Source organism: Oncorhynchus kisutch, linkage group LG5, assembly GCF_002021735.2.
Source record: "Oncorhynchus kisutch isolate 150728-3 linkage group LG5, Okis_V2, whole genome shotgun sequence".
Classification (NCBI taxonomy): domain Eukaryota; kingdom Metazoa; phylum Chordata; class Actinopteri; order Salmoniformes; family Salmonidae; genus Oncorhynchus; species Oncorhynchus kisutch.
In genome coordinates this window covers 68,815,367-68,887,455 of record NC_034178.2, presented here as the reverse complement: position 1 = coordinate 68,887,455, position 72,089 = coordinate 68,815,367, and the positions used below count along the sequence as shown (strand labels likewise).

The following is a 72,089-nucleotide window of genomic DNA, read 5'->3' as shown; positions in this document are numbered from 1 at the left end:
GGTTGGTTGAGATGAAGACGTGAATCCAACATATCAATGATTAATTTGTAGACAAACTGGAATTAAAGCCAGATGAAGTCAGTGGCTCAAATGGAACTATCCAATCAGAAGATACATCTCCTTCAATTGTTGATATCTGGTTGCGTCGACAACCAAACACAATTCAACATCACTACCTTTTAAATCAACCAGAGCTGGAAGCACTAGGCCTATTGTACTGTCTATGTTTAGTTCAATTTTCAAATGCTATAAAGGCCTAAATAGCATCATTGATGATTGATAAAGTACGGTCACATTTCATTTGTTAAACCTACCCTCCAGAATGACTTTATTAGCAACAGTGAATCTATTTAGTTTAGTCACATTTAGTCATTTGCACATTGGTAATAGTCAGTGACAAATATCCTAGCAGGGCTCGGTTAAAACCTTAGATGGGAGAGCAAAGGGTAGCTGTAGAGAGATAAACCAATTCTGAAAGTGAATATAACATTGCATTTGAGTTTTTGTAAAGGTACAAATTCAACATACGCTATAGAAGGTTTGTCTATGTTGAAATATGGTTACCACATATTCAAATCCAATTCGTTTTCCACATAGATTCCAGTTCTGCCAAGTGAGAGAGGTTATTATTTCTGTGGGAGTATTATTCTTTTATGAATAATTAACTGACTGGGATTTTATTTATTCCCAGAATGCATCACAAGGACACACAGAGAGAGACGCTATGGGTAATACATTGTTATCTTCAAAATAAGTTGCCTTTCATCTCTAAACAAACATCTGTTTACCAGTGGCCAGCCATATTAATGAAGACAGACAGACAGACAGACAGACAGACAGACAGACACAGACAGACAGACAGACAGACACAGACAGACAGACAGACAGACAGACAGACAGACAGACAGACAGACAGACAGACAGACAGACAGACAGACAGACAGACAGACAGACACAGACAGACAGACACAGACAGACAGACAGACAGACAGACTAGTTTTCCACTCTCTCTGACTGTACTGTTAAGTATTGTACAGTAGCTACTGCACAGTCACATTGACCCTATTCGCCATATAGCGCACTACTTTTGACCAGGGCCCTATGAGTCGGTCCCTATGGGACCTGGTCAAAGGTAGTGCACTATAGGGAACAGGGTGCCATTTCTAACACAGCTATAAATCAGACATTTTAAATAAACCTGGTAAATGCCCTAAAGGCCATTCCTGTTGTTGTGGTCGGCTGAATTGGCATCACTGCTCACGTGGCCCTTTCTCCTGCAACTGTCCTCTCTCTCTCTCTCTCTCTCCCCCTCCCCTCTCTCTCGCTCTCTCTCACGCTCTCTCTCTCTCTCCCCCTTCCCTCGCTCTCTCTCTCGCTCTCTCTCTCGCTCTCTCTCTCTCTCTCTCTCTCTCTCTCGCTCTCTCTCTCTCGCTCGCTCTCTCTCTCTCTCTCTCTCTCTCTCTCTCTCGCTCTCTCTCGCTCTCTCTCTCTCTCGCTCTCTCTCGCTCTCTCTCTCTCTCGCTCTCTCTCTCGCGCTCTCTCGCGCTCTCTCTCTTGCTCTCTCTCTCTCTCTCTCTCTCTCTCTCGCTCTCTCTCTCTCATATCTGCCAAATTTAACAACATATTTGCAACATGAAGTGACACACTCACAAAGGGGGAGCACCAGGAAAATTACAAATAACTCTTATCTCAATAGAACTACAATCTATTTCACTTGTTTTTGCAATGTAACATGTTTCCCATGCCAATAAAACCCTTTGAACTGAATTGAACTGAGAGAGAGATGTATTTATTTCCCATGCCAATAAAACCCTTTGAACTGAATTGAAATGAGAGAGAGATGTATTTATTTCCCATGCCAATAAAACCCTTTGAACTGAATTGAAATGAGAGAGAGGTGTATTTATTTCCCATGCCAATAAAACCCTTTGAACTGAATTGAAATGAGAGAGAGATGTATTTATTTCCCATGCCAATAAAACCCTTTGAACTGAATTGAAATGAGAGAGAGATGTATTTATTTCCCATGCCAATAAAACCCTTTGAACTGAATTGAAATGAGAGAGAGAGGTATTTATTTCCCATGCCAATAAAACCCTTTGAACTGAATTGAAATGAGAGAGAGAGGTATTTATTTTCCCTTTTGTACTATTTGCACAATGGTATTTGAAATGTCTTTATTCTTTTGGAACTTTTGTGAGTGTAATGTTTACTGTTCATTTTTATTGTTTATTTCACTTTTGTTTATTATCTACTTCACTTGCTTTGGCAATGTTAACATATGTTTCCCATGGCAGAATACCTGACCACTGTGACTGACCCAAACTTAAGGATTATTTAGTATAGTACAGACTTAGTGAGTATAGCCTTGCTATTGAGAAAGGCCGCCGTAGACAGGCCTGGCTCTCAAGAGAAGACAGGCTATGTGCACACTGCCCACAAAATGAGGTGGAAACTGAGCTGCACTTCCTAACCTCCTGTCCAATGTATGACCATATTAGAGAGATTTCCCTCAGATTACACAGATCCACAAATAATTCGAAAACAAATCCAATTTTGATAAACTCCCATATCTACTGGGTGAAATTCCACAGTGTGCCATCACAGCAGCAAGATTTGTGACCTGTTGCCACAAGAAAAGGGCAACCAGTGAAGAACAAACACCATTGTAAATACAACCCATATTTATGCTTATTTATTTTCCCTTGTGTATATTTGTACATTGTTACAACACTGTATATATATATATATATAATATGACATTTGTAATGTCTTAATTTTTTTTAAACTTCTGTATGTGTCATGTTTACTGTTAATTTTTATTGTTTATTTCACTTTTGTATAATATCTACCTCACTTGCTTTGGCAATGTTAACACATGTTTCCCATACCAATAAAGCCCCTTGAATTGAATTGAGAGAGAGAGGTCATCATCAGATGAGCTCCTGCATTTTTCAGCATTTTCTTAACAAAATATAGATTTAGCGTTAGATAAACTTGGATTTTTTTGGGGTCAGGAACATATACAGGATGCTACCCTCTACAACATAACCTTCACTTCAAATCAAAACTCAAAACCTACAACCTGATTTTGGATGGAATTACGGAATCACCTGGAAGGTTTACAACTACCAACTACTTATTATTCTATTCTATACATTATTATATATATATATATATATACATACAGCAAACTCTCTGGAAAACAACAGAAACGTGAAACACCATCCAACCTGGAACTGAGTGAGTAATGTTTAGTCTGAAACTATATTTTATTTCCAAAAACCAAGAAGAAAAATATACTACATTAAGGACTGAATGCTAAATTAAGGCTACCAAACTTGATACAACTTCAACTAGCACTGACGTGTCAAATGAGAGGTGTCAAAGCCCATTAGCCCAACAATGGCAGGAGAGTCAAACAGTCTACTCCAACCAAATGGAGAGGCCTTAGAAGCTCCCTCGTGCTGTTCAGAGGTAATTAAAATACAGTACCCTGTGCATGTAAAGGGGTGGCAGGGTAGCCTAGTGGTTAGAGCGTTGGACTAGTAACCGGAAGGTTGCAAGTTCAAATCCCCGAGCTGACAAGGTACAAATCTGTCGTTCTGCCCCTGAACAGGCAGTTAACCCACTGTTCCTAGGCCGTCATTGAAAATAAGAATTTGTTCTTAACTGACTTGCCTAGTTAAATAAATGTCAAATTAAATAAAAAGAATGATAAGGCAAGAAAAGATTACAAAATGAAGATCCTTATGGAAAATCAAGAGACACTTTTTTCTGACTATTACAAAAATGGGAACATCAGCAACCTCATCTTCCACACAAACCATCCCCTGGCATGGCACAGTGCCATATTAACAGACATTAAGAGAGGAGGAAACTCAGGATACTTGACAACGAGGACTCTGAGTCAGCTAATATAAATCTCTATAAGTCTGGAACAGTAATGGTACAGGGCAACCCCAAACAGTTTCAGCTGGACTTTCACTTAATCAAGGAATTCACCCAGCTCTCCCTTGAGAAAGATACCCCCACCCCGAGCGGGTCAGACCAGACCTCTTCATTATATAACCCCACAGACGAGCTACCCCCAGCGGAAAGTCAACCTCCTAGCACAGAGTACAACTCACTCATTGAAAGGAAGGATAAATTCACCCAGCTGGAGGTAAGGCAGGTGGAGCTGGAACAGCAGGTGATTACACTGCAGTCAGCACAGACCCAGACAACAGTCCAGCACAACAACACCCCCTTAACCAGACCCGGAGTGCTGGAGGTGGAGAGAGACATATCTGCACAACTGGACAACTTCAACAGGAGAAAGAGCAGGAGCAGGAGAAGAACAGAGCACTAGAGGAGAGGATCAGACTGCTCGAGAAGAGGGTGAGGGGGATGGCGTGTGACAGAGAACAACCCACTAGAGAGGTGGCCACCCTCGCAGAGAAGCCAGCAGAACAGCCCACCTCAGCACCTGACAAAAGTCTCGACACCACAGCAGAACAGTCCACACCGGACCCTGACCATAGAGTCGACATCACAGCAGAACAGACAAATGAAGAACCCCAAGCCCAGCGGCTCTCACCCCCTCTGAGCACCCCCCCTGTCAGCCACCCTGATTGTTCTCCTTATGGACTCAAATGGGAAATATACAGTGGGGCAAAAAAGTATTTAGTCAGCCACCAATTGTGCAAGTTCTCCCACTTAAAAAGATGAGAGAGGCCTGTAATTTTCATCATAGGTACACTTCAACTATGACAGACAAAATGAGAGAGAAAAAATCCAGAAAATCACATTGTAGGATTTTTTATGGATTTATTTGCAAATTATGGTGGAAAATAAGTATCCATAGACTCTAACCACTTCTGGGAAAATTGGAAAACACTAAACAAACAACAACACGAATAATTATCTATCCAAAATGGAGATGTATGGGTAAACCACTTCTCCAATCTTTTTGGCTCTATAACAAAGAATAAAGAGCAAAACATATACAGGATCAAATACAAATCTTAGAATCAACTATTAAAGACCAGAACCCACTGGATTCCAGAACCCACTGGATTCCAGAACACACTGGATTCCAGAACACACTGGATTCTCCAATTACCTTGAATGAGTTACAGGACAAAATAAAAACCCTCCAACCCAAAAAGGCATTTGGTGTTGATGGTATCCTTAATGAAATGATCAAATATACAAACAACAAATTCCAATTGGCTATAGTAAAACTATTTAACAGACTCGTACATTTCCTCAATGAAAACAATGTACTGAGCAAATGTCAAATTGGCTTTTTACCAAATTACCATACAACAGACCATGTATTCACTCTGCACACCCTAATTGACAACCAAACAAACCAAAACAAAGGCAAAGTCTTCTCATGCTTTGTTGATTTCATAAAAGCCTCCGACTCAATTTGGCATGAGGGTCTGCTATACAAATTGATGGAAAGTGGTGTTGGGGGTAGAACATACGACATTATAAAATCCATGTACACAAACAACAAGTGTGCGGTTAAAATTGGCAAAAAACACACATTTCTTCACACAGGGCTGTGGGGTGAGACAGGGATGCAGCTTAAGCCCAACCCTCTTCAACATATATATCAACGAATTGGCAGGGGCAGTCTGCAGCACCCGGCCTCACCCTACTAGAATCTGAAGTCAAATGTCTACTGTTTGCTGATGATCTGGTGCTTCTGTCACCAACCAAGGAGGGCCTACAGCAGCACCTAGATCTTCTGCACAGATTCTGTCAGACCTGGGCCCTGACAGTAAATCTCAGTAAGACCAAAATAATGGTGTTCCAAAAAAGGTCCAGTCGCCAGGACCACAAATACACATTCCATCTAGACACCATTGCCCTAGAGCACACAAAAAACTATACATACCTTGGCCTAAACAACAGCGCCACAGGTAACTTCCACAAAACTTTGAACAATCTGAGAGACAAGGCAAGAAGGGCATTCTATGCCATCAAAAGGAACATAAAATGCAACATACCAATTAGGATTTGGCTAAAAAATACTTGAATCAGTCAATGAGCCCATTGCACTTTATGGTTGTGAGGTCTGGGGTCCGCTCAGAAATAGAGAGTGAGCCAGAGATAGAGAGTGAGCCAGAGATAGTGAGAGTGAGAGCCAGAGATAGTGAGAGTGAGAGCCAGAGATAGAGCGAGAGAGCCAGAGATGGAGAGAGTGAGCCAGAGATCGAGAGAGTGAGAGCCAGAGATAGAGCGAGAGAGCCAGAGATGGAGAGAGTGAGCCAGAGATCGAGAGAGTGAGAGCCAGAGATAGAGCGAGAGAGCCAGAGATGGAGAGAGTGAGCCAGAGATAGTGAGAGTGAGCCAGAGATAGAGAGAGTGAGCCAGAGACAGAGAGAGCGGGAGACAGAGATAGAGAGGGAGAGACAGAGAGAGGGAGACAGAGAGAGAGACAGAAAGAGAGAGAGTGAGAGACAGAGAGACAGAGTTTATCCATGTCTGTGCATAGTGACAAATGCATTCACATAGTACCCGTGCATTCAGAGGTCATTATAACCCAATGATGCAGCCAAAGACACTATCCCACTATACCCTTTTCTCAGTGACTTGACTTGGACTGAAATAGATGTCGGTACTCAATGTGGGTGCAGGAGCTCCACAATACTTTTCCTCCAACATTCTATAAGAGGAACAGGAGCGCCACAATACTTTTCCTCCAACATTCTATAAGAGGAACAGGAGATCCACAATACTTTTCCTCCAACATTCTATAAGAGGAACAGGAGCTCCACAATACTTTTCCTCCAACATTCTATAAGAGGAACAGGAGCTCCACAATACTTTTCCTCCAACATTCTATAAGAGGAACAGGAGCTCAAGCAGTAGAAGTGCTGGTACGGTGAGCTCCTGCCAAAGTCAACCACTGCCTATTCTCTATATAGTGCACTACTTCACCAGGGCCCATAAGATCTGGTCAAAATGAGTGCACTATATAGGGAATGGGGTGCCATTTGGGATGTGAACAAGGCTAATGTTGTCTTTACACAAGAAGACAGTGGTGTGAGTGTATCTGGTAGTACTGATGCACAACTGGCAACGGGATGGAGAAAGATAGTTTCTTGGGATTTCACCCGGTGAGGTTCACATGCCTTACCACTGTATCAACAAAGGCCCCCGCCCATTCTCAGCTATATTCGGTGATAAACTGCTGTCACATGGTTATTATTAGTCTGTGGGAAGAAGATGATTTGGGGTGCATCCCAAATGGCAACCTATTCCCTTTATAGTGCACTACTTTTGACCGGGGCCCATAATGCTCTGGTCAGAAGTAGTTCACTTTATGGTGAATAGAGTGTCATTTGGGACACAGGTTGGTCCTCCTGGCTGGAGAATAAGTTACTTTTTTATTCTCTAAAGAACACACTGTCTGGGAGGGAACGCAAACATCTCACATCGATTTTCTGAAACATCGCTCCTCTACACTACTAATCACTGGTGGGCAGGCCTGTTGAGGGAATACTGGGATTCCTTATAGACAGGTGGATCTACAGGGTCGGGGTCTCGAGGTCATTTTTTCATCATCAATTTACACACAATACCCCATAATGACAAAACAAAAACAGTTTTTTATAGCTAATTTAAGCTAATTTATTAAAAAAATACAAAACTCGAATATCACATTTACATAAGTATTCAGACCCTTTACTCAGTACTTTGTTGAAGCACCTTTGGCAGCGATTACAGCCTCGAGTCTTCTTGGGTACAAGCTTGGCACACCTGTTTTTGGAGAGTTTCTCCCATTCTTCTCTGCAGATCCTCTTAAGCTCTGTCAGGTTGGATGGGGAGAGTTGCTGCACAGCTATTTTCAGGTCTCTCCAGAGATGTTTCTACACCTGCATTGCTTGCTGTTTGGGGTTTTAGGCTGGGTTTCTGTACAGCACTTTGAGATATCAGCTGATGTACGAAGGGCTATATAAATAAATTTGATTTGATTTGATTTGATTTGATGTTCAATTGGGTTCAAGTCCTGGCTATGGCTGGGCCACAAAGAGACTTAGAGACTTGTCCCGAAGCCACTCCTGCGTTGTCTTGGCTGTGTGCTAGGGGTCGTTGTCTTGTTGGAAGTTGAACCTTTTCTCCAGCCTGAGGTCCTTAGCCCTCTGGAGCAGGTTTTCATCAAGGATCTCTCTGTACTATGCTCCGTTCATCTTTGCCTCGATCCTGACTAGTCTCCCAGTCCCTTCCTCTGAAAAACATCCCCACACCATGATACTGCCACCACCATGTTTCACTGTAGGGATGGTGCCAGGTTTCCTCCAGATGTGATGCTTGGCATTCAGGCCAGAGTTAAATCTTGGTTTCTTGTTTCTCATGGTCTGAGAGTCCTTTAGGTGCCTTTTGGCAAACTCCAAGCCGGCTGTCAGGCTCTAGAGCTCTGTCAGTGTGACCATCAGGTTCTTGGTCACCTCCCTGACCAAGGCCCTTCTCCCCTGATTACTCAGTTTGGCTGGGCGGCCAGCTCTAGGAAGAGTCTTGGTGGTTCCAAACTTCTATTTAAGAGTGATGGAGGCCACTGTGTTCTCGGGGACCTTCAATGCTGCAGAAATGTTTTGGTACCCTTCCCCAGATCTGTGCCTTGACACAATCCTGTCTCTGAGCTCAACGGACAATTCCTTCAACCTCATGGCTTGGGTTTTGCTCTGAGATGCACTGTCAACTGTAGGACATTTATATAGACAGGTGTGTGCCTTTCCAAATCATGTCCAATCATTTGAATTTACCACAGGTCAACTCCAATTAAGTTGTAGAAACATCTCAAGGATGATCAATGGAAACAGGTCACACCTGAGCTCAATTTGGAGTCTCATAGCAAAAGGTCTGAATAGTTTTGTAAAGAAGGTATTTCTGGTTTTATTTTTATGAAAGCTGTTTTCGCATTGTCATTGTGTGTAGATATTTATTGTATTTTTATTTCACCTTTATTTAACCAGGTAGGCTAGTTGAGAACACCTTTATTTAACCAGGTAGGCTAGTTGAGAACACCTTTATTTAACCAGGTAGGCTAGTTGAGAACACCTTTATTTAACCAGGTAGGCTAGTTGAGAACAAGTTCTCATTTGTAACTGCGACCTGGCCAAGATAAAGCATAGCAGTGTGAGCATACAACAAAGAGTTACACATGGAGTAAACAATTAACAAGTCAATAACACAGTAGAAAAAAAAGGGGAGTCTATATACATTGTGTGCAAAAGGCATGAGGAGGTAGGCGAATAATTACAATTTAGCAGATTAACACTGGAGTGATAAATGATCAGATGGTCATGTACAGGTAGAGATATTGATGTGCAAAAGAGCATAAAAGTAAATAAATATAAACAGTATGGGGATGAGGTAGGTAAAATTGGGTGGGCTATTTACCGATAGACTATGTACAGCTAGATGGATGGGTCAAGGGGTCTGAATACTTCCCAAAGGCACTGGTCTTGACCCCATCTCTGCACCTAATACAATATAACTGGAGTTTGTTGGTATTGTATCCATATAGAAACATTTAACATTTCAATGAAATGTCATATCAAATTGATTCATCAGGTCTGCCCCAGTAACAGCAGTAGTCTTTATATCTTGTCAAAACAAAAACCCAAGATAAATGCTCTGAACTTTGTCATCGTTCTGCTTTGTTATTTCAGAGTCCTTTCTCTGTGGCCATTAGCATAGTTGGTTCAGAGGGAGATCAAAGCAACTGATTGCCAGTCTGATTATATTTGTAATTATTTGATACTCAATGAATGTAATAATGTAATAATACTATGCAGCAAGCTACGTGTGATTATTACAGAATTGAAATGCACCCAATTATTTGCCTGTTGAAATGATACGATGGGGCAAGTGTGAACATGAAAGATTGTGTCCTTTGCACACAAGATTTCACTTCTGTGGGGCGGGGGTTTGTAAACCCATGTGTTTGAATAGAGGCAGAATAAATATTGAAGATGTCTACAAGAGTTCCTTGCAAAAGAAAGCTAAATGCATTCTGTTTCATCCGCCTCTGTTATACAATGCATATTGAACGGGCACGCTCTCAAAGTGAAACTATGGAAGTGCAGACCTCAGCCTGCCTCTCCTCCTCAATCAAGTGGATTTTAAGTCAAAACACAATTTGCTATCTCCTCCACCCTTAAGCAATGGAAAATTACAGGTGTGGCTTGTGAGACGCTAGACGTGTAGAGGATGTTTTAATACTGCCATCTACTGGTTCTAGAAGTAATGGATTGGCTTCTCCTCAGGGTGCATTCCCTCCCCCTTGTGAGACGCTAGATGTGTAGAGGATGTGTTAATACTGCCACCTAGTGGTTCTAGAAGTAATGGATAGGCTTCTCCTCAGGGTGCATTCGATATCAAAAAGGAATGGACTGAAAAAAACGTGCCATGAAAAATGCTATGCTTTAAATGTGTATTCACTACGATATTTTTGACATTAATACATTTGATCATTCATATTAATACTATTAATACTATATATATAGCCTCCAACTCAATCATCAAGTTTGCGGACGACACAACAGTGGTAGGCTTGATTACCAACAACGACGAGACGGCCTACAGGGAGGAGGTGAGGGCCCTCGGAGTGTGGTGTCAGGAAAATAACCTCACACTCAACGTCAACAAAACTAAGGAGATGATTGTGGACTTCAGGAAACAGCAGAGGGAACACCCCCCTATCCACATCGATGGAACAGTAGTGGAGAGGGTAGCAAGTTAAGTTCCTCGGCATACACATCACAGACAAACTGAATTGGTCCACTCACACAGACAGCATCGTGAAGAAGGCGCAGTAGCGCCTCTTCAACCTCAGGGGGCTGAAGAAATTTGGCTTGTCATCAAAAGCACTCACAAACTTCTACAGATGCACAATCGAGAGCATCCTGGCGGGCTGTATCACCGCCTGGTACGGCAACTGCTCCGCCCTCAACCGTAAGGCTCTCCAGAGGGTAGTGAGGTCTGCACAACGCATCACCGGGGGCAAACTACCTGCCCTCCAGGACACCTACACCACCCGATGTTACAGGAAGGCCATAAAGATCATCAAGGACATCAACCACCCGAGCCACTGCCTGTTCACCCCGCTATCATCCAGAAGGCGAGGTCAGTACAGGTGCATCAAAGCTGGGACCGAGAGACTGAAAAATCTCAAGGCCATCAGACTGTTAAACAGCCACCACTAACATTGAGTGGCTGCTGCCAACACACTGACAATGACACTGACTCAACTCCAGCCACTTTAATAATGGGAATTGATGGGAAATGATGTAAATATATCACTAGCCACTTTAAACAATGCTACCCTATATAATGTTACTTACCCTACATTATTCATCTCATATGCATACGTATATACTGTACTCTATATCATCGACTGCATCCTTATGTAATACATGTATCACTAGCCACTTTAACTATGCCACTTTGTTTACATACTCATCTCATATATACTGTACTCAATATCATCTACTGTATCTTGCCTATGCTGCTCTGTACCATCACTCATTCATATATCCTTATGTACATATTCTTTATCCCCTTACACTGTGTATAAGACAGTAGTTTTGGAATTGTTAGTTAGATTACTTGTTGGTTATTACTGCATTGTCGGAACTAGAAGCACAAGCATTTCGTTACACTCGCATTAACATCTGCTAACCATGTGTATGTGACAAATAAAATTAGATTGATTTGATTTATAAACGCTTTACAAGGTTGGTTGTGATTCATCTTTGTTGGTGAAAATGTTACATTGTTTTTGCAAGGCTGAGAAGAAAATACAGGACTCATTCCAAACGTAATACTCAAAACTCAGCTTTATTAACATTGTTTTCCTTTATCAGTCACATGACCATCAGACCGAACTTAATAACAAAATGACTACTGGCGCATCTGAAGACATGATTTCTTGTCTCAGCCTTTAGTTAACATGTTCATTACAAAAGCATAAAAGACCACAAACTTTTGACAGAAACCAAAAAATACTGTGCAGTACAGTGGAACATGTAAGATTAAAACAACCTAACATGTTGGGGAATAGACAATGGTATTTGGAACAATTTCAAACCTGAATGAAACCATTACCTTGGTTAATGCATTTCATTTTATGTGGTAATATCAATGTTTTACACAATTCCCAGAGCGATCTAACTAAAATACAAGGCCAAATAATATTTATTCTGCATTAACTTAAAACCATTGGTCATTCAAAACTCGCAAAAGGTAACGACTAAATAATTATATATCAACTACACCATTCAACTACACCATTTTTTTATCCTTCAGGATCCAGGAACACAGCAGAACACGGTTAGCTGCTAGCCCACCCTGAGAGGAGGAGCGACCAAGACGACTCCGTCACCTCTCACAAACAACATGGGGATGTTCCTCTTCGTTGACTGAAAAATAGAAAACCACACGATTGAAATTAAGTTGCCGTACTGAACCTTCTTTCAGCATTTCAGTGTTACATTCCCAGGGCTGTCTGAGCACCTCTTCGGGGATCCAGAAATCTTGGTAAGAGGAGCGCCAGCACACTACCAACTATAAAAGACATGTATTTAAGCAATGCAGTATTTCATGAAAATAGATTTGATCATAACTTCGACTTGGTTTGGAGATCCGTGACAAACAAGAACCCCAATTCCTTTTCTAGGGGTAATGAATGTAAATGTTTTTACAAATACCTACAAATCACTTCTCCAGGGGGATATTTAATGACAGAAATAGACATTTCAGCCATTACAGCTATTCTTGGGTTAGATCTCAGACACACAGAAAAAAACAGAGGGTGGTTCCCCCATCACTGATAGGACAATCTAGGGCCCCCTACGGTGCATCTCCTCTCAGTAGGACAATCTAGGGCCCCCCTACGGTGCATTTCCTCTCAGTAGGACAATCTAGGGCCCCCCTACAGTGCATTTCCTCTCAGTAGGACAATCTAGGGGCCCCCTATGGTGTAACTAGCCTGATTCAGCTTATCAACCAGATAATTATTAGAAGCAGGTGTGCTAGATTAGGGTTGGAGTTAAAACCTACAAGAGGGCAGCTCTCCAGGAACAGGGTTAGAGAACCCTTCACTAAAGTCTGAGACTTTAGGCCAAGCCCTGGTGTAGCTGAAATTTCTGCAGTTGAAAAGGTGGCGTAAGCCCTTTTTCATACCTTGTAAATTTCTTCATACGTCTCCTCATCAATCTCTACTGTTGTCACCGTCTCCTCAACATCTCCCAAGATCATGTTCAAGTGCTGATCGTAGGCCTGGAACAAAGATAAAACGCATTAGACTTATGCAGGCCTATAATTTGGCGAGACAAGATGATAAAGCTCGCATTCAGGGTGACAGCTATACACAACATTATAAACTAGGTGATTCGGGCCCTGAATGCTGATTTGCTGACAGCCATCGTATATCAAGGTATGACAAAACGTTTCTTTTTAATGATCTAATTACGTTGATAAGCATTTTGTAATAGCAATAAGGCACCTCAGGGTTTTGTGATATATTCAGCCATGGTATATTGGACATATACCACATCCCCTTGTGCCGTATTGCTTAGACTACATCATTGTTCAAACATTCGGCAACATTACAAAAGCAACCAAGATGATCACCAAGGTCATACAACTAACTACCTACGTTCAATCTGCCCCTGAGTTCTCGGTCGTTTCTCATCTTAACATATATCCTTTCATCCAAACTGAGCCTGATCAGATCCAGGGGCTCCTCCACTGTGTTGGTGGTCGTTTGCTGCAACACAAAGCAAAATGGGTTAGGAAGTTGTTCACACTAGATATCGGTTTCATGCTAAAATGGTTGTCAATAAGTAGCCTAACTTGTGTTAGAATCACTTTTCAAGCATAGACTATAGATTTGAATACATTTAACGTTACAATAACTGTGTGTATGGGGGGGGGGGGGACGTCATTGTTCTTCGCGTAGAGCTCTGGTCCAGGGCGTTAGTGCACTGGACTACATCTATTCAAACCCATTACCCTTGCCCGGGGACCAGACGTTGAATTTCTAAATACACCGCCTGGCACATGACAGTGTTTAATTCTGGGAATGTGCCTGGGAAGGTCCTCTACAAGCCGGAATGTTTAAAACCTAATATTTACACGTACTCTGCCTATTGTCCATGTTAATCCTTTAGCTACTCGACATTTTCTATGAAATATCTAGTCTCAAGTCTCGGTAACCCGAAATGTTATAGCACGTGCCTTTGTTCATGAGCAAAACATTTGCCATAATCTTAGACCCGCGTTTTGAAGTTGGGTTATCAATAGCGTTACTTTCTGATGAATATGTTCTCAAATTTCGACCAACACCCAGGACAATCGGCAGAGTAAGTTTCAATATAATTGTATTCAACATTAGTCTGGTTAGCGACTTTACTAATATACAAGCTAGCTTGCTACGATTAATAGCGATGGCAGCTAATCACCATGCTAGCTAGCCTCTCTTGCAAATTAAAACCCACACCCATGTTCTTGCAATAATGCTGTTGGCGTAATCTACTGATACAAACCGGTGTACAAGTCTATTTCCCTACTCGAGTCTAAATAAATAAATGTTTTGCACAGAGAAAGATTGACCATAAAACGTTTAGCTAACGCCAACCTGTTCAACTTCATCCGCCATTTTTGAACAGTTTCCCAGAATTCCTTGTGGTGAAAGGGTATGTTCGATTTGTTCACAGAAGTAGACTGCAATAAGGAAGTAGATTTACATGAGATGCACATGCACAGTACCAGCGCTGCGTACATTCAGTATCCTACAAATTTAAATAATGTTGATTTCATTCATGGCGATTAGTAATTTACCTACCTCAGCTCGACCCTGATAAACAATAAATAGCAGTCAATCAATGCAAAAGCGCCCCGCAAAACCACGCAGATGGGTGCGTTCCAGGCTGTATCCGATTTGGGAGGTCGAAAGTTTATTGAACGTGCGATTTTCCCATCCTTTCATGTTATTAATAGCCTTTAGGGTTTGCCTTTAGTGTTATAGCCTGTTTGAGATATGTCGCGCATGTCCATATGATTTGTGTCATTGGGTGGGTTTTCATGATTTCACACGTGAGTGAAACCGAGATGCGATTTTTCCCGCATGTCCTCGCCACGCGGGAGAGAATCCAGGGATGAGTCATGCAACCGCAGTAGACTTACACACCTCATCATCCTTCTCACCGATACGATCATCACACTGCGCTGCTGATCATTTAAGCAGGAGGACAAGAGTGTCTGGGAATTATATATGTTTTTATGTTATTTATTTTATGTTTGTGTGGTAGGCTATCCGAGGTGAATGAGTTCTCCGGTTGCGGTTCTTGCGGTGTGCTTCTCCCGGTGGCTTGTAGTGTTTGAATGTTAAATGACGAGACAGAGGCGTTGATCACTGTGCCATCTTACACCCATAACAGTATGTGTCTCAGAAATGCTCCGTATGTAACATCTTGATCTGTTTTATTCTAGAATGTTCTAAGACCATATTGTACCATTGTCAGCATGTAAACTGTCCATTTTATAGGAAGTGGAAAGGGGGAACTCTCACATCAGAATGACATCTTGACTGTAGATTGTCTCGATTTTTATATTTATTTTTAATTCTTAGATTTCATGCTTTTCATTGATCAACACGAATCCTCATGTAGCTATTGTATAGTTATAGACTTTTCAATATTTACATAGGGAGTTCCTTTTGTGTAGCCAGGTAGGCTAAATGGCATTCATTAGTAAAGGTTTCTAGCAGCAAAGCAGGTTTTGTGAAAGTCGATTTTAAAGCAGTTTATATACAGTATGTAAATGCCCAAAAGGAATGTAGGGCTAAGCAACTAAATAGTCTCTTGAAATATAAAGTGTATTGTAATGTCAAATGTGCTGTTGTAATGCATTCTAATGTAAAGTGCGTTGTAATGTAAAGTGCGTTGTAATGTAAAGTGTGTTGTAATGTAAAGTGCATGGCAATGTGTTGTAAAGTGTATTTTAATGTAAAGTGTAGGGTATTGTAATGTATTGTCATTTAAAGTGTATTATAATGTAAAGTGTGTTGTAATGTAAAGTGTATTGTGCAATGTTGTAAAGTGTATTGTAAAGTGCATTGTAATGTAAAGTGTGTGATATTGTAATGAAAGTGTATGGTAATGTTAAGTGTATTGTAATGTAAAGTTTGTTGTAATATAAAGTGTATGGTATTGTCATGATATTGCCCTCTTCTATGCACCATCCCCCTACCCCCTGTCTCCCACACCCAGGCTGCTGTGGTCAGAGAGGCCGTAAATTCCTGTAGGAGATTATCTCCTCATGACCACAGTATAGAGAGAGAGAAGTTTCATAGAGAGAACAAAGGAATTTCTTCCACCACACAGAACTTGAGGTCCGAACAACATTTATGTTCTGGAGAAGGTATAAAAGATCGGTGAAGAATCCAGCTACGAACTGGTCCATTTGGTACAATTTTGTGAAACTCATGGGAGACAATACGGCCACATTAACATAACGCTGTTGTATCTAATTGCTGTACAGGATGAATGAGGAAAGATTAAACTATTTGTGAAATTATGGGATGCTATGTAATGATGTAATGTGAGATAATTGTATTTCTGTGTAAAGTTTCACTTAAGTCACTGGCACGCCCCCATGAACACGTTAGTGTTGTGCACTTGAGTGAGGACCCAAAAGCGATTTAACAAAAACAGAGTCCTTTAATGTAAAAACACAGGGAAGACATAGATCCTCTTCAGATGTAGAAAATGGCAAAATAGACAACCCTCAGAGATGGCGGCAAATGAAACAGAAAGTCCTTCTGATATTTACAAAAGAGTCCCCTTCTTAGCAGCAGAGGAGAATAGCTGGGTTGCGGCGACAGACTGCTGGTCTCTCTGGGTAGGCGCGGGTCGTAGCGGACAGAGGTACCTGATCACACGTAGCATCAGAAGAACAGGCAGATTCCAACAGGATGGGACAAGGGTGAAGCAAACAAGACGATAGTTTGGTTCTGGCATGAGAAACTCAAACGAGAATCTGACAAAGAAAGAAGCAGGAACAGAGAGAGAAATAGAGACCTAATCAGAGGGAAAAAGGGAACAGGTGGGAAAAGGGTGAACGAGGTAGTTAGAGGAGATGAGGAACAGCTGGAGGAGGAGAGAAAGAGAAGGTAGCCTAATACGACCAGCAGAGGGAGACAGAGTGAAGAGAAAGAACAGGAACAAGACATAATATGACAAGACATGACAGTTAGGACCTGGCGTCATGAGACAACCTTTTTCTGCTCTTCCGAATAATACCGCCACCTTGAGAATTTCTCAAAAGACCATGTTTCTCTCAATTATGAGAAGACAAAGGTTGCAGACCAGCTTACCTCGATAACGAGAGGGCCAATGTTTGAAACGATTGCTGAATCTTTTAACCATCCCACGTGGTTAAACTCTTAGACTATCGATACCGACAGAAATAAAAAGGTTGAATGTTTTTCTCAGTAAAACCCTATTTTAAAACACACATTTTTGTTTTACAGGTTATTTAGCGCCATAGAAATAAAAAATAAAATCTTTTAAATTGTATTTGAAAAATGTTTCTTCTTCATGGATTAAAAACATTTCCCCTTGTACATTCTTAAAAAGGATGGGCTGGTATGTAATGACATGTAATGTATGAGGCAGGAGAGTTAAATAACTTTAACATTATGTTTTCTATCTGTAGGGATCAGTAGCCTGTCTGATTATAGACAGCTCATCTCAATGGAAATGGAGAATGTGATCCAAATGGCACCCACACTGAACGTAAATATAAATATTGATTGCAATTGTTCCCGAATGAGTGACAGTTCATGTGCAAAGGATTAGCATTTCAATTGTTATAGTTATCAACTGTGTGTTGTCTTATCTCAGTCGACCCTCACTTCCCTTTTGTACACCAAGCCGCGATGCCGGTTTATCCCACTTGGGAAACTCCGTTATCATTTCCTTGTAACTATCTACTGTTTGTTTATGCATTTCTGTGAATTACTTAGTTAGTAAATAAATGATTTAAGACGATTGATGTATGGATGACTCATAGTGAAGACTGGGTTCGTGCAGATAACCAACAATTTACGTAGTTTGGAATGAGGTAAATAATTCATTAATTCGAAGACTAAGTGATCAGATATTCAAATATCTGAAAGTTATGTTAGGAAAATTATAACTTTATAATCTGAATATTTTCCTTGGTGCCCCGACATCCTAGTTAATTACAGTTACATGATTAATCAGTTTAATCGCGTAATAATAATTATAGAGAGTAATTTGATAAATAAGTCTTCAGTTTAATGATGCCAAATACACGACAGTATTGTATTGTAATGTAAAGTGTATTGTGAAGTGTATGCTAATGTATTGTAATGTAAAGTGTATTGTAATGTAAACTGTATGGTATTGTAATGTAAAGTGTATTGTAATGTAAAGTGTATTGTAATGTAAAGTGTATTGTAATATAAAGTGTATTGGAATGTAAACTGTATGGTATTGTAATGTAAACTGTATTGTAATGTAAAGTGTATTGTAATGTATTGTAATGTAAAGTGTACTGTAATGTAAAGTGTAATGTAAAGTGTATGGTATTGTAATGTAAAGTGTATTGTAATGTAAACTGTATTGTATTGGTATGTATTGTAATGTAAAGTGTAATTTAAAGTGTAATGTAAAGTGTATGATAATGTAAAGTGTATGGTATTGTAATGTAAAGTGTATGGTATTGTAAAGTGTATGATAATGTAAAGTGTATGGTATTGTAGTGTATCGTAATGTAAAGTGTATTGTAATGTAAAGTGTATTGTAATGTAAAGTGTATGGTATTGTAATGTATTGTAATGTAAAGTGTATTGTAATGTAAAGTGTATTGTAATGTAAAGTGTATTGTAATGTAAAGTGTATTGTAATGTAGTATTTTGTTATTTCAGGTGTCCTGGCCCAGGAGAACGTAGTGGGAGACCCTCATGCTCAGGGATCCTCCTACATCGCTGCTTCCTATGTAAAGTACCTGGAGAGTGCTGGAGCCAGGGTTGTCCCCATAAGGTATGTGTGACTGACGTGCTTTGAACCGGGGCCTCTTGAATGCCAGTGCATTATCCCGGATAAGCCAAAGCCTAGTGATTTGCTAGGAAATAAGGCACAATGAAAGGCTTTGTAATCCACCTCACATTTTTTTCTCAGTGTGTGTTGAGTGTCAAAGTATGTTAGCTGATTGTAATCATTTACTTCCTTCATTCCTTCCTCTGATAGAATAAACAGAACCGATGAAGAGTATGAGAAGATATTTAACTCAATAAACGGGTGAGTGAAATTATTGTCCATTTATTTATATAACTGTAATCAGATACCTTCGTGGGAATAATTAAAATGTGAAGGACTATAGGCTATTTGATTGGTTGATTGATTCATTTTCTTGGTTGTTGTAGGCTGCTGCTACCAGGTGGGGGTGTAGATCTGCAGACTCTCCTGTTCAGTCGTCTGTCAAAGATTTTCTGTGATCTGGCTATCAAGGTATTCCATACCCACCAGAATTATATTTATTTTTCATCCTTCATTGACGATAAATGTATTGAATAACTATAACATGGTTTCAAATAATTAATACATTGTTAAATGTCCAAAATATGGTACCCACAGTTTATGACACTGACAGCGGGTTCCATTTAGCTCCCTACCTCTTCCCCTTGTCCCTAATTTTTCTATGTTTACAGATCTGAAGGGTCTGATTTAGGTATTAGCATTGTAGTTGTTCAGCTTCCACTATATTACTTCTACCTGTTGAGCAGCACCTGTTGAGCAGCACCTGTTGAGCAGCACCTGTTGAACAGCACCTGTTGAACAGCACCTGTTGAGCAGCACCTGTTGAGCAGTACTCCTGTTTCATGCTCGTGTTTTGTCTTCCAGACTAACGATGCGTCTGATTACTTCCCCATATGGGGCATGTGCCAGGGCCTTCAGCAGATGACAGTCCTGACCAGCAACAAAAACCTTCTGACTCCGACAGAGACTAAGGCTGTGGCCCTGCCTCTCACATTCACCCCAGGTGCTTCCTAACACAGCGTGCATCCAACCCGGAAGCCAGCCGCACCAATGTATCGGAGGAAACACCGTGCACCTGGCAACCTTGGTTAGCGCGCACTGCGCCCGGCCCGCCACAGGAGTCGCTGGTGCACGATGAGACAAGGACATCCCTATTGGCCAAGCCCTCCCTAACCTGGACGACGCTAGGCCAATTGTGCGTCGCCCCACGGACCTCCCGGTCGCGGCCAGTTACGACAGAGCCTGGGCGCGAACCCAGAGTGAGTGACTGTAGATGACAGTCCAGTTATTGGACTGATGTGAAAAAAATAAAGTTTATTTAAAGGTACTACCATTGGATGTTATGATGCAGTGTTTTATTAATGGGAAAATATGTAAATTCTCCCATCTTCCATGTAAGAACCATTACAACAACATGGCTGGAACATCTGAAAATATAACAGAACTGCCTGCACAAATCTGTATGAAATCAGGGTTTGTTTCTGCATAGAAAAGTTCTGGCCTGAAGATTTTTTCAGTCCGCCTATCTCCCATAATTCCCGGAATGGTAAAACGTATTTGAGTGTAAACTTAAAACATCTTAAACCAGATCTAGAGTTTGTAGGAAAGATAGCAGACTTATATATTTATCAATAAGAACTTAACAATCACCACAATAACAGTCAGGGAGAATTTAAAATTCCCAAATTGATGCATTCAGGAGTATTTTTGTCATGGCATGGGGCCCCCATTGATTTTGTTATCATTTTTTGAGTCACTGAGATAGCACAAGCCATGTCAAATTGTTTTTATAACTGAAACATTTTATCTCCGCTACATGGCAAAATGTGAAGAATTTGCTTTAAAACAGCCACACCCACCACCTAAGCCCCATTTGGATCCAGAAAAAACTCTGGAAATACATTAATAGCACATTTTAGTGCTACCACAATATTATTTTTATTGTTTACTCACCCATGTGTCAAACTAATGCTGCTATTTTTATTGACTTGGCCAAAGCTTTTGATACCATTCTATTCTTGTGGGCCGACTAAGGAGTATTGGTGTCTCTGAGGGGTCTTTGGCCTGGTTTGCTAACTACCTCAAAGAGTGCAGTGTAAAAAGTCAGAACATCTGCTGTCTCAGCCACTGCCTGGCACCAAGGGAGTACCCCAAGGCTCGATCCTAGGCCCCACACTCTTCTCAATTTACATCAACAACATAGCTCAGGCAGTAGGAAGCTCTCTCATCCATTTATATGCGGATGATACAGTCTTATACTCAGCTGGCCCCTCCCCAGATTTTGTGTTAAATGCTCTACAACAAAGCTTTCTTAGTGTCCAACAAGCTTTCTCTACCCTTAACCTTGTTCTGAACACCTCTAAAACAAAGGTCATGTGGTTTGGTAACAAGAATGCCCCTCTTCCCACAGGTGTTATTACTACCTCTGAGGGTTTAGAGTTTGAGGTAATCACCTCATACAAGTACTTGGGAGTATGGCTAGATGGTACGCTGTCATTCTCTCAGCACATACAGTGCCTTGCGAAAGTATTCGGCCCCCTTGAACTTTGCGACCTTTTGCCACATTTCAGGCTTCAAACATAAAGATATAAAACTGTATTTTTTGTGAAGAATCAACAACAAGTGGGACACAATCATGAAGTGGAACGACATTTATTGGATATTTCAAACTTTTTTAACAAATCAAAAACTGAAAAATTGGGCGTGCAAAATTATTCAGCCCCCTTAAGTTAATACTTTGTAGCGCCACCTTTTGCTGCGATTACAGCTGTAAGTCGCTTGGGGTATGTCTCTATCAGTTTTGCACATCGAGAGACTGAAATTTTTTCCCATTCCTCCTTGCAAAACAGCTCGAGCTCAGTGAGGTTGGATGGAGAGCATTTGTGAACTGCAGTTTTCAGTTCTTTCCACAGATTCTCGATTGGATTCAGGTCTGGACTTTGACTTGGCCATTCTAACACCTGGATATGTTTATTTTTGAACCATTCCATTGTAGATTTTGCTTTATGTTTTGGATCATTGTCTTGTTGGAAGACAAATCTCCGTCCCAGTCTCAGGTCTTTTGCAGACTCCATCAGGTTTTCTTCCAGAATGGTCCTGTATTTGGCTCCATCCATCTTCCCATCAATTTTAACCATCTTCCCTGTCCCTGCTGAAGAAAAGCAGGCCCAAACCATGATGCTGCCACCACCATGTTTGACAGTGGGGATGGTGTGTTCAGGGTGATGAGCTGTGTTGCTTTTACGCCAAACATAACGTTTTGCATTGTTGCCAAAAAGTTCAATTTTGGTTTCATCTGACCAGAGCACCTTCTTCCACATGTTTGGTGTGTCTCCCAGGTGGCTTGTGGCAAACATTAAACGACACTTTTTATGGATATCTTTAAGAAATGTCTTTCTTCTTGCCAATCTTCCATAAAGGACAGATTTGTGCAATATACGACTGATTGTTGTCCTATGGACAGAGTCTCCCACCTCAGCTGTAGATCTCTGCAGTTCATCCAGGGTGATCATGGGCCTCTTGGCTGCATCTCTGATCAGTCTTCTCCTTGTATGAGCTGAAAGTTTAGAGGGACGGCCAGGTCTTGGTAGATTTGCAGTGGTCTGATACTCCTTCCATTTCAATATTATCGCTTGCACAGTGCTCCTTGGGATGTTTAAAGCTTGGGAAATCTTTTTGTATCCAAATCTGGCTTTAAACTTCTTCACAACAGTATCTCGGACCTGCCTGGTGTGTTCCTTGTTCTTCATGATGCTCTCTGCGCTTTTAACGGACCTCTGAGACTATCACAGTGCAGGTGCATTTATACGGAGACTTGATTACACACAGGTGGATTGTATTTATCATCATTAGTCATTTAGGTCAACATTGGATCATTCAGAGATCCTCACTGAACTTCTGGAGAGAGTTTGCTGCACTGAAAGTAAAGGGGCTGAATAATTTTGCACGCCCAATTTTTCAGTTTTTGATTTGTTAAAAAAGTTTGAAATATCCAATAAATGTCGTTCCACTTCATGATTGTGTCCCACTTGTTGTTGATTCTTCACAAAAAAATACAGTTTTATATCTTTATGTTTGAAGCCTGAAATGTGGCAAAAGGTCGCAAAGTTCAAGGGGGCCGAATACTTTCGCAAGGCACTGGATCAAAGCTGCAGGCTAAAGTTAAATCTAAACTTGGTTTCCTCTATCGTAATTGCTCCTCTTTCACCCCAGCTGCCAAACTAACCCTGCTTCAGATGACCATCCTACCCATGCTAGATTACGGAGACATCATTTATAGATCGGTAGGTAAGGGTGCTCTCTTGTCTGTGCCCAATGTTTGTACCATGTTTTGTGCTGCTACCGTGTTGCATTGCTACCATATTGTTGTCATGTTGTTTTGCTACCATGCTGTGTTGTCGTCTTAGGTCTCTCTTCATGTAATGTTGTGTTGTTTCTCTTGTCATGATGTGTGTTTTGTCCTAATTTATATATTTATTTTATCCCAGCCCCGTTCCTGCAGGAGGCCTTTTGCCTTTTGGTAGGCCGTCATTGTAAATAAGAATGTGTTCTTAACGGACTTGCCTATTTAAATAAAGGTTAAATAATAAATTAAATCAGCAAACAAAACCTTGTTGACATTGGCCCAATAGATGATAAGAAACAATCAGCTGACATTGTCAAGCAATCTTCAACCAATCAGCTGACATCAACCCATCATCAGCCAATCAGCTGACATCGTCAAGCCATCAACCAGTCTGGTAACATCATCAAGCAGTCAGCTGACATCAAGCCATCATCAACCAATCAGCTGACATCCTCAACCAATTAGCTGACATCCTCAAGCCGTCATCAACCAGTCAGCTGACATCAACAAATCTGCTGACATCATCAAGCCATCATCAACCAATCAGATGGTGTCATCAAGCCATTGTGAAAAAGTCCTGAATATTCAGATTCAAGAACACATGCTTCCAGAACGGGCCCTTTACTTTGATAGTATACACTAGATGGTGCTATTGTAGCATTTTACAATATCACAAAGGCTGTAAGCAGTCTTACCAAAGGAACATTTCCCAAACGTTTATTTTCTATATATTACATGATACATAAATCCAAAACAGTTAAAGATTAATGAAAACTAATATGAATTTTAAAAAATTAATTAAAAAATCGCATAAAGTTGTGGGAAAAACTAGAAATCATGTTAATTTATAAATCAAAATAACAAATCTTCTAATCTGGTCTCCAGCCATCTCCCTCTCTCTCTCTGTCGTAGCAATGGAGCCTGGGGACAAGGTCAGTACACTTCTAATAGAAATAACACACACAACTTGATGACACTTAAAGATGCGATATTACTTCGACAATAACATCGACATTTCAACAACACTGAGCCACACTTATTTCAGTGTAGCTTTCAAGTGGATAGAGACAACACTGCACGAGCAATACATTGGAGCAACCCACACAGACCTACTGCTGATTTCTCAGACCAATGATATGTATTGGCCATTGAGAGGTTTTGTTAGCCTTCGGGACGCCATACTGGTACTCCCCAGTAGGAGCAGTCCTCCATAGGAATGAATGTAATTCTACAGTATTTCAAAATTATATTTTAAGGACAAAATTACATTTTAAAGTAATTTTTGTTGTTGTAGTGGGGACAGTAACATTAATAATCTCTAAATAGTATGTTTTACTTATGTATATATATGTTTAGCTCACATGATATAATTTAAAACTAATGTAGACATTAATAAATGGATTTATATAGCTTCCCCAAAAAATGTTTTACATTGGGGGAGTACCAAGATGGCTGCGCATTGGCTTCATTACAATGGAGGAGGAGTACCAAGATGGAGGCACGGAGGCTTCAACACAGCGCCCCCTATCAGTCATTTAGTGTATATATAAATAATTGGTTCTCCTATTCTCTGAACTTTCCTCGGTCGTGTTCATTAGGGAACGCAACGGAAAATGTTTTAAAACATCTTGCAACGGAATATGAAAATGTGTGTTTCTTATTGGACAAGTCAAGTAGTCCCTCCCTGATTCAGTTAGTTTTCTTCCGTTTAATGCCTAATGAACACGACCCTGGCGAGGTCAACCCTCCAATACAGAATTTAAAACACATAGTGGCTATCTGCTTGTTTAGTCATGCGAAATACAACAAACAAGGAAGGGACAGCATTGGTTTAGTAGCCGATCCCTCCAATATAAGATCTTACTAGTTTTGGAAGCTACCCCCCCCCCCCCAAATGTGACAATGACCATAGAAGTCGGCAAGACAGCACAAATAGATCTGGATCCAGGCTACCCTTTTTCCATCCTCCTTCACCCCCACACACACACACACACACACTAGCACGCACGCACACACAAACACAAAACAGTTTTAGCTTGTATTACTGATTTAAGCGTTTCAAATACTTATAGGCCAAGCACAGTGTAGGCTATGGGAGATGTGTGCCAGCATGCCTGCTTGGTGATATTGTTCGCTTTCTGTAAAATAAGCTGACCTCAAGCTGACTGTGCACTAAAAACATATCCCACCATTTTGAAGCAGTGGCAATACTGCCAGGCATAGAAGATATATTGTTCACATTTAAATGACAGAATGTCATTAATGCCACAGAAGAAATTCTAGCAGCATGATTTCAAAATACATTCATATTTACAGGCCTTCACTTCTACAGTTAATAGCCCAAAACAATATTAGCTGTGCTTATAATCAATTAATTCAGTGTGATATAACTGAAAGCGTTTTAAATATTGCCAGCCTCCCTCTGTTGTTTTGCAGTCTGGTTGCCAGATGTGCTTGTGCTTTAGCCAACCCCTTGTTTGTTACCATGCCACAGCAGCCAGAGATCAGTTTGCTAAAGCAATCAGATCCGGCAACCAAACTAGTTATTTCGTTGACGTATTCTTGATTGTAAGGAGGCTGGGAGTAATGGACGCTTCCAAATTATTGTGTGATTTTGAAATAAGATCAGTGTGAACTGACCAGATACAGAGGAGTCATTCCAACTCAACATAATACAGAATAGCTAGCATATCGCGTCTGCATTCAACATGTTAAATACAATATCCTAACTTCAGCAGTTCCACTACAAACATTCATACTCATAACGGTGGGATATCTCCTCTATTCACTCTGATTGGATATTGTAACATTCAATGTTTCAACATTCTGAAAAGTCCCTGTAGCTGTACAGTGTTTAGTAATAGATGTGAATCATGCTTAGTTGACAAAAAAAAGGAAAGCAGAGTAGATGATCAAGTCCATATCATTAAAGAAGTTTAAAGAAGTTGTTTCTTCTGATTAGTTTACTTCACGTGTGTTTCTAATTTGACAGCCGATGCATTCACAAGTTTCACAACACTGATGATTTTTTGCTTCTTCATCATGAGTTCTCTTTCTAGCCTAGTCCGACTCCCAGGTCTGTTTGTGCCGTCTTTACCAAGCCAAATATGACAATGACCATAGAAGTCGGCAAGACAGCACAAATAGATCTGGATCCAGGCTACCCTTTTTCCATCCTCCTTCACTCTTCTTCGTCTCTTTACTAAAGGTGTGTGTCCTCTTCCATATTATCCTCTTCCTTCCCTCCAGGTTTGTTGACCAGGACCTGCCAGCCACTACTCCCTCCCTCCCCCCCGGCCACCCCCCCAGACCCGGTCCCAGCCGTCAGTCCGTTAGCGTGTTGGTAATGGTGATGCTTCTTCTCCTGCATCTCCGGCTGTCCCCCGTCACTCGTCACGTCCAGGGTGGGGTTGTCATGGCAGCCGTTCTCCACAAAATGAAGCTCCTCACCTCGAGTCTTGGGAGAGACCAGGAGAAGAAAACACATTGTTTTCATAACGTCAATGATATAAAATGACTTACACATGAACAAACTGGAAGGCAAGTCTTTTGTTGCATTGGTAAAACTAGTCAAATCAAATCTAATAAAAGTTTATTGGTCGAGTACACTGTTTAGCAGATGTTATAGCGGGTGCAGCGAAATACTGGTTATGCTAATAGCTCCTAACAGTGCATTGAAATGTCAAGCAAGTACACAAATAATCCAAAACTAGAAAGGAGAAAACAAGAATGTCAGAACGAATATCCAATTAACAAACCAAATAACACTGCCAGTAATCCAAATACAGTATGTACCTCTCTCATCATCACCCAGTGCCTGGGCTTACCTCCGCTGTACCCGCACCCCACCATACCCCTGTCTGCGCATTATGCCCTGAATATATTCTACCATGCCCAGAAACCTGCTCCTCTTATTCTCTGTCCCCAACGCTCTAGGCGACCAGTTTTGATAGCCTTTAGCCGCACCCTCATACTACTCCTTCTCTGTTCCGCGGGTGATGTGGAGGTAAACCCAGGCCCTGCATGTCCCCAGGCACCCTCATTTGTTGACTTCTGTGACCGAAAAAGCCTTGGTTTCATGCATGTCAACATCAGAAGCCTCCTCCCTAAGTTTGTTTTACTCACTGCTTTAGCACACTCTGCTAACCCTGATGTCCTTGCCGTGTCTGAATCCTGGCTCAGGAAGGCCACCAAAAGTTCTGAGATTTCCATACCCAACTATAACATCTTCCGTCAAGATAGAACTGCCAAAGGGGGAGGAGTTGCAGTCTACTGCAGAGAGAGCCTGCAAAGTAATGTCATACTTTCCAGGTCCATACCCAAACAGTTCGAACTACTAATTTTGAAAATTACTCTCTCCAGAAATAAGTCTCTCACTGTTGCCGCCTGCTACCGACCCCCCTCAGCTCCCAGCTGTGCCCTGGACACCATTTGTGAATTGATCGCCCCCCATCTAGCTTCAGAGTTTGTTCTGTTAGGTGACCTAAACTGGGATATGCTTAACACCCCGGCAGTCCTACAATCTAAGCTAGATGCCCTCAATCTCACACAAATCATCAAGGAACCCACCAGGTACAACCCTAACTCTGTAAACAAGGGCACCCTCATAGACGTCATCCTGACCAACTGGCCCTCCAAATACACCTCCGCTGTCTTCAACCAGGATCTCAGCGATCACTGCCTCATTGCCTGTATCCGCTACGGAGCCGCAGTCAAACGACCACCCCTCATCACTGTCAAACGCTCCCTAAAACACTTCTGTGAGCAGGCCTTTCTAATCGACCTGGCCCGGGTATCCTGGAAGGACATTGACCTCATCCCGTCAGTTGAGGATGCCTGGTCATTCTTTAAAAGTAACTTCCTCAGCATTTTAGATAAGCATGCTCCGTTCAAAAAATGCAGAACTAAGAACAGATACAGCCCTTGGTTCACTCCAGACCTGACTGCCCTCGACCAGCACAAAAACATCCTGTGGCGGACTGCAATAGCATCGAATAGTCCCCGCGATATGCAACTGTTCAGGGAAGTCAGGAACCAATACACACAGTCAGTCATGAAAGCTAAGGCCAGCTTCTTCAGGCAGAAGTTTGCATCTGTAGCTCCAACTCCAAAAAGTTCTGGGACACTGTGAAGTCCATGGAGAACAAGAGCACCTCCTCCCAGCTGCCCACTGCACTGAGGCAAGGTAACACGGTCACCACCGATAAATCTATGATTATCGAAAACTTCAACAAGCATTTCTCAACGGCTGGCCATGCCTTCCGCCTGGCTACTCCAACCTTGGCCAACAGCTCCACCCCCCCCCGCAGCTACTCGCCCAAGCCTCTCCAGGTTCTCCTTTACCCAAATCCAGATAGCAGATGTTCTGAAAGAGATGCAAAACCTGGACCCGTACAAATCAGCTGGGCTTGACAATCTGGACCCTCTATTCCTGAAACTATCCGCCGCCATTGTCGCAACCCCTATTTACCAGCCTGTTCAACCTCTCTTTCATATCGTCTGAGATCCCCAAGGATTGGAAAGCTGCCGCAGTCATCCCCCTCTTCAAAGGGGGAGACACCCTGGACCCAAACTGTTACAGACCTATATCCATCCTGCCCTGCCTATCTAAGGTCTTCGAAAGCCAAGTCAGCAAACAGGTCACTGACCCTCTCGAATCCCACCGTACCTTCTCCGCTGTGCAATCCGGTTTCCGAGCCGGTCACGGGTGCACCTCAGCCACACTCAAGGTACTAAACGATATCATAACCGCCATCGATAAAAGACAGTACTGTGCAGCCGTCTTCATCGACCTTGCCAAGGCATTCGACTCTGTCAATCACCATATTCTTATTGGCAGACTCAGTAGCCTCGGTTTTTCGGATGACTGCCTTGCCTGGTTCACCAATTACTTTGCAGACAGAGTTCAGTGTGTCAAATCGGAGGGCATGCTGTCCGGTCCTCTGGCAGTCTCTATGGGGGTGCCACAGGGTTCAATTCTCGGGCCGACTCTTTTCTCTGTATATATCAATGATGTTGCTCTTGCTGCGGGCGATTCCCTGATCCACCTCTACGCAGACGACACCATTCTATATACTTCTGGCCCGTCCTTGGACACTGTGCTATCTAACCTCCAAACCTCCAACTGCTCTTAAACGCTAGTAAAACCAAATGCATGCTTTTCAACCGATCGCTGCCTGCACCCGCATGCCCGACTAGCATCCCTGGATGGTTCCGACCTTGAATATGTGGACATCTATAAGTACCTAGGTGTCTGGCTAGACTGTAAACTCTCCTTCCAGACTCATATCAAACATCTCCAATCGAAAATCAAATCAAGAGTCGGCTTTCTATTCCGCAACAAAGCCTCCTTCACTCACGCCGCCAAACTTACCCTAGTAAAACTGACTATCCTACCGATCCTCGACTTTGGCGACATCATCTACAAAATTGCTTCCAACACTCTACTCCGCAAACTGGATGCAGTTTATCACAGTGCCATCCGCTTTGTCACTAAAGCACCTTATACCACCCACCACTGCGACTTGTATGCTCTAGTCGGCTGGTCCTCGCTACATATTCGTCGCCAGACCCACTGGCTCCAGGTCATCTACAAGTCCATGCTAGGTAAAGCTCCGCCTTATCTCAGTTCACTGGTCACGATGGCAACACCCATCCATAGCACGCGCTCCAGCAGGTGTATCTCACTGATCATCCCTAAAGCCAACACCTCATTTGGCCGCCTTTCATTCCAGTACTCTGCTGCCTGTGACTGGAACGAATTGCAAAAATCGCTGAAGTTGGAGACTTTTATCTCTCTCACCAACTTCAAACATCTGCTATCTGAGCAGCTAACCAATCGCTGCAGCTGTACATAGTCTATTGGTAAATAGCCCACCCATTTTCACCTACCTCATCCCCATACTGTTTTTATCTATTTACTTTTCTGCTCTTTTGCACACCAATATCTCTACCTGTACATGACCATCTGATCATTTATCACCCCAGTGTTAATCTGCAAAATTGTAATTATTCGCCTACCTCCTCATGCCTTTTTGCACACAATGTATATAGACTCCCCTTTTTTTCTCTACTGTGTTATTGACTTGTTAATTGTTTACTCCATGTGTAACTCTGTGTTGTCTGTTCACACTGCTATGCTTTATCTTGGCCAGGTCGCAGTTGCAAATGAGAACTTGTTCTCAACTAGCCTACCTGGTTAAATAAAGGTGTTCTCAACTAGCCTACCTGGTTAAATAAAGGTGTTCTCAACTAGCCTACCTGGTTAAATAAAGGTGTTCTCAACTAGCCTACCTGGTTAAATAAAGGTGAAATAAAATAAATAAATAAAATAAAAAATGTACACAAACAAGATGTACTTAGAATGATATGTACAGCAGGAAATATATTACAATGTTAGGAATCCACTATATAAGTACGTGGTGTATATAAATAGTGGAACAAAATGCCACGTACATCTGTAGATATATTAGAATAAGCGTATGTGAATAATCCCCTATATGAATACACACAGGGTGAAAAACTGTGTAAAAGAAATGGGAAGTGTCCAGTGTTTATTGTCTCTACATATATATAGTACATGAGACAGGAGCGGAGCGTTGGCTGTGTGTGTGTGTGTGTGTGAGTATGGGAGTTTGCGTGTGTGTGTGTGTGTGTGTGTGTGTGAGAGCTTGTGTGTCTGTAGTATGTAGTACATAGTATGCACAACACACCAATAACTCCTCTACAATGCGTTCCTTCCTAACAAAAAAATTACTAGCACGTTCCAAGTTATCAAGCTGGTCTTACCATAGTCGTCAGGTTAGGCAGTTATCAAGCTGGTCTTACCATAGTCGTCAGGTTAGGCAGTTATCAAGCTGGTCTTACCATAGTCTTCAGCTTAGGCAATCATCAGGCTGGTCTTACCCTAGTCCCTAGCTTAGAAAGTTACCAAGCTGGTCTTACCCTAGTCTCTAGCTTAGGCAGTTACCAAGCTGGTCTTACAGTAGTCTTCAGCTTAGGCAGTTACCAAGCTGGTCTTACCCTAGCCTCTAGCTAAGGCAGTCATCAAACTGGTCTTACCCTAGTCTCTAGCTAAGGCAGTCATCAAACTGGTCTTACCCTAGTCTCTAGCTTAGACAGTCATCAGACAGGTCTTACCCTAGTCTCTAGCTTAGGCAGTCATCAGGCTGGTCTTACCCTAGTCTCTAGCTTAGGCAGTCATCAGGCTGGTCTTACCCTAGTCTCAAGCTTAGGCAGTCATCAAGCTGGTCTTACCCTAGTCTTCAGCTTAGGCAGGCGTCTCTGCCAGCAGATATAGATTAGACCAGAGGCGATGATGACCACACAGACAGAACCTATGATCACCAGGACCACAAACAGCTTCCCGTAGTCACTACGCGTCTGACTGGGTCTGGAGTGACAGGTGCTAGCACTGCTGTAGCTCTGGATGCCAATCTGGAAGCAGAACCAGACATATGGAACAGTTCAGTTTCATCCAGACTGATTAATTGGTAGCCTGGTCCAGACAGATTAATATACAGTGCCTTGCAAAGGTATTCATCCCCCCTTGCCGTTTTTCCTATTTTGTTGCATTACAACCTGTACTTTAAATTGATTTTTATTTGGATTTCATGTAATGGACACACACAAAATAGTCCAAATTGGTGAAGTGAAATTAAATCAAATTACTTGTTTAAAAAAAAAAATTACATGAAAAGTGGTGTGTGCATATGTATTCCCCCCTTTGCATATGTATTCCCCCACCTTGCATATGTATTCCCCCACCTTGCATATGTATTCCCCCCTTTGCTATGAAGCCCCTAAATAAGATCTGGTGCAACCAATTACCTTCAGAAGTCACATCATTAGTTAAATAAAGTCCACCTGTTTGCAATCTAAGTGTCACATGATCTGTCACATGATTTCAGTATATACACCTGTTCTGAAAGACCCCAGACTCTGCAACACCACTAAGCAAGGGCCACCACCAAGCAAGCGGCACCATGAAGACCGAGGATAAAACAGGTCAGGGACAAAGTTGTGGAGAAGTACCGATCCGGGTTGAGTTATAAATAAATATCCAAATCTTTGAACATCCCACAGAGCACCATTAAATCCATTATTAAAAAATGGAAAGAATATGGCACTACAACAAACCTGCCAAGAGAGGGCTGCCCACCAAAACTCAAGGGCCAGGCAAGGAGGGCATAAATCAGAGAGGAAACAAAGAGACCAAAGATAACCCTGAAGGAGCTCCACAGTGGAGATTAGAGTATTTGTCCATAGGACCACGTTAAGCCATACACTCCACAGAGCTGGGCTTTACGGAAGTGGCCAGAAAAAAGATATTACTTAAAGAAAAAAATAACAAACACATTTGGTGTTTGCCAAACGGCATGTGGGAGACTCCCCAAAAATATGGAAGAAGGTAACTCTGGTCAGATGAGACTAAATTTGGGCTTTTTGGCCATCAAGGAAAATGCTATGTCTGGCACAAACTTAACACCTCACTTCACCCCGAGAACACCATCCCCACAGTGAAGCATGGTGGTGGCAGCATCATGCCTAGTGGTTAGAGAGTTGGACTAGTAACCGAAAGGTTGCAAGATCGAACCCCCGAGCTGACAAGGCAAAAATCTGTCATTCTGTCTCTGAACAAGGCAGTTAACCCACTGTTCCGAGGCCGTCATTGAAAATAAGAATTTGTTCATAACTGACTTGCCTGGTTAAATTAAGGTAATAAAATAAAAAAGCTGTGGGGATGTTTTTCATCATCAGGGACTGGGAAACTGGTCAGAATTGAAGGAATGATGGATGGCGCTAAATACAGGGAAATTCTTGAGGGAAACCTGTTTCAGTCTTCCAGAGATTTGAGACTGGGACAGAGGTTCACCTTCCAGCAGGACAATGACCCTAAGCATACTGCTAAAGCAAAACTCGAGTGGGTTAAGGGGAAACATTTAAATGTCTTGGAATGGCCTAGTCAAAGCCCAGACCTCAATCCAACCAATTGAGAATCTGTGGTATGACTTAAAGATTGCTGTACACTCCAAAAGGGTTCTTTGGTTGTCCCCATTGGAGAACCCTTTTTGGTTCCAGGTAGAAACCTTTTGGGTTCCATGTTGTACCCTATGTGAAATGATTCTACATGGAACCCAAAAGAGTTCTACCTGGAACCAAAATGGTTCTACATGGAACCAAAAAGGGTTTTTCAGTGTTATTTTATGGGGACAGCCGAAGAACCCTTTAATGTTCTAGATTGTGTCAAGAATCTAAAAGGGTTCTTCGGCTGTCCACATAGGAGAACAATTTGAAGAACCCCTTTCGTTCCAGGTAGAACCCCATGTAGAGCCTTTTTGGAGCCAAAAAGGGTTCTACCTGGAACCAAAAAGGGTTCTCCTACGGGGACAGCTGAAGAACCCTTTTGGGACCATTTTTTCTAACAGTGTAGCTCCAAAAGCCGGTCCCCACTCTCCACACGGATCTCATCCTGATAACAAAAGGAGAGGTCAAAGGTCACGGTCACAGTGAAAACAGGGGAACCAGGTAGCCTGATTGCTGTCAAATCAGTTTGCTTTGTGCTTTTAACCAACTCTTATGAAGTTAGGGAACTAGCAGAAACAAAAAAGATCTGGGGCCTGAGGATAAGGTAGAGTAAACAGACAGACAGACAAACAGGAACCCGTCCAACTTGAAGGAGCTGGAGCAGTTTTGCCTTCAACAATGGGCAAAAATCCCAGTGGCTAGATTTGCCAAGCTTATAGAGAGAGACATATCTCAAGAGACTTGCAGCTATAATTGCTGCAAAGGGTGGCTCTACAAAGTATTGACTTTGGGGGGGCTGAATTGTTATGCACGCTGAAGTTTTCAGTGTTTTTGTCTTATTTCTTGTTTGTTTTTACAAGAAAAAGTATTTTGCATTTTCAAAGTGGTAGGCATGTTGTGTAAATCAAATGATACAACCCCCCCAAAAATCTATTTTAATTCCAGGTTGTAAGACAACAATATAGGAAAAATGCCAAGGGGGGTGAATACTTTTGCAAGGCACTGTACTATCCTGGTCCAGACAGATGAATTACTAGCCTGGTCCAGACAGATGAATTACTAGCCTGGTCCAGACAGATGAATTACTAGCCTGGTCCAGACAGATGAATTACTAGCCTGGTCCAGATAGATTAATTACTATCCTGGTCCAGATAGATGAATTACTAGCCTGGTCCAGACAGATGAATTACTATCCTGGTCCAGACAGATTAATTACTAGCCTGGTCCAGACAGATGAATTACTATCCTGGTCCAGACAGATGAATTACTAGCCTGGTCCAGACAGATTGATTACTAGCCTGGTCCAGACAGATTAATTACTAGCCTGGTCCAAACAGATTAATTACTAGCCTGGTCCCAGAGATGCTGTTTATGCTCAGTCTATTCCTACTATGTGGATCAGACTAACAAACTACTGTACAGCTGTAACATATATAAAGTTGTAAATTCCAATGAACAAAAGCGTCTTACCTCGTGTAAACCTTTCCTTATCTCACCTAACATCGACAGCACATCCTTGGTGGCAATAACTCCTAAAAGACAGGCAGATTTCAGAAATAAATCAATTATATGCACAAGCCCAAGGAAGCAAGTTTTGTACTCCACTCCAGAGGAACTTGACTCAAAATCACACATTCCCTAATGATCTCCAGTAGAAACATGCCCATAAGTAGGCCTGGAACTTGAATGAAGGGAGAAAGTGAACCAGAGCTGGGTCCTACACACAGTCATAGGTCCTACCCAATGATGTCATACAGTATGTCTGTAGACATTCTCTTACCGTGTTCGCTGGCCAGTGTGATGAGCAGCTGGTGGTCCTGCATGGTGGGTTTAGAGAGAGAGATGAGCCAGGAGCCCTGAGGACTATCCATCTTCCTAGAGAAGGCTGTTTCTAGTAGCTCCAGGAGCCGGTCCCCACTCTCCACACGGAACTCATCCTGACCAGGAGACAGAGATGTCACAGGGTTAGGGCAAAGTTATTTAGTTAGAGAAGGCTGTCTCTACACTTAAAAGCTACACTCCAAAAGGGTTCTTCGGTTGTCCCCATAGGAGAACCCTTTTTGGTTCCAGGCAGAAACCTTTTGTTTTCCATGTTGTACCCTATGTGAAATGATTCTACCTGGAACCTAAAAGAGTTCTACCTTGAACCAAAATGGTTCTACTTCGAACCAAAAAGGGTTCTTCAAAGTGTTATTTTATGGGGACAGCCGTAGAACCCTTTTAGGTTCTAGAATGTATCTAGAACCTAAAAGGGTTCTTCGGCTGTCCCCATAAGAGAACAATTTGAAGAACCCTTTTTGTTCCAGGTAGAACCCCATGTAGAGCCCTTTTTACAGAGGGGTCTACATGGCACCCAAAAGGGTTCTCCTATGGGGACAGCTGAAGAACCCGTTTGGAACCATTTTTTCTAACAGTGTAGCTCCAAAAGCCGGTCCCCACTCTCCACACGGATCTCATCCTGATAACAACAGGAGAGGTCAAAGGTCACGGTGAAAACAGGGGAACCAGGTAGCCTGATTGCTGTCAGATCAGTTTGCTTTGTGCTTTTAACCAACTCCTATGAAGTTAAGGAACTAGCAGAAACAAAAATCTGGGGCCTGAGGATAAGGTAGAATAAACAGACAGACAGACAAACAAATTCACAACTGTTAAACAGTGGAGGATAAAAGACAAGGCCAGGTGGTGATGTTGTCTGTCGTTGTCATTGCATGCATGTTTTAATAAATCAATCTACTGCCAAGTATTGCGTTTAATTAATCACACTCCTGTGTAGGAGCTGCTGTTTCCAAAACAAAACATGTCGTTCTGTGGATCTGAGAGTTTCTCTCTTCCTCCCTGCTGGGTACTACTGGTTACTCTGCAGCGGTTGGCGTGACAACCCAAAAGGTCACATTGATTATAATCGCATTGCTTTGTGCTGTTTCCATGGTGACGGAAGACTCTTGGGTGATGGATGGGGTGTGACGGATGGCGAGGAGGATGTTGTGTTTAAGGACCGACTGTCAGAGGACAGGAAGGGCTGTCTTCTGTCTGTCTGTTAACTCCTGTTTGTCTCACAGTGAAGGACAACAATGGAGCTAATCTGAATCTATTGGCTAGCCTGGTTAAAAACAGACTGAACACTACACTCACTACAGTTTAACCAGGCTGATTTCATCCCATCATGCCATATTGATTCAATTATAGATTCAACTAGTAGGCATGAAATTATTGTAGGGAATTGTCTAAGAAACAGCAGCAATATAGTGCTGCATTACTATGGTCCTATAAAATCGGCATGATGTTAATCTCAGCAAAAAAAGAAACGTCCCTTTTTCAGGACCCTGTCTTTCAAAGATAATTTCGTAAAAATCCAAATAACTTCACAGCATCATCGGACTGAGCTTGTAACGCTGTGCGTTACAGGGAAGACATCCTCCTCCCTCATGTGGTACCCTTCCTGCAGGCTCATACTGACACTCTCCAGCATGACAATGCCACCAGCCATACTGCTCGTTCTGTGCGTGATTTCCTGCAAGACAGGAATGTCAGTGTTCTGCCATGGCCAGTGAAGAGCCCGGATCCCAATCTCATTGAGCATGTCTGGGACCTGTTGGATCGGAGGGTGAGGGCTAGGGCCATTCCCCCAGAAATGCCCGGGAACTTGCAGGTGCCTTGGTGGAAGAGTGGGGTAACATCTCACAGCAAGAACCGGCAAATCTGGTGCAGTCCATGAGGAGGAGATGCACTGCAGTACTTAATGCAGCTGGTGGCCACACCAGATACTGGCTGTTACTTTTGATTTTGACCCCCCTTTGTTCAGGGAAACATTATTCCATTTCTGTTAGTCACACGTCTGTGGAACTTGTTCAGTTTATGTCTCAGTTGTTGAATCTTGATATGTTCATACAAATATTTACACATGTTAAGTTTGCTGGAAATGAACGTAGGTGACAGTGAGAAGACGTTTCTTTTTTTGCTGAGTTTAGTTAGTCACTTTATGGTCCTCAACGTTGTGGAACTCAACGGTGTGGAACTCAACGGTGTGGTACTCACACAGTCAACGCTGTCTGACATGTTGAGGATGATGTAGCCCTTCCCAGCCAGATCGCTCCAGTCCACACAGATCACCTGGTGGTTACACGAAGAGAGGAGTTAATATGAGCCAGCACGAGGTTGTTAAACCAATTTACCCTCAAAATACACAGTTCAATAGTGTGACAGAGTGAGCTCAAACTAGAGTCTCCTAAGTGGTAACCCGCTGAACTAAAGCTTGGGCATTACCTCAGGGAGTTAACAAAGTCTTCAGGTCTCAGGTTACTCATCATATGATCATAGTTTACTGAACTACATGAGAGATACTACTGAACCTGTACCTGAATCCGTACCTGAATCCGTACCCGAACCTGTACCCGTCCCTATACTCGTACCTATACCTGAACTTGAACGTGAACCTGTACTCGCACCTGTACCTGAACTTGAACTTGAATGAAGGAACCTGTACCTGAACCTGAACCTGTACCTGAACCTGTACCTGTACCTGAACCCGTACTCGTACCTGTACCTGAACTTGAACCTGTACTCGTACCTGTACCTGAACCTGAACCTGAACTTGAACTTGAATGGAGGAACCTGTACCTGGACTTGAACTTGAACCTGAACCTGAACTCGTACCTGTACCTGAACTTGAACCTGTACCCAAACCTGTACTCGTACCTGTACCGGAACCTGTACCTGAACCTGTACCTGAACTTGAACTTGAATGGAGGAATCTGAACCTGAACCTGAACTCGTACCTGTACCTGAACTTGAACCTGTACTCAAACCTGTACTCGTACCTGTACCTGTACCTGAACCTGTACCTGAACCTGTACCTGAACATGTACCTGAACCTGTACCTGTACCTGTACCTGTACATGAACCTGTACCTGTACCTGTACCTGTACCTGAAGCTGAAGCTGTACCTGTACCTGAACCTGTACCTGAAGCTGTACCTGAACCTGTACCTGTACCTGAACCTGTACCTGAAGCTGTACCTGAACCTGTACCTGAACCTAAACCTGTACCTGTACCTGTACCTAAACCTGTACCTGTACCTGTACCTAAACCTGTACCTGTACCTAAACCTGTACCTGTACCTAAACCTGTACCTGTACCTAAACCTGTACCTGTACCTGTACCTGAACCTGTACCTGAACCTGTACCTGAACCTGTACCTAAACCTGAACCCGTACTCGTACCTGTACCTGAACTTGAACCTGTACTCGTACCTGTACCTGAACCTGAACCTGAACTTGAACTTGAATGGAGGAACCTGTACCTGGACTTGAACTTGAACCTGAACCTGAACTCGTACCTGTACCTGAACTTGAACCTGTACCCAAACCTGTACTCGTACCTGTACCGGAACCTGTACCTGAACCTGTACCTGAACTTGAACTTGAATGGAGGAATCTGAACCTGAACCTGAACTCGTACCTGTACCTGAACTTGAACCTGTACTCAAACCTGTACTCGTACCTGTACCTGTACCTGAACCTGTACCTGAACCTGTACCTGAACATGTACCTGAACCTGTACCTGTACCTGTACCTGTACCTGTACATGAACCTGTACCTGAACATGTACCTGTACCTGTACCTGTACCTGAAGCTGAAGCTGTACCTGTACCTGAACCTGTACCTGAAGCTGTACCTGAACCTGTACCTGTACCTGAACCTGTACCTGAAGCTGTACCTGAACCTAAACCTGTACCTGTACCTGTACCTAAACCTGTACCTGTACCTGTACCTAAACCTGTACCTGTACCTGTACCTAAACCTGTACCTGTACCTAAACCTGTACCTGTACCTAAACCTGTACCTGTACCTGTACCTGAACCTGTACCTGTACCTGAACCTGTACCTGAACCTGAACCTGTACCTAAACCTGTACCTAAACCTGTACCTGAACCTAAACCTGTACCTGTACCTGTACCTGCTGTATCTCCTGTGAGAAGTGTGCACCATGGAGGATCTCTGTCTCTGTTAACAGCTCTGTTCCTCCATTTTTAACCTCCTGCTCCTCCTGCCTCCTCTCCTCCTCCTCCTGGCCCTCCCTCCCTTCCTCCAGACGATCCCAGGAGTCCTCTGTGAAGCCGACTGTGGGGGCCAAAGAAGCAGAGGGGACCGTGGTCAGGGGAGAGATGGACCCTCCTCTCCCCCTGTCACTCCCAGGTCCTCCAAGGACCACTGTCTCCTCTTCATCCTCTTCCTCCACCACCTCCTCCCGGTCTTCTGTATGAATGTTGTCCGGCTGGAGGGGCCCAAAGCTGGGGAAGAGACCCACCTCTGGGAGGGTGGGTCTGGAGGTGGCGATGGAGACGTCAGGCTCAGTGGTGGGACTCTCCCTCTTCATCTCCCCATCCGTCTCCTCTTCCTCCTCTGCTACCTCTACCTCCACTGTGTCCCCAGGAGGTGATTCCTGGCCCCCGTGTACAGGGACATATTGTGGGTCTAAGGTGGTGGAGTCTACAGGAACCACCGGGTCAGCAGCAGGGATGGTGGTGGTAGTAGACAGGCCCTGGTTCTGGGCATAGCCAGGCTCTACGGGGAGGCCACTGGACTCTCTCTCCATCTCCCATAACTCCCGCTCCAGGTTCTCCATCGCAGTCATGAACGGAGAAGTGTGGTTCCCCTGTCTGGGTTCCTCCATAGTTGAGGTGGAGGACTGGGAGAGGGTTTGACTGTAACCTGAGAAAATCAAGAAGAAATGGTAGTACTTGATTTTAGAGTACAGCGATGACCAGGTATTTACTAGTACACACAGTAGTAACCGATGAATTACTTGTTGTTTTATTTGGAATGCGGTAACAGATTAGGTTTAACTCAGGGAGGCTCTTTAACTCTGTGATGTGACATGTGACATGTGTCAGTGTGGCTGAGACAAATGTATTATCCACAACACAGACAGGAATGTCAATCCCTATTGAAAAAGTTTGGCATGAGCCCTCAAAATCCTCAAAAAAAGTTATACTGCTGAACCATTGAGAGCATCTTGACTGACTGCGTCACTACTTGGTATGGCAACTGCACCGCCTTCGATCGCATGGCGCTACAGAGGGTGGTGCGGACAGCCCAGTACATCACTGGGGCCCGAGCTACCTCTCATCCAGGCGGTGTTAAAGGAAGGCCCGGAAAATTGTTGAAGACTCCAGCTACCCAAGCCATAAACTGTTCTCTCGGCTTCCAAACAGCAAGTCCAACACCAACAGGCTCCGGAACAGCTTCTACCGCCAAACCATAAGACTGATGTATAGCTAACAAAAGGCCTATATGGACTACAGGCAGGTATTGACCTTTTTTATTTTGTACACTCACAGATCTCTACACACTCATTCACACACACACACACACTTAATTTGCTCACATATACACACACACACACACACACACACATACGATCATTATATACACTGCTGCTACTCTGTTTATCATATATCCTGATGCCTAGTCCCCTTACCACTATCTACCTCCATCACTCTAGTATCCCATCACATTATCAGTACTGGCCCTAGAACTGAGCCTGTAATATAGCTTTCTTAATTTCTCGTGTTCTTCCTATTTCTATTTCTCATGTGTTTTTGTTCTACTTTACTTTATATTATAATATTTTTTGTACTGATACTGATTGCTGCATTGTTGGGAAAGAGCGGAGGACTAAGCTAATGCTGAAAGACAACTGGCATAACAATGAGTCCGGGAACTGTACTGCAGACACTGTAACTCTTCTATCTCTGTCGAGTCATTCATGTTCGTCATGCCGTTGAACGAACAGAGACAGAGAGGACCTAGCTAAAAACACAAACACACTCGGTTCCAAAACCATAGCCTGGTCCCAGATCTGTTTGTGCTGTCTTGCCAACTCCTATAGACAGCACATAGACTGAACCACCAGGCTAAACTAGGCTATATAACCACAGAGGCTACAGAGACTAAACTGCTGCTGGTGTTTTTTTGCCTGAAAGTCGACTCCACCCGATATCTGCAGCGTGGAATCCCATTTGCCACCGCGGTACAGCCCTGGGTTCAAATACTAACTGAAATCCTTCAGATATTTAGTGTCTGCTCTAGCCTGCCTGGAGTACCAGGTGGGTGGGGATTTGCCATTTTGGGACTATTCCATTTGTCTTTTAAGCTAGGCGAGTTCAATCAAGCACAGATTAAGTATTTTAAATTTTTCAAATATGATTTGAATCCAGGTCTGCCACTTTGGCCTGTGAAAGATATTCTCATTCCCCCTTCTGCATAATGCAACGAGTCAGACTCCACTTTCTCTGCAGTGCTCTGCCTGTGCCCAGCCTACCAAAATAAACAGTTCTGAGCCGAACTATACCCATTTCAGCAGTACCATAATCACTTCTACAGTGTGTCTGGTGCTGCTGTTTGAGACATGCTACCTGCTGCCATGTATTCCCACTATCGAGGGTCTTCCCTGTCTTTCTCCTGTCCTTGGCACAAAATAATGGACAAGGTGTAGCAGGGGAACTCTGAAGTCTGACAGGAAGGACTGTCATATACATAGTCTACGTACCTCTGAGGGACTTCCTGTCTAGATCAGTGATGTTGACTTGGTCTCTGACATCGTCCCAGAGATTAACAGAGGACTGGAGAGGCTTGTTGTCTTCACCGTCCTCACTGAAGAACCCTGAGGACTCCTGGGACGTGTCCTGCTGGGAGGTCTCCCGTCCCTGGGAGGTTAGGCCTGGTACCGTGGTGGGGCTGCCTGGAACTACAGAGAAAAAATTATACTTTATTGTCTTGATTTATTATTTACTTTATTGTCAATCCACAGACATTTGTATTTTGCTTATAGCCCAACCCCAAAGACACAAACACTCTCCCTGGACCAGTTTCTCAGGGGTTAAATACCTTGCTCAAAGGCACAACGGCAGGAGATTGCATCTAGGGTACTTATGCCAGTGAGGCTCCAGTTGCCATGCCAGATTGCATCTAGGGTACTGATGCCAGTGAGGCTCCAGTTGCCATGCCAGATTGCATCTAGGGTACTGATGCCAGTGAGGCTCCAGTTGCCATGCCAGATTGCATCTAGGGTACTGATGCCAGTGAGCCTCCAGTTGCCATGCCTCACCAGATTTTTCAGTCGGATATTGGAAATTAACCGCTGGTCCACTTCTCTAACCTACCGGTCATCATCTCAGGCTGCTCCTCCACATCTAGATCCAGGTCAATGAGGGACAGAGGAGAGGGCTGGGAGGTGGACAGCAAGGTGGGTGGTCCATCACTCAACAGGGTGTCACAGGACAACAGGAACAACAGTGTGATGGAGCCTGGAAAGAAAGAGTGAAGGAAAGAAAGATTTCCACACAGTTCTTAGTTAATACCAGGTAAGTACCAGCTTAAATCAGCTGTGAAATAAACCAAGACAAGATTTTCACTGTCAACTGTTTTTTGATCAGATAAATAGCAGTCAAATTGCCATTTTTCTACAGTGTTAAATTGTGGCTACATACTGTAGAGCTGTCTTATACGGCCTGTGTGTATTTTTTATTTCACCTTTATTTAACCAGGTAGGCAAGTTGAGAACAAGTTCTCATTTACAATTGTGACCTGGTCAAGATAAAGCAATCCAGTTCGACACATACAACAACACAGAGTTACACATGGAGTAAAACAAACATAGTCAATAATACAGTATAAACAAGTCTATATACGATGTGAGCAAATGAGGTGAGATAAGGGAGGTAAAGGCAAAAAAAAGGCCATGGTGGCGAAGTAAATACAATATAGCAAGTAAAACACTGGAATGGTAGATTTGCAGTGGAAGAATGTGCAAAGTAGAGAGAGAAATAATGGGGTGCAAAGGAGCTAAATAAATAAATACAGTAGGGGGAGAGGTAGTTGTTCGGGCTAAATTATAGATGGGCTATGTACAGGTGCAGTAATCTGTGAGCTGCTCTGACAGCTGGTGCTTAAAGCTAGTGAGGGAGATAAGTGTTTCCAGTTTCAGAAATGTTTGTAGTTCTCTCCCAGTCATTGGCAGCAGAGAACTGGAAGGAGAGGCGGCCAAAGGAGGAATTGGTTTTGGGGGTGACCAGAGAGATATACCTGCTGGAGCGCGTGCTACAGGTGGGTGCTGCTATTGTGACCAGCGAGCTGAGATAAGGTGGGGCTTTACCTAGCAGGGTCTTGTAGATGACCTGGAGCCAGTGGGTTTGGCGACGAGTATGAAGCGAGTGCCAGGCAACGAGAGCGTACAGGTCGCAGTGGTGGGTAGTATATGGGGATTTGGTGACAAAACGGACGGCACTGTGATAGACTGCATCCAATTTATTGAGTAGGTTATTGGAGGCTATTTCCTGGCCACAGGATAGGACGCTGGCATGGCCGAGATAGATGGACAATGAGGTAACTAAGCACTTAACCTGCTTAACCACAGAGGCTTTCTCTATGCAGAGTCAAGGAGTCTTGTAAAACAGGCTTTTTCAACATGCCAGGACACCGGCTCAGCCACATGGCAGAAAGAGTCACCAAGACAAGACAGAGGTTTATTCCTTCAAAACACATGTTCCATTTACCACGCCGTGGCTTTTATATGCAGAGTCACAGAGGCTTGTAGTTAGATAAGGGCAAGCCAGTGGAGCTGGCAGAACTTCTGTCACATTGATTAAAACTCAAACCCATCACTGTTCTCTTCCTGGTGTGGCTCTGTCTGTCTCTGCTGGCTCTCCAAACACATCACGTGTGTGTGTGTGTGTGTGTGTGTGTGTGTGTGTGTGTGTGTGTGTGTGTGTGTGTGTGTGTGTGTGTGTGTGTGTGTGTGTGTGTGTGTGTGTGTGTGTGTAAAGCTAGGGCTCCTAAGCAGAGCAAAGAATGAGGCTCATGGTACTGTATGTACCAGAAATCTTCAATCCCTCCCAGCCACCAGCTAAAAATCTTCAATCCCTCCCAGCCACCAGCTAAAAAAACTTCAATCCCTCCCAGCCACCAGCTAAAAATCTTCAATCCCTCCCAGCCACCAGCTAAAAAACTTCAATCCCTCCCAGCCACCAGCTAAAAATCTTCAATCCCTCCCAGCCACAAGCTAAAAAGCTTAAATTCCTCACAGCCACCAGCTAAAAAGTTCCAATCTCTCCCAGCTGCAAGATAAAAAGTTTCCAATCTCTCCCAGACACCAGCTAAATAGTTCCAATCCCTCCCAGCTGCAAGATAAAAAGCTTCACAGAGAAGTAAACATTTAAATCCCTTCACTGATACAGCCAGAGCGGATGTTCAGAAGCAAGTGACTTTTCTGGGTCTCTTCCTCTCAGCAGCTACTGCATAAATAAAAGTTAGCAGAAGCGAGAAACCCCCAACCCTCCACTGGATAACTTGCCAGTCTGCAGGGGCTAGGGGTTTAGGGGCTAGGGGTTTAAGGGCTAGGGGCTAGGGGTTTAAGGGCTAGGGGTTTAAGGGCTAGGGGTTAAAGGGCTAGGGGTTTAAGGGCTAGGGGTTTAAGGGCTAGGGGTTAGGGGCTAGGGGTTAGGGGCTAGGGGTTTAAGGGCTAGGGGTTTAAGGGCTAGGGGTTTAAGGGCTAGGGGTTTAAGGGCTAGGGGTTTAAGGGCTAGGGGTTTAGGGGCTAGGGATTTAGGGGTACAGGAGCTAGGGGTTAGGGGCTAGGGGTTTAAGGGCTAGGGGTTTATTAAGGGCTAGGGGTTTAGGGGCTAGGGGTTTAGGGGTACAAGAGCTAGGGGTTAGGGGCTAGGGGTTTAAGGGCTAGGGGTTTAAGGGCTAGGGGTTTAAGGGCTAGGGGTTTAGGGGCTAGGGGTTTAGGGGTACAGGAGCTAGGGGTTAGGGGCTAGGGGTTTAAGGGCTAGGGGTTTAAGGGCTAGGGGTTTAGGGGCTAGGGGTGTAGGGGTACAGGAGCTAGGGGCTAGGGGTTTAAGGGCTAGGGGTTTAGGGGCTAGGGGTTTAAGGGCTAGGGGTTTAAGGGCTAGGGGTTTAGGGGCTAGGGGTTTAGGGGCTAGGGGTTTAAGGGCTAGGGGTTTAGGGGCTAGGGGTTTATTAAGGGCTAGGGGTTTAGGGGCTAGGGGTTTATTAAGGGCTAGGGGTTTAGGGGCTAGGGGTTTAGGGGTACAAGAGCTAGGGGTTAGGGGCTAGGGGTTTAAGGGCTAGGGGTTTAAGGGCTAGGGGTTTAAGGGCTAGGGGTTTAGGGGCTAGGGGTTTAGGGGTACAGGAGCTAGGGGTTAGGGGCTAGGGGTTTAAGGGCTAGGGGTTTAGGGGCTAGGGGTGTAGGGGTACAGGAGCTAGGGGCTAGGGGTTTAAGGGCTAGGGGTTTAGGGGCTAGGGGTTTAAGGGCTAGGGGTTTAAGGGCTAGGGGTTTAGGGGCTAGGGGTTTAGGGGCTAGGGGTTTAAGGGCTAGGGGTTTAGGGGCTAGGGGTTTAGGGGTACAGGAGCTAGGGGCTAGGGGTTTAAGGGCTAGGGGTTTAAGGGCTAGGGGTTTAAGGGCTAGGTGTTTAAGGGCTAGGGGTTTAAGGGCTAGGGGTTTAAGGGCTAGGGGTTTAAGGGCTAGGAGTTTAGGGGCTAGGGGTTTAGGGGTACAGGAGCTAGGGGTTGGGGGCTAGGGGTTTAAGGGCTAGGGGTTTAAGGGCTAGGGGTTTAGGGGTTTAGGGGTACAGGAGCTAGGGGTTAGGGGCTAGGGGTTTAAGGGCTAGGGGTTTATTAAGGGCTAGGGGTTTAGGGGTACAAGAGCTAGGGGTTAGGGGCTAGGAGTTTAAGGGCTAGGGGTTTAAGGACTAGGGGTTTAAGGGCTAGGGGTTTAGGGGCTAGGGGTGTAGGGGTACAGGAGCTAGGGGTTAGGGGCTAGGGGTGTAAGGGCTAGGGGTTTAAGGGCTAGGGGTTTAGGGGCTAGGGGTGTAGGGGTACAGGAGCTAGGGGTTAGGGGCTAGGGGTTTAAGGGCTAGGGGTTTAGGGGTACAGGAGCTAGGGGTTAGGGGCTAGGGGTTTAAGGGCTAGGGGTTTAGGGGTACAGGAGCTAGGGGTTAGGGGCTAGGGGTTTAAGGGCTAGGGGTTTATTAAGGGCTAGGGGTTTAGGGGCTAGGGGTTTAGGGGTACAAGAGCTAGGGGTTAGGGGCTAGGTGTTTAAGGGCTAGGGGTTTAAGGGCTAGGGGTTTAAGGGCTAGGGGTTTAGGGGCTAGGGGTTTAGGGGTACAGGAGCTAGGGGTTAGGGGCTAGGGGTTTAAGGGCTAGGTGTTTAAGGGCTAGGGGTTTAGGGGCTAGGGGTGTAGGGGTACAGGAGCTAGGGGCTAGGGGTTTAAGGGCTAGGGGTTTAGGGGCTAGGGGTTTAAGGGCTAGGGGTTTAAGGGCTAGGGGTTTAGGGGCTAGGGGTTTAGGGGCTAGGGGTTTAAGGGCTAGGGGTTTAGGGGCTAGGGGTTTATTAAGGGCTAGGGGTTTAGGGGCTAGGGGTTTATTAAGGGCTAGGGGTTTAGGGGCTAGGGGTTTAGGGGTACAAGAGCTAGGGGTTAGGGGCTAGGGGTTTAAGGGCTAGGGGTTTAAGGGCTAGGGGTTTAAGGGCTAGGGGTTTAGGGGCTAGGGGTTTAGGGGTACAGGAGCTAGGGGTTAGGGGCTAGGGGTTTAAGGGCTAGGGGTTTAGGGGCTAGGGGTGTAGGGGTACAGGAGCTAGGGGCTAGGGGTTTAAGGGCTAGGGGTTTAGGGGCTAGGGGTTTAAGGGCTAGGGGTTTAAGGGCTAGGGGTTTAGGGGCTAGGGGTTTAGGGGCTAGGGGTTTAAGGGCTAGGGGTTTAGGGGCTAGGGGTTTAGGGGTACAGGAGCTAGGGGCTAGGGGTTTAAGGGCTAGGGGTTTAAGGGCTAGGGGTTTAGGGGCTAGGGGTTTAAGGGCTAGGGGTTTAAGGGCTAGGGGTTTAAGGGCTAGGGGTTTAAGGGCTAGGAGTTTAGGGGCTAGGGGTTTAGGGGTACAGGAGCTAGGGGTTGGGGGCTAGGGGTTTAAGGGCTAGGGGTTTAAGGGCTAGGGGTTTAGGGGTTTAGGGGTACAGGAGCTAGGGGTTAGGGGCTAGGGGTTTAAGGGCTAGGGGTTTATTAAGGGCTAGGGGTTTAGGGGTACAAGAGCTAGGGGTTAGGGGCTAGGAGTTTAAGGGCTAGGGGTTTAAGGACTAGGGGTTTAAGGGCTAGGGGTTTAGGGGCTAGGGGTGTAGGGGTACAGGAGCTAGGGGTTAGGGGCTAGGGGTGTAAGGGCTAGGGGTTTAAGGGCTAGGGGTTTAGGGGCTAGGGGTGTAGGGGTACAGGAGCTAGGGGTTAGGGGCTAGGGGTTTAAGGGCTAGGGGTTTAGGGGTACAGGAGCTAGGGGTTAGGGGCTAGGGGTTTAAGGGCTAGGGGTTTAGGGGCTAGGGGCTTATGTTGGTATCTCTGTTGGTAGGCTACATAGCATGCCTTGGTTTTAGCTCAGCGGGCTAACACTGCTGCTGTGATCAACTGGGTTTGAACCTACGTCTCATGAACAGTCACACCATACGGCTTGTGTTAGCCCGCCGAGCTAAAGGCTAGAGCTCAGGGAGCTAACACAAGCCTTCAGGCAGGTCTCAGGCAACGTATGGCATCATGGAAACATGTTCCACTGAACCACATCCATTACACTGGGCTATTGGCCAACTATCATAGTACTGCTCTGGCTCTGTGCTCTCTAAGTTCCCACATGGCTGCGCCTGTGGCTAACCTTGGGTACCTTCCCAATGACTCCCCATTACCTACATAGTGGCTCTGGTCAAAAGAAGTGCACTATGCAGGGAATAGGGTGCCATTTGGAAAGCAGCTCTTCATCACTGAGGGGCTGACGTATACAACAGTGCTGTATTCTACATTTAGCTTCAAGGACAAGACTTGAAGGTCACAGGAGAAAGACTATGGAATAGGTCCAATCAAATCGAGCCTCAACTGGCGATAGCAGACACCCGATTAGCGGATGTTTTGGCAATGTTGGAGATGGAACTGCGTTGGAAGCCATCTTGCGATCATTGCCACACCCGTCCCACTCACGTTACAAGTTCAGAAGGAGAAAGTGTAGGCTGTATAGAAAATAGAAAAATCATTCAACTAAATAATGAGGGTTTCTATCATCATAATGGAGGTGTAGATTACATCTCACATTCCAGTGTTCCTAATGGAGGTGTAGATTCCATCTCGCATTCCAGTGTTCCTAATGGAGGTGTAGATTCCATCTCGCATTCCAGTGTTCCTAATGGAGGTGTAGATTCCATCTCACATTCCAGTGTTCCTAATGGAAGTGTAGATTCCATCTCACATTCCAGTGTTCCTAATGGAGGTATAGATTCCATCTCACATTCCAGTGTTCCTAATGGAAGTGTAGATTCCATCTCACATTCCAGTGTTCATAATGGAGGTGTAGATTCCATCTCGCATTCCAGTGTTCCTAATGGAAGTGTAGATTACATCTCACATTCCAGTGTTCCTAATGGAGGTGTAGATTCCATCTCACATTCCAGTGTTCATAATGGAGGTGTAGATTCCATCTCGCATTCCAGTGTTCCTAATGGAAGTGTAGATTACATCTCACATTCCAGTGTTCCTAATGGAGGTGTAGATTCCATCTCACATTCCAGTGTTCATAATGGAGGTGTAGATTCCATCTCGCATTCCAGTGTTCCTAATGGAAGTGTAGATTCCATCTCACATTCCAGTGTTCATAATGGAGGTGTAGATTCCATCTCGCATTCCAGTGTTCCTAATGGAGGTGTAGATTCCATCTCGCATTCCAGTGTTCCTAATGGAGGTGTAGATTCCATCTCGCATTCCAGTGTTCCTAATGGAGGTGTAGATTCCATCTCGCATTCCAGTGTTCCTAATGGAGGTGTAGATTCCATCTCGCATTCCAGTGTTCCTAGTGGAGGTGTAGATTCCATCTCGCATTCCAGTGTTCCTAATGGAGGTGTAGATTCCATCTCGCATTCCAGTGTTCCTAATGGAAGTGTAGATTACATCTCACATTCCAGTGTTCCTAATGGATGTGTAGATTCCATCTCACATTCCAGTGTTCCTAATGGAAGTGTAGATTACATCTCACATTCCAGTGTTCCTAATGGAGGTGTAGATTCCATCTCGCATTCCAGTGTTCCTAATGGAAGTGTAGATTACATCTCACATTCCAGTGTTCCTAATGGAGGTGTAGATTCCATCTCACATTCCAGTGTTCATAATGGAGGTGTAGATTCCATCTCACATTCCAGTGTTCATAATGGAGGTGTAGATTCCATCTCACATTCCAGTGTTCCTAATGGAGGTGTAGATTCCATCTCACATTCCAGTGTTCCTAATGGAGGTGTAGATTCCATCTCACATTCCAGTGTTCCTAATGGAGGTGTAGATTCCATCTCACATTCCAGTGTTCCTAATGGAGGTGTAGATTCCATCTCACATTCCAGTGTTCCTAATGGAGGTGTAGATTCCATCTCACATTCCAGTGTTCCTAATGGAGGTGTAGATTCCATCTCACATTCCAGTGTTCCTAATGGAGGTGTAGATTCCATCTCACAATCCAGTGTTCCTAATGGAGGTGTAGATTCCATCTCACATTCCAGTGTTCCTAATGGAGGTGTAGATTCCATCTCGCATTCCAGTGTTCCTAATGGAGGTGTAGATTCCATCTCACATTCCAGTGTTCCTAATGGAGGTGTAGATTCCATCTCATATTCCAGTGTTCCTAATGGAGGTGTAGATTCCATCTCACATTCCAGTGTTCCTAATGGAGGTGTAGATTCCATCTCACATTCCAGTGTTCCTAATGGAGGTGTAGATTCCATCTCACATTCCAGTGTTCCTAATGGAGGTGTAGATTCCATCTCACATTCCAGTGTTCCTAATGGAGGTGTAGATTCCATCTCACATTCCAGTGTTCCTAATGGAGGTGTAGATTCCATCTCACATTCCAGTGTTCCTAATGGAGGTGTAGATTCCATCTCACATTCCAGTGTTCCTAATGGAGGTGTAGATTCCATCTCACATTCCAGTGTTCCAACCTGTAAACCAGGCTGTATTCTGTTAATGCGACTCCCTGCAGCCAATGACAATGTCCGCTTTAGGTATAATGCAAGGAGCCACTTGTGGATTTGACAGTTCTAACGCAGTTCCATCTCAGACACTCCAAAACAACCGCTATAACCGCATGTTTCTGGAGTTTTACCACTCACAAAACTTTACTTTCAATGTAATTTCATTGACCAATATGTGATGTGAATGGACACTACTGACCTCACATGTAGTTAACTCATACACGCCCAATGCACATAAACAACAGCAACAAGAACAGCATCAATGATAGTCATTGTGGATTAAATCAAATTGATACTCTTGGTAATTGTTTCTTTTACTTGGAACAGGATTTTAGGATGATCCCTGAGTGATTGTGCAAAATCTTTTGCTTCTTCAGTTGATACAATTCTCTCTTGCCCCTAAATCTCCCTGTTTGAGTCAGATTCCCTCTAAATCTCTCTCTGTTGGAGTCAGATTCCCTCTAAATCTCCCTGTTGGAGTCAGATTCCCTCTAAATCTCCCTGTTGGAGTCAGATTCCCTCTAAATCTCCCTGTTTGAGTCAGATTCCCTCTAAATCTCTCTCTGTTGGAGTCAGATTCCCTCTAAATCTCCCTGTTGGAGTCAGATTCCCTCTAAATCTCCCTGTTGGAGTCAGATTCCCTCTAAATCTCCCTGTTGGAGTCAGATTCCCTCTAAATCTCCCTGTTGGAGTCAGATTCCCTCTAAATCTCCCTGTTGGAGTCAGATTCCCTCTAAATCTCCCTGTTGGAGTCAGATTCCCTCTAAATCTCCCTGTTGGAGTCAGATTCCCTCTAAATCTCCCTGTTGGAGTCAGATTCCCTCTAAATCTCCCTGTTGGAGTCAGATTCCCTCTAAATCTCCCTGTTGGAGTCAGATTCCCTCTAAATCTCCCTGTTGGAGTCAGATTCCCTCTAAATCTCCCTGTTGGAGTCAGATTCCCTCTAAATCTCCCTGTTGGAGTCAGATTCCCTCTAAATCTCCCTGTTGGAGTCAGATTCCCTCTAAATCTCCCTGTTGGAGTCAGATTCCCTCTAAATCTCCCTGTTGGAGTCAGATTCCCTCTAAATCTCCCTGTTGGAGTCAGATTCCCTGTGTTCACTGGATCAGATAGCAGCCATTTGTTTTGTTTTATTTAACCTTTATTTAACGAGGCAAGTCAGTTAAGAACAAATTCTTATTTATAATGAGGTCCTACCCCAGCCAAACCCGGACGACGCTGGGCCAATTGTGCACCGCCCTATGGGACTCCCAATCACAGCTGGTTGTGATGCAGCTTGGATTCAAACCAGGGTGTCTGTAGTGACGCCTCAAACACTGAGATGGAGTGCCTTAGACTGCTGCGCCACTCGGGAGCTGCAGCGAGTTGCAGGGTATTCATGTGGAGTATCAAATCAAATCAAACTTACAGCAGGTATAAAGGTTGTGCGCTAGCTCCCTCAACATTACAGTAGTCAACATTACAGTAGTAGTCAACATTACAGTAGTCATCATTACAGTAATCAACATTACAGTAGTCAACATTACAGTACATTAGTCAACATTACAGTAGTCAACATTACAGTACAGTCGTCAACATTACAGTACATTAGTCAACATTACAGTAGTCAACATTACAGTAGTCAACATTGCAGTACAGTAGTCAACATTACAGTAGTCAACATTACAGTAGTCATCATTACAGTAATCAACATTACAGTACATTAGTCAACATTACAGTAGTCAACATTACAGTACAGTCGTCAACATTACAGTACATTAGTCAACATTACAGTAGTCAACATTACAGTAGTCAACATTACAGTACAGTAGTCAACATTACAGTAGTCAACATTACAGTAGTCATCATTACAGTAATCAACATTACAGTAGTCAACATTACAGTACATTAGTCAACATTACAGTAGTCAACATTACAGTAGTCAACATTACAGTACAGTAGTCAACATTACAGTAGTAGTCAACATTACAGTAATAGTCAACATTACAGTAATCAACATTACAGTAGTCAACATTACAGTAGTCAACATTACAGTACATTAGTCAACATTACAGTAGTCAACATTACAGTAGTCATCATTACAGTAATCAACATTACAGTAGTCAACATTACAGTACATTAGTCAACATTACAGTAGTCAACATTACAGTACAGTCGTCAACATTACAGTACATTAGTCAACATTACAGTAGTCAACATTACAGTAGTCAACATTACAGTAGTCAACATTACAGTACAGTAGTCAACATTACAGTAGTCATCATTACAGTAATCAACATTACAGTAGTCAACATTACAGTACATTAGTCAACATTACAGTAGTCAACATTACAGTAGTCAACATTACAGTACAGTAGTCAACATTACAGTAGTAGTCAACATTACAGTAATAGTCAACATTACAGTAGTCATCATTACAGTAATCAACATTACAGTAGTCAACATTACAGTACATTAGTCAACATTACAGTAGTCAACATTACAGTAGTCAACATTACAGTACAGTCGTCAACATTACAGTACACTAGTCAACATTACAGTAGTCAACATTACAGTAGTCAACATTGCAGTACAGTAGTCAACATTACAGTAGTCAACATTACAGTACAGTAGTCAACATTACAGTAGTCAACATTACAGTAGTCATTATTACAGTACATTAGTCAACATTACAGTAGTCAACATTACAGTAATAGTCAACATTACAGAAATCAACATTACAGAAATCAACATTACAGTAATAGTCAACATTACAGTAGTCAACATTACAGAAATCAACAGTACAGTACAGTAGTCAACATTACAGTACAGTAGTCAACATTACAGTAGTCAACATTACAGTAGTAGTCAACATTACAGTACAGTAGTCAACATTACAGTAGTCAACATTACAGTAGTCAACATTACAGTACAGTAGTCAACATTACAGTAGTCAACATTGCAGTAGTAATCAACATTACAGTAGTAATAAAATAAAAAATGACAATAAGTCAAATAAGTATGAAGTACAAGCGTTACAGTAGTGATGATCAGGATAGATTGTCATTGACTCCTCTCTGCTCTCCTGATGATCTCTGTAAAGACCAATGTTGTTAACCATCTGGAAGTGAACCGTATCCTTCACTTTTTGGACTGTTCTCACAACCAGTGGCCCTACACTGCAAGGGCATCCTTCACATGTGCAGTCGCTGCTCTGCACCCCACTGGGCATTGATTTTGTGTGTGATTCTTCATCTTTGTGTGTGTGTGTGTGTGTGTGTGTGTGTGTGTGTGTGTGTGTGTGTGTGTATGTGTGAATTACATGTAGTAGAATGACACAGGTTCCAGTAACTTTGTTATCTGCATTACAGGATTTTCATAGGCGTCTTCCCATAATGGTGATCAATAGCATGATAAATGACTATTCTCTGCTCGCAATAGTTTCCAGGATCCTGCTGTCTGCTGTAGGTGCACTCACAATCACTGCACTGCATTGGACACCCTTCATACAGATATATTCAATATCTCCCTATCCCAGTCTGTTGTCCCCACATGCTTCAAGATGGCCACTATTGTCCCTGTACCTAAGAAAGCAAAGGTAATTGAACTAAATGACTATCGCCCGTAGCACTCACCTCTGTCATCATGAAGTGTTTTGAGAGACTAGTCAAGGATCATATCACCTCCACCTTAACTGCCACCCTAGACTCACTTCAATTTGCTTACCTCCCCAAAAGATCCACAGACGATGCAATGGCCACCACACTGCACACTGCCCTGTTCCATCTGGACAAGAGGCATACCTATGTAAGAATGCTGTTCATTGACTATAGCTCAGCATTCAACACCATAGTACCCTCCAAGCTCATCATCAAGCTCGAGGCCCTGGGTCTGAACCCCGCCCTGTGCAACTGGGTCCTGGATTTCCTGACGGGTCACCCCCAGGTGGTGAAGGTAGAAAACAACACCTCCTCTTCGCTGATCCTCAACACTGGGACCCCACAAGGGTGCGTGCTCAGCCCCCTCCTGTACTCCCTGTTCACCCATGACTGTGTGGCCATGCACGCCTCCAACTCAATCATCAAGTTTGCAGACGACACAACAGTAGTAGGCTTGATTACCAACAACAAATGACACAGCCTACAGGGAGGAGGTGAGGGCTCTGGGAGTGTGGTGCCAGAAAAAGAACCTCTCACTCAACGTCAACAAAACTAAGGAGATGACCGTGGACTTCAGGAAACAGCAGAGGGACCGCTGTGGTGAAGGTGGAAAGCCGAGTTCCTCGGCGTACACTTCACTGACGATCTGAAATGGTCCACCCACACAAACAGTGTGGTGAAGAAGGCGCAATAGCAACAGCGCCTCTTCAACCTCAGGAGGCTGAATAAATTTGGCTTAACACCTAAAACCCTCACAAACTTTTACAGATGGACAATCGAGAGCATCCTGCCAGGCTGTATCACCGGTTGGTATGGTAACTGCATCAACAACCCATCACCTGGGGCAAACCTTCTACCCTCCAGGACACCTACAGCACCCAATGCCACAGGAAGGCCAAGAAAATCATCAAGGACCATAACCACCCGAGCCACTGCCTGTTCACCCTGCTATCATCCAGAAGGCGAGGTCAGTACAGGTGCATCGAAGCTGGGACCGAGAGACTGAAAAACAGCTTCTATCTCAAGGCCATCAGACTGTTAAACAGCCATCACTAGCACATCAGAGGCGGCTGCCTATAGACATAGATTAGGAATCACTGGCCACTTTAAGGAAATTAAACACTAGCCACTTTAATAATGTATCTGTATCTGCATTACTCATCTCATATGTGTAAACTGTACTCTATACTATTCTACGGTATCTTAGTCACTTTAATTATTTGTAAATATTGCATCACCCATCTCATATGTATATACTGTACTCTATACTATGGCACTGTATCTTAAAACTAAAACTAAATGCATGCTCTTCAACCAATTGCTGCCCGCACCTGCCCGCCCGACTAGCATCACTACTCTGGATGGTTCTGACTTAGAATATGTGGACAACTACAAATACCTAGGTGTCTGGTTAGACTGTAAACTCTCCTTCCAGACTCACATCAAACATCTCCAATCCAAAATTAAATCTAGAATCGGCTTCCTATTTCGCAACAAAGCCTCCTTCACTCATGCTGCCAAACATACCCTCGTAAAACTGACTATCCTACCGATTCTTGACTTCGGTGATGTCATTTACAAAATTGCCTCCAACACTCTACTCAGCAAATTGGACGTAGTCTATCACAGTGATCTCCGTTTTGCCACCAAAGCCCCATATACGACCCAACACTACGACTTGTATGTTCTTGTTGGCTGACCCTCGCAAAATATTTTTCGCCAAACCCACTGGCTCCAGGTCATCTATAAGTCTTTGCTAGGTAAAGCCCCGCCTTATCTATTCTTGTTAGAGCCAGTTTGCGCTGTTCTGTGAACGGAGTAGTACACAGCGTTGTACGAGATCTTCAGTTTCTTGGCAATTTCTCACATGGAATAGCCATAATTTCTCAGAACAAGAATAGACTGACGAGTTTCAGAAGATAGGTCTTTGTTTCAGGCCTTTTTGAGCTTGTAATCGAACCCACAAATGCTGATGCTCCAGATACTCAACTAGTCTAAAGGACAGTTTTATTGCTTCTTTAATCAGAACAACAGTTTTCAGCTGTGCTAACATAATTGCAAAAGGGTTTTCTAATGATCAATTAAACTTTCAAAAATATAAACTTGGATTAGCTAACACAACATAACATAACATTGGAACACAGGAGTGATGATTGCTGATAATGGGCCTCTGTACGCCTATGTAGATATTCCATATATCTGATCAATTTTATGTTGTTTTCTTTCAAAAACAAGGACATATCTAAGTGACCCCAAACTTTTGAACAGTAGTGTATATTCTTAATCCATTCCTTACTTAGATTTGTGTGTATTGAGTGTATGTTGTGAAACTGTTAGATATTACTTGTTAGATATTACTGCACTGTCGGAGACAGAAACACAAGCATTTCACGACACCCGCAATAACATCTGCTCAACGCGGGTATGTGACCAACAAAATTATATTTGATATCCTTTACAATCACTGCATCACAGTGGACATCGTTCATATCCTTTACAATCACTGCATCACAGGGGACATCCTTCATATCCTTTACAAGGATGAAGTAGTGAAACAGTGTACATGTGAATGGTTTGGGTCGTTATACTACCAACTGTTATCTCCATCAGTAATCAATCAGTTATCTGTCCTACAATGTGCATTCATGATGAATTACTATTCTACCTGCTCTGCATGGGTTCCAGGATGCTGGTTGCTTGCTGTAGGAGGACGGCTGGGCTGCAGACAGACAGAGGCTGACTTTGCAGCACTGCGTAGGCTGCTAGGTAGCTTTAACTGTGGGTAGTAGTAAGATTTATAGTCCCTGGTCTCTTGGCATGGCTGCCAGCAGTGCACATTGTTCACAGCAGAAAACTGTGAGCTGCAGGGAAAGTGGACAGAGACTCATACACAAAGGTTTATATGAGTCTGACTCAGGATAGGTCAGATATGAGTCTGACTCGGGATAGGTCAGATATGAGTCTGACTCGGGATAGGTCTGATATGACTCAGGATAGGTCTGATATCTGTCTGACTGAGGATATATCTGATATCTGCCTGACTCAGGATAGGTCTGTCTGACTTAGGATAGGTCTGATATCTGTCTGACTCATGATAGGTCTGATATCTGTCTGACTCAGGATAGGTGTGATATCTGTCTGACTCAGGATAGGTGTGATATCTGTCTGACTCAGGATAGGTGTGATATCTGTCTGACTCAGGATAGTTGTGATATCTGTCTGACTCAGGATAGGTGTGATATCTGTCTGACTCAGGGTAGGTGTGATATCTGTCTGACTCAGGATAGGTGTGATATCTGTCTGACTCAGGATAGGTGTGATATCTGTCTGACTCAGGATAGGTGTGATATCTGTCTGACTCAGGATAGGTGTGATATCTGTCTGACTCAGGATAGGTGTGATATCTGTCTGACTCAGGATAGGTCTGATATCTGTCTGACTCAGGATAGGTCTGATATCTGTCTGACTCAGGATAGGTCTGATATCTGTCTGGATGTCAGAGGTAGAAGAGAACCCTATCCTGGTTCCTTCTGAATCAGTCAGTGAAATACAGGATGGAGAAGCATAAACAGCTACTCTCTATCAGCATAGTAAATAACCATGTAATGAGGCGTAATATCTCTGTCAGCATAGTAAATAACCATGTAATGAGGCTTAATATCTCTGTCAGCATAGTAAATAACCATGTAATGAGGCGTAATATCTCTGTCAGCATAGTAAATAACCATGTAATGAGGCTTAATATCTCTGTCAGCATAGTAAATAACCATGTAATGAGGCGTAATATCTCTGTCAGCATAGTAAATAACCATTTAATGAGGCTTAATATCTCTGTCAGCATAGTAAATAACCATGTAATGAGGCTTAATATCTCTGTCAGCATAGTAAATAACCATGTCATGAGGCGTAATATCTCTGTCCCTCCATAGACAGCTTCTTGTATAAAAGTAGCATTCAGTCAAGGTTATTTCCATTTGGGGGAACATCGGCATTACAGTATTTTGGATATTGAATCATTCCTCATGTTGTGAGTCAGTCAGCCAGTCAGCTAACTAGTCAGCTAGCCAGCCAGCCAGGCAGCCAGCCAGGCAGCCAGCCAGTCAGCTAACTAGTCAGCTAGGCAGCCAGTCAGCTAACTAGTCAGCTAGCCAGCCAGGCAGCCAGCCAGCCAGGCAGCCAGCCAGTCAGCTAACTAGTCAGCTAGCCAGCCAGGCAGCCAGGCAGCCAGCCAGCCAGGCAGCCAGTCAGCTAACTAGTCAGCTAGCCAGCCAGGCAGCCAGGCAGCCAGGCAGCCAGCCAGCCAACTAGTCAGCTAGCCAGCCAGTCAGCCAACCAGCCAGCCAGCTAGCTAGCCAGCCAGCCAACCAACCAGTTTGCCAGCCAGCCAGCCAGTCAGCCAGCCATCCAGCCAGGCAGCCAGCCAGCCAGCCAACTAGTCAGCTAGCCAGCCAGCCAACCAACCAGTTAGCCAGTCAGCCAGCCAGTCAGCCAGCCATCCAGCCAGGCAGCCAGCCAGCCAGCCAGCCAACTAGTCAGCTAGCCAGCCAGTCAGCCAACCAGCCAGCCAACTAGTCAGCTAGCCAGCCAGGCAGCCAGCCAGCCAGGCAGCCAGCCAGCCAACTAGTCAGCTAGCCAGCCAGTCAGCCAACCAGCCAGCCAACTAGTCAGCTAGCCAGCCAGTCAGCCAACCAACCAGTTAGCCAGTCAGCCAGCCAGCCAACTAGTCAGCTAGCCAGCCAGTCAGCCAACCAGCCAGCCAACTAGTCAGCTAGCCAGCCAGGCAGCCAGCCAGCCAGGCAGCCAGCCAGCCAACTAGTCAGCTAGCCAGCCAGTCAGCCAACCAGCCAGCCAACTAGTCAGCTAGCCAGCCAGTCAGCCAACCAACCAGTTAGCCAGTCAGCCAGCCAGCCAGCCAGGCAGCCAGCCAGCCAACTAGTCAGCTAGCCAGCCAGTCAGCCAACCAGCCAGCCAACTAGTCAGCTAGCCAGCCAGTCAGCCAACCAACCAGTTAGCCAGTCAGCCAGCCAGCCAACTAGTCAGCTAGCCAGTCAGCCAGCCAGCCAACTAGTCAGCTAGCCAGCCGGTCAGCCAACTAACCAGTTAGCCAGTCAGCCAGTCAGCCAGTCAGCCAGCCAGGGCAGAGGAAGGCAATGTGTTGAGGTAAACGCATATCACAGAGCTGGTGAAGCAAGGGAGTTGGAGAGATAGAGGAGTAAACTGTACAGAAGTGCTGCCCTTGTTCTGTCTGGGCCTGTGCTAGAACCCAAATGTATTCTACAGTATGTCACAGCACTGGACCACTAGAACAACGGGGTGATATCAGTCATCGAGAACAACGGGGTGATATCAGTCATAGAGAACAACGGGGTGATATCAGTCATAGAGAACAACGGGGTGATATCAGTCATAGAGAACAACGGGGTAATATCAGTCATAGAGAACAACGGGGTGATATCAGTCATAGAGAACAACGGGGTGATATCAGTCATAGAGAACAACGGGGTGATATCAGTCATAGAGAACAACGGGGTGATATCAGTCATAGAGAACAACGGAATAACTAGTCAGCTAGCCAGCCAGCCAGGCAGCCAGCCAGGCAGCCAGCCAGTCAGCTAACTAGTCAGCTAGCCAGCCAGTCAGCTAACTAGTCAGCTAGCCAGCCAGGCAGCCAGCCAGTCAGCTAACTAGTCAGCTATCCAGCCAGGCAGCCAGCCAGGCAGCCAGCCAGTCAGCTAACTAGTCAGCTAGCCAGCCAGTCAGCTAACTAGTCAGCTAGCCAGCCAGGCAGCCAGCCAGCCAGGCAGCCAGGCAGCCAGCCAGCCAACTTGTCAGCTAGCCAGCCAGTCAGCCAACCAGCCAGCCAGCCAACTAGTCAGCTAGCCAGCCAGCCAGCCAGGCAGCCAGCCAGCCAGGCAGCCAGCCAGCCAGCCAACTAGTCAGCTAGCCAGCCAGCCAACCAACCAGTTAACCAGTCAGCCAGCCATCCAGCCAGGCAGCCAGCCAGCCAACTAGTCAGCTAGCCAGCCAGTCAGCCAACCAGCCAGCCAACTAGTCAGCTAGCCAGCCAGGCAGCCAGCCAGGCAGCCAGCCAGCCAACTAGTCAGCTAGCCAGCCAGTCAGCCAACCAGCCAGCCAACTAGTCAGCTAGCCAGCCAGTCAGCCAACCAACCAGTTAGCCAGTCAGTCAGCCAGCCAGCCAACTAGTCAGCTAGCCAGTCAGCCAGCCAGCCAACTAGTCAGCTAGCCAGCCGGTCAGCCAACTAACCAGTTAGCCAGTCAGCCAGTCAGCCAGCCAGGGCAGAGGAAGGCAATGTGTTGAGGTAAACGCATATCACAGAGCTGGTGAAGCGAGGGAGTTGGAGAGATAGAGGAGTAAACTGTACAGAAGTGCTGCCCTTGTTCTGTCTGGGCCTGTGCTAGAACCCAAATGTATTCTACAGTATGTCACAGCACTGGACCACTAGAACAACGGGGTGATATCAGTCATCGAGAACAACGGGGTGATATCAGTCATAGAGAACAATGGGGTGATATCAGTCATAGAGAACAACGGGGTGATATCAGTCATAGAGAACAACGGGGTGATATCAGTCATAGAGAACAACGAGGTGATATCTGTCATCGAGAACAACGAGGTGATATCAGTCATAGAGAACAACGGGGTGATATCAGTCATAGAGAACAACGGGGTGATATCAGTCATAGAGAACAACGGGGTGATATCAGTCATAGAGAACAACGGGGTGATATGAGTCATAGAGAACAACGGGGTAATATCAGTCATAGAGAACAACGGGGTAATATCAGTCATAGAGAACAACGGGGTGATATCAGTCATAGAGAACAACGGGGTGATATCAGTCATAGAAAACAACGGGGTGATATCAGTCATAGAGAACAACGGGGTGATATCAGTCATAGAGAACAACGGAATAACTAGTCAGCTAGCCAGCCAGCCAGGCAGCCAGCCAGGCAGCCAGTCAGTCAGCTAACTAGTCAGCTAGCCAGCCAGGCAGCCAGCCAGGCAGCCAGCCAGTCAGCTAACTAGTCAGCTAGCCAACCAGCCAGGCAGCCAGCCAGCCAGGCAGCCAGTCAGCTAACTAGTCAGCTAGCCAGCCAGGCAGCCAGCCAGTCAGCTAACTAGTCAGCTAGCCAGCCAGTCAGCTAACTAGTCAGCTAGCCAGCCAGGCAGCCAGCCAGTCAGCTAACTAGTCAGCTAGCCAACCAGCCAGGCAGCCAGCCAGCCAGGCAGCCAGTCAGCTAACTAGTCAGCTAGCCAGCTAGCCAGCCAGGCAGCCAGGCAGCCAGGCAGCCAGCCAGCCAACTAGTCAGCCAGCCAGCCAGTCAGCCAACCAGCCAGCCAGCCAACTAGTCAGCTAGCCAGCCAGCCAGCCAGGCAGCCAGCCAGCCAGCCAACTAGTCAGCTAGCCAGCCAGCCAACCAACCAGTTAACCAGTCAGCCAGCCAGTCAGCCAGCCATCCAGCCAGGCAGCCAGCCAGCCAGCCAGCCAGCCAGCCAGCCAACTAGTCAGCTAGCCAGCCAGTCAGCCAACCAGTCAGCTAGCCAGCCAGGCAGCCAGCCAGCCAGGCAGCCAGCCAGCCAACTAGTCAGCTAGCCAGCCAGTCAGCCAACCAGCCAGCCAACTAGTCAGCTAGCCAGCCAGTCAGCCAACCAACCAGTTAGCCAGTCAGCCAGCCAGCCAACTAGTCAGCTAGCCAGTCAGCCAGCCAGCCAACTAGTCAGCTAGCCAGCCGGTCAGCCAACTAACCAGTTAGCCAGTCAGCCAGTCAGCCAGCCAGGGCAGAGGAAGGCAATGTGTTGAGGTAAACGCATATCACAGAGCTGGTGAAGCGAGGGAGTTGGAGAGATAGAGGAGTAAACTGTACAGAAGTGCTGCCCTTGTTCTGTCTGGGCCTGTGCTAGAACCCAAATGTATTCTACAGTATGTCACAGCACTGGACCACTAGAACAACGGGGTGATATCAGTCATAGAGAACAACGAGGTAATATCAGTCATAGAGAACAACGAGGTAATATCAGTCATAGAGAACAACGGGGTGATATCAGTCATAGAGAACAACGGGGTGATATCAGTCATAGAGAACAACGAGGTGATATCAGTCATAGAGAACAACGAGGTGATATCAGTCATAGAGAACAACGAGGTGATATCAGTCATAGAGAACAACGAGGTGATATCAGTCATAGAGAACAACGGGGTGATATCAGTCATAGAGAACAACGAGGTAATATCAGTCATATTCTCGTTGGCTATTATGAGAATATGAGAGGCAATAATACAAACTATGAAAACTATGAAATTATTCAACTGGATCTGGTGAAGGGATGTTACTTGGTCCCAGATCTGTCGCTGGCATGCCATGACTGTTTACAATGTCTCAAGCAATACATTCCAGATGCCCAACACATTTACATGGTTGGGTGGATTACTTCCCCTTTAAGAGGCATTAGAAGAAGACAAAAAGGATCCATGAAATGCATTTGGTGTGTCATCATAGTGGGCTCTGATTGGTGGTCATCATTTGGTGTGTCATCATAGTGGTCTCTGATTGGTGGTCATCATTTGGTTTGTCATCATAGTGCTCTCTGTCTTTTTTCACAGCTGAATTGAAAGTCATTGAAAGAAACAGAAAAGGTGTCATAATGTATTTATTTTTCGCAAACATCCTTTCTGAATTGTTTTATTATTTTAATTTTGTAATCAGATTACACGCAGCCGTAATCAGTTACTTGCCAAACCTGCACTATTAGACTTATGTGTTAAAGGGTAAGCCATTTATCTGAGGGAAACTTGTGAAGATAATTTGTCTGCTCTCTATTAGTTGGCTCATCTCCAACCAGGTTTGGCTGTGCTCATTAATTATGTCTGATGCATTGACCAGGCTGCAAGAGCATAGCCACAATATCAGAATGAATAGCCCTCTCTTGACCTAGACTAGTCTCTAGCACTTCTTCATCAACATTAAAGATTGCGTTCCAGTTGTCTACAGACATGCTTCATTCACAGTTTTGAACAGTAATCATTATACTAAAATGTTTAAACCAACACCGTATTTGATAGGCATACATGTGAAGTGTGTGATGATTCTAAATTATAATCTAAAGATTGTCATGGTTCTAGATTATAATCTAAAGATTCTCATGGTTCTAGATTATAATCTAAAGATTCTCATGGTTCTAGATTATAATCTAAAGATTCTCATGGTTCTAGATTATAATCTAAAGATTCTCATGGTTCTAGATTATAATCTAAAGATTCTCATGGTTCTAGATTATAATCTAAAGATTCTCATGGTTCTAGATTAAGATTTGAAGCATGTTTAATTTTCTTTGTTATTTTTTTGTAACTTGGTCAAGTCAGTTAAAGAACAAATTCTTATTTACAATGACCGCCTACCGCAGCCAAACCCTAAACCGGACAACGCTGGGCAAATTGTGCGCCGCTCAATCATGGCTGTTTGTGATACAGCCTGGAATCGAACCAGGGTCTGTAGTGAAGCCTCTAGCACTGAGACGCAGTGCCTTAGAATGCTGCGCCACTCAGGAGCCCATGGTTCTAGAGGATCATATGAAGCGTGTCATGATTCTAGATGATCATCTGAAGCGTGTCATGATTCTAGATGATCATCTGAAACGTGTCATGATTCTAGATGATCATCTGAAACGTGTCATGATTCTAGATGATCATATGAAGCTTGTCATGATTCTAGATGATCATCTGAAACGTGTCATGATTCTAGATGATCATATGAAGCTTGTCATGATTCTAGATGATCATCTGAAACGTGTCATGATTCTAGATGATCATCTGAAACGTGTCATGATTCTAGATGATCATCTGAAGCGTGTCCTGATTCTAGATGATCATATGAAGCTTGTCATGATTCTAGATGATCATCTGAAACGTGTCATGATTCTAGATGATCATCTGAAACGTGTCATGATTCTAGATGATCATATGAAGCTTGTCATGATTCTAGATGATCATCTGAAACGTGTCATGATTCTAGATGATCATCTGAAACGTGTCATGATTCTAGATGATCATCTGAAGCGTGTCCTGATTCTAGATGATCATTTGAAGCGTGTCATGATTCTAGATTACAATCTGAAGCGTGTCATGATTCTAGAGGATCATATGAAGCGTGTCATGATTCTAGAGGATCATATGAAGCGTGTCATGATTCTAGATTATGAAAAAGTTAAAGAACTAAATTCAAATTACGATTATTTAATGTTGTTAGAACATTATTGTAAATTCACTAAAATGACACTTCTCTTACTTGGACAGATTTAGGTTTCAAATTCAAACACAGGTCTTCTTGAATTCACTCTATTGCAACCATCAGTGCACTTCTAATGAACCTCACGTTCAACAAAGCAGTTTGTTGCAAATGATAGATTGAGCCTACATAGATTTTTCTTTCCTTCCATACATGCAGGCCTCTTGGGCATTAGAATGATGTTGACAGTTTTATGCGTCTGTGGATATTGCTTTGGAAAATACGGTAGCAAGCCTTATGATCACTATAAATCCTATACGGAAAAAATTACGTTTATTATGGCTTATTATGGCTTCTGTTGATAATCCACAGTCATCATCATGTGAGAATAAACAATTGCAATGATAATTGAAACGATAGATTCATTCATAATCTTGTATCAGCCAATGTTTCAACAACCAAATGCAACAAATGGAAGAGTAGACTAAATCGACCGCGTATCCAATCATGCGACACTGAAATAGCGGCGCAGAACTGCCATAATAAAAAAACATACTTACCGAATATACGCGTGCGATGCAGGCCTGCCATAACCGCAGCATAAACACTTCTAAAATGTTTAAATTGAGATGTTTGATTTGTTGTTTTTCAGCTGCGGTAGCGGACAGATGGGAGACACGTCATCGCAAATAGTCTGGCTGGTTAGGACGTAAGGACCACTAGGCGTGATAAACGGCTGAACTTGGATGCGCCGGTTCACGATTATCTGCAATTGAGCGCTGTGGCTGCGTGGAGACAAGTTTGCTGTGACAGACGCTGCTACCACAGAGTTTCTAATCCCAGAGGCGCAACATCGCGAGACTTCCGGGAACGCTTACAAGGGAAACCAGACCAAGCAGACCAGGCCGGGGTTTGGGAAGGCAATGAGAGAGGTGGTATAATAAGCATTAGTATTACAAGCTAGGTTTCCATCCAATTGGCGACAGATTTTCATACGAATATTAAAAAATGTGCATAAAGAAAATGCGTTTTCATGTACTGAATAAAAATATAAAGTTCAATGTGTTTCCGTTTATTTAATTTTTTTGCATACATAGCAAACGTGCCTGCATGGTCTTAGCATGTGTACTCTAGCCAACAGCTAGCAAATACAGTGGGGATAGGTCAGGGGCAGACTGGGACAAGAATTCGGCCCTGGCATTTTATCAACACCAGCCCACATCCCTCCACTCTTGGTGTCAGTTGTGTCACTAACTTCTACAGTTGGCGGCACCAGTACATGATTTGGTCGGGAATCAAATCATGAGTAATCATGTTATAAAGTCCTTCATAATGATTTATTAAAAAGTATAATAAATATGCTAAATCATTATGAATAACTTAACATAACATGATTTGATTCCGACCAAGTCATGGGCTGTACAAGTTAGTGACAACTTACGCCAAGGGGTGCAGTGATGTGGGCTGGTTGCCACCAACTGTACAAGTTAGTGCAGATAATCGTGAACCGGTGCATCCAAGGTCAGCCATTTATCACGCCTAGCTGTCCTTACGTCCTAAGTCAGTTAAGAACAAATTCTTATTTACAATGACGGCCTACCGGGGAACAGAGGGGTTAACTGCCTTGTTCAGCGGCAGAATGACAAATTCTTACCTTGTCAGCTCGGTGATTCGATCCAGCAACCTTTTGGTTACTGGCCCATCACTCTAACCACTAGGATACCTGCCGCCCCAAAATATCATAGGCTAATTCATTTGAGGTTTGAACACCTGAGGAAGTGGAAACTCAAAACACATTAACTATATCACTGACTCTAAATATAATACCCACTGCTAGTAGCCATGTATTCATCCAACAGTACATTTTGCCCTAAAAACCCGAAAAGTTGCAGTTGTAGTCTACTACCAATGAGACCTATAGGCCTATTCCCTCATAATGGCCGGTGAGTGAAATGTGTGGATGCAGCTCTATATCTAATAGCCATATAAAATATCTTGATTCTAAAATAGTTGCTATTGAGCTGAATATTAAGAGATGAGAAATATAATTTATACCTACAGAAAAATGAAACCCTCCACTCTTCGACAGGGACAAGGGTACGAAGCTTGAAAGCTGTGTTTTTTTTACCCCCGCAATTGCATTTTGAAATGTTATACTATCAGAACAAATCTGGAGCACATGGAGGAGAGGAGAGGGGCTTTCTCTTCAGAGCAGCAGGCCCCAGCGAGGGTACAGGCACAGGGACAGGGGCAGGGCAGACACTTACATTACAGGAATAATGATGATAACACTGTTTGACCAAATTAGGGTTTTAGCCACCCGGGAAAATAGCACGCTTTGAGTGAGGTGAAAATGTAGAATGTTCTCTTTTTAGGTTTGTAGGCACCCTTTCTATTTTTGTATTATCCATGATCTTGGTTGTCTAACTGACGACAGTCGGAGCAGGTCTCTTTGCTGAACGCAGCGCTCGACTTTAAAATGTGCGTTTGCATGACCTCAGCTCAGCCTATCAGGCGTTCGCCCATTAATCAACCACAGGCTCATTATAGATTAGTATAACAGAGAAATTGCACAACAAAAAATCTGTAGCCTAATAAATTGTATACATATATATATATATATATATATATATATATATTCCCAGGTCGTAGTGGGAGCACCACACACACCATATCATCGTGTGACTCCAAGATAACTTTGTTGTGATGGATATTATATCAATATTTGGGCATAAAGAAGAATTCGCCGGCATTTCTTGCATAATACATGTTACCGACACTATAAGATCCCACCATGTCGAATAAACAAATTATCGGTCTGCATTTATAAAATAGTAATGAAACATCCCGTTTCCATCACAGCTGTTATGATTTTTTAAAAGTTTTTTTTTGTTGATATAGTATAACTTTACTGGCATAAAAATTGTGGATGGAAACGTGGTTACAGAATGTCAACAGTGACACTTCAGAGGGCAACCTTCTGCTCTGATTTGCATGCAGACAGTAGCTAGGTTTCCATCCAATTGGCGACAGATGTTCATGCGAATATTCTTAAAACTATTTTCCCACCAGGGATGTGTTTCCATCAAATAAAGTCTGTGCGTGATGAAGTAGTTCATGTAAAAAAAATATGTACCTACTCTGAGGTGCGTTCAGTTCGCTTGCACGTTTGCTACATTGCCGAACCGGTTGTGCTGAACGGTTGTGCTGAACGACACGTTTCCCCAAAACGTTCTTGTACATTCTTTAACCGACTTTGAGGTACGTTTGCTACCGTTTGGTGGGTGTGGCTTGAAGCAATGAGTGATGTATTTAAAAGGGTAGTGGACATACTGACAGCATTCCCCAACCCACATCCAAAACCCTTTCTCAACTGGTCGTTCAGTACAGCACTGTTTCCGTTCAATTGAATGTTAAAGAACATGAACATGTACTGAACGCAACCCTGGATTTGGCATGTGCTGCTGTAGCCAACTGTGTTGATAGGCTAGTCGACATGAGATTATGGAGGTGTCATAATACACCTAAATCTAGCGGTCAAACAGGAAAATGGTTACTATTTGACATATCATTTTAAGCCTACTAGAAAGTGTGTGCACTCAGGCCTGGAAGGAAGTAAAACTCATCCCGCTACCCAAGAATAGTTAAGCCCCCATTACTGTCTCAAATAGCCGACCAATCAGCCTGTTACCAACCCTTAGTAAACTTCTGGAAAAAATGGTGTTTCACAAGATACAATGCTATTTTACAGTAAACAAATTCATAACAGACTTTCAGCATGCTTATAGGGAAGGACATTCAACAAGCACAGCACTTACACAAATGACTGATGATTGGCTGAGAGAAATTGATGCTAAAAAGATTGTGGGAGCTGTTTTCTTAGACTTCAGTGCAGCTTTTGACATTATCGATCATAGTCTGCTGCTGGAGAAACGCATGTGTTATGGCTTTACACCCCCTGCTATATTGTGGATAAAGAGCTACCTGTCTGACAGAATACAGAGGTTGTTCTTTAATTGAAGCCTCTCAAACTAAATCCAGTTCGAATTAGGAATTCCCCAGGGCAGCTGTTTAGGCCCCTTACTTTTTTCAATCTTTATGTCTATGTATGTCAGATACTACAGCGACTGAAATGACTGCAACACTTAACAAAGAGCTGCAGTTAGTTTCAGAATGGGTGGCAAGGAATAAGTTAGTTCTAAATATTTCCAAAACAAAAAGCATTGTATTTGGGACAAATCATTCACTAAACCCCAACTAAATCTTGCAATGAATAATGTGGAAATTTAACAAGTTGAGGTGACTAAACTGCTTGGAGTTACCCTGGATTGTAAACTGTCATGGTCAAATCATATTGATAGAACAGTAGCTAAGATGGGGAGAAGTCTGTCCATAAAAAAGCACTGCTCTGCCTTCTTAACAACACTATCAACAAGGCAGATCCTACAGGCTCTAGTTTTGATGCAGTTGGACTACTGTTCAAATCAAATCAAATTTTATTTGTCACATACACATGGTTAGTAGATGTTAGTGCGAGTGTAGCGAAATGCTTGTGCTTCTAGTTCCGACAATGCAGTAATAACCAACAAGTAATCTAGCTAACAATTCCAAAACTACTACCTTATAGACACAAGTGTAAGAGGATAAAGAATATGTACATAAAGATATATGAATGAGTGATGGTACAGAGCGGCATAGGCAAGATACAGTAGATGGTATTGAGTGCAGTATATACATATGAGATGAGTATGTAAACAAAGTGGCATAGTTAAAGTGGCTAGTGATACATGTATTACATAAGGATGCAGTAGATGATATAGAGTACAGTATATACGTATACATATGAGATGAATAATGTAGGGTATGTAAACATTATATTAGGTAGCATTGTTTAAAGTGGCTAGTGATATATTTTACATCATTTCCCATCAATTCCCATTATTAAAGTGGCTGGAGTTGAGTCAGTGTGTTGGCAGCAGCCACTCAATGTTAGTGGTGCCTGTTTAACAGTCTGATGGCCTTGAGATAGAAGCTGTTTTTCAGTCTCTCGGTCCCAGCTTTGATGCACCTGTACTGACCTCGCCTTCTGGATGATTGCGGGGTGAACAGGCAGTGGCTCGGGTGGTTGTTGTCCTTGATGATCTTTATGGCCTTCCTGTGACATCGGGTGGTGTAGGTGTCCTGGAGGGCAGGTAGTTGTGATGCGTTGTGCAGACCTCACTACCCTCTGGAGAGCCTTACGGTTGTGGGCGGAGCAGTTGCCGTACCAGGCGGTGATACAGCCCGACAGGATGCTCTCGATTGTGCATCTGTAGAAGTTTGTGAGTGCTTTTGGTGACAAGCCGAATTTCTTCAGCCTCCTGAGGTTGAAGAGGCGCTACTGCGCCTTTCTTCACGATGCTGTCTGTGTGGGTGGACCAATTCAGTTTGTCTGTGATGTGTACGCCGAGGAACTTAAAACTTACTACCCTCTCCACTACTGTTCCATCGATGTGGATAGGGGGGTGTTCCCTCTGCTGTTTCCTGAAGTCCACAATCATCTCCTTAGTTTTGTTGACGTTGAGTGTGAGGTTATTTTCCTGACACCACACGCCGAGGGCCCTCACCTCCTCCCTGTAGGCCGTCTCGTCGTTGTTGGTAATCAAGCCTACCACTGTTGTGTCGTCAGCAAACTTGATGATTGAGTTGGAGGCGTGCGTGGCCACGCAGTCGTGGGTGAACAGGGAGTACAGGAGAGGGCTCAGAACGCACCCTTGTGGGGCCCCAGTGTTGAGGATCAGCGGGGTGGAGATGTTGTTGCCTACCCTCACCACCTGGGGGCGGCCCGTCAGGAAGTCCAGTACCCAGTTGCACAGGGCGGGGTCGAGACCCGGGGTCTCGAGCTTGATGACGAGCTTGGAGGGCACTATGGTGTTAAATGCCGAGCTGTAGTTGATGAACAGCATTCTCACATAGGTATTCCTCTTGTCCAGATGGGTTAGGGCAGTGTGCAGTGTGGTTGAGATTGCATCGTCTGTGGACCTATTTGGGCGGTAAGCAAATTGGAGTGGGTCTAGGGTGTCAGGTAGGGTGGAGGTGATATGGTCCTTGACTAGTCTCTCAAAGCACTTCATGATGACGGAAGTGAGTGCTACGGGGCGGTAGTCATTTAGCTCAGTTACCTTAGCTTTCTTGGGAACAGGAACAATGGTGGCCCTCTTGAAGCATGTGGGAACAACAGACTGGGATAGGGATTGATTGAATATGTCCGTAAACACACCAGCCAGCTGGTCTGCGCATGCTCTGAGGGAGCGGCTGGGGATGCCATCTGGGCCTGCAGCCTTGCGAGGGTTGACACGTTTAAATGTTTTCCTCACGTCGGCTGCAGTGAGAGTCTGCATGTTTTAGTTGCGGGCAGTGTCAGTGGCACTGTATTGTCCTCAAAGCGGGCAAAAAAGTTATTTAGTCTGCCTGGGAGCAAGACATCCTGGTCCGTCACAGTGCTGGTTTTCTTTTTGTAATCCGTGATTGACTGTAGACCCTGCCACATACCTCTTGTGTCTGAGCCGTTGAATTGAGATTCTACTTTGTCTCTATACTGACGCTTAGCTTGTTTGATTGCCTTGCGGAGGGAATAGTTACACTGTTTGTATTCGGTCATGTTTCCAGTCACCTTGCCCTGATTAAAAGCAGTGGTTTGCGCTTTCAGTTTCACGCGAATGCTGCCATCAATCCACAGTTTCTGGTTTGGGAATGTTTTAATCGTTTCTATGGGATGGAAGCAGTCTTGGAGTGTGGAATCAGATTGGTCGGACCAGCGTTGAACAGACCTCAGCGCGGGAGCTTCTTGTTTTAGTTTCTGTCTGTAGGCAGGGATCAACAAAATGGAGTCGTGGTCAGCTTTTCCAAAAGGAGGGCGGGGCAGGGCCTTATATGCGTCGCGGAAGTTGGAATAGCAATGATCCAAGGTTTTTCCAGCCCTGGTTGCGCAATCGATATGCTGATAAAATTTAGGGAGTCTTGTTTTCAGATTAGCCTTGTTAAAATCCCCAGCTACAATGAATGCAGCCTCCGGATATATGGATTCCAGTTTGCAAAGAGTCAAATAAAGTTCGTACAGAGCCATCGATGTGTCTGCTTGGGGGGGAATATATACGGCTGTGATTATAATAATAATAATTGAAAAGAATTCCCTTGGTAGATAATGCGGTCTACATTTGATTGTGAGGAATTCTAAATCAGGTGAACAGAAGGACTTGAGTTCCTGTATGTTGTTTTGGCCACACCACGTCACGTTAACCATAAAGCATACGCCCCCGCCCCTCTTCTTACCAGAAAGATGTTTGTTTCTGTCGGCGCGATGCGTGGAGAAACCAGCTGGCTGCACCGTCTCCGATAGCGTCTCTCCAGTGAGCCATGTTTCCGTGAAGCAAAGAACGTTACAGTCTCTGATGTCCCTCTGGAATGCTACCCTTGCTCGGATTTCATCAACCTTGTTGTCAAGAGACTGGACATTGGCGAGGAGAATGCTAGGGAGTGGTGCACGATGTGCCCGTCTCCGGAGTCTGACCAGAAGACTGCTTCGTTTTCCCCTTTTTCGAAGTCATTTTTTGGGGTCGCCGCCTGGGATCCATTCCGTTGTCCTGAGTGAAAGGCAGAACACAGGATCCGCTTCGCGAAAGTCATATTCTTGGTCGTACTGATGGTGAGTTGACGCTGCTCTTATGTTCAGTAGTGTGGTCAGGTGTCACAA

The 72,089-nt window shown here is 44.0% G+C and overlaps 2 protein-coding genes across 2 annotated transcripts; both read right to left on the bottom strand.

Moving 5' to 3' along the window:
* Nucleotides 1-11,818: 11,818 nt before the first annotated feature.
* On the bottom strand, nt 11,819-14,745 carry lsm3 (LSM3 homolog, U6 small nuclear RNA and mRNA degradation associated). The gene is made up of 4 exons (XM_020471278.2): nt 14,642-14,745; nt 13,661-13,771; nt 13,186-13,281; nt 11,819-12,422 (listed from the first exon to the last, which is right to left on the bottom strand). Exons 1-4 carry the CDS (start codon nt 14,660-14,662, stop codon nt 12,342-12,344), a joined length of 309 nt encoding a protein of 102 aa, XP_020326867.1. The 5' UTR covers nt 14,663-14,745; the 3' UTR covers nt 11,819-12,341.
* A 9,361-nt stretch (nt 14,746-24,106) lies between these two features.
* On the bottom strand, nt 24,107-65,239 carry LOC109879082 (podocalyxin-like protein 2). The gene is made up of 9 exons (XM_020471269.2): nt 64,918-65,239; nt 42,605-42,748; nt 41,992-42,189; nt 39,397-40,151; nt 37,477-37,551; nt 35,222-35,378; nt 34,912-34,973; nt 31,672-31,851; nt 24,107-26,872 (listed from the first exon to the last, which is right to left on the bottom strand). The coding sequence occupies exons 1-9, from the start codon at nt 64,946-64,948 to the stop codon at nt 26,618-26,620; spliced, it is 1,857 nt and encodes a 618-aa protein (XP_020326858.1). The 5' UTR covers nt 64,949-65,239; the 3' UTR covers nt 24,107-26,617.
* Nucleotides 65,240-72,089: the final 6,850 nt, after the last annotated feature.

What these genes read in the sequence shown, in the direction of transcription:
- lsm3 (XM_020471278.2), bottom strand. Translation starts at nt 14,662, where the DNA reads ATGGCGGATGAAGTTGAACAG. An exon ending in TGGCGGATGAAGTTGAACAG is followed by an intron (nt 13,772 to 14,641) that starts GTTGGCGTTAGC and finishes TTTGTGTTGCAG; the next exon opens with CAAACGACCACCAACACAGT. An exon ending in CGTATGAAGAAATTTACAAG is followed by an intron (nt 12,423 to 13,185) that starts GTATGAAAAAGG and finishes TCTATTTTTCAG; the next exon opens with TCAACGAAGAGGAACATCCC.
- LOC109879082 (XM_020471269.2), bottom strand. Translation starts at nt 64,948, where the DNA reads ATGGCAGGCCTGCATCGCACGCGTATATTCG. An exon ending in AGACAGGAAGTCCCTCAGAG is followed by an intron (nt 40,152 to 41,991) that starts GTACGTAGACTA and finishes TGATTTTCTCAG; the next exon opens with GTTACAGTCAAACCCTCTCC. An exon ending in CACACTGGCCAGCGAACACG is followed by an intron (nt 34,974 to 35,221) that starts GTAAGAGAATGT and finishes CCTGTCTTTTAG; the next exon opens with GAGTTATTGCCACCAAGGAT.